The sequence below is a fragment of the Pleurodeles waltl genome, chromosome 8, assembly GCF_031143425.1.
Source record: "Pleurodeles waltl isolate 20211129_DDA chromosome 8, aPleWal1.hap1.20221129, whole genome shotgun sequence".
Taxonomy (NCBI): Eukaryota; Metazoa; Chordata; class Amphibia; order Caudata; family Salamandridae; genus Pleurodeles; species Pleurodeles waltl.
The window spans coordinates 1,353,708,711-1,353,780,799 of NC_090447.1; the positions used below are offsets into that span (position 1 = coordinate 1,353,708,711).

Below are 72,089 nucleotides of genomic sequence, written 5' to 3' on the forward strand. Positions count from 1 at the left end.
AGCAGCGGGGAGACGTCTAGTTCTGGTTCCATGGCATCTCTGGACAAGTATGGCTTCCTGAAGGTTATTGTCTCCTTTTATGCAGTTCATTTTCTCCTGGGTTTCCGTGGTGGTGCGTCTGCAGTGGAAACCTTGGTGGTGTGCAACCTCAGAATCTGTACGGCAGAAACATGGTCTCCGTCGCCCTGCAGGTGCCTTCCTTTGTCTGTGGCGGTATGACCACAGTGGCAATGGCAGTGGTGCTTTGGCTGTATTCTGTTGGGAATGCCATCATAGTCATAATTTCCATCTCCTCCAGCCCGTTGGCCGCCAAACTTGTAATGAGGCCCTCGGTCTTCTATCCTGACTTTAATGACGGATACGTTAAATGCTACCAATTATAAGATTGCCTTCTTCAGATGTATCACAGACAATCTTCTATTTCAATTCTGAATTCCCAGTGGTTACCTGGGCCACCTGCAGCTTTTAAATCTCAGTGTTTGTTTCATGACAGCTCTATCAGATAATCAGAAGCTCTTATTGTATTTGAATTGAGTGTGTCTTCCCTAGGCATTCTTTAAATTATAGTGGAATGTATGATCTGCAAAAGGCTGTATTTTTAACAAAATGTTACATGAAAATGATTGGAAAAAGCATTATCAGATGTCAGCCCAGAGAGCGAGGAGAAAGCCAAACTCCTGCTCCCCTTGGTGATTGGTAGGCAGCAATCTACCTCCTCTGCTAATAGAAATAAGTCGAGGTCACATTTGCATGAAACTACTTCTAATAGAGTGGCCCACTTTGAAACTGGTAGCATGGGGAGAACATTTCTGAAATTAAACCTCTAAATAGACAAAAAATTCATACAGAGATCAGATTGATTGATTCCAAAATTTATAAAGCGCATGGCTACCCATTGGGTTTCCCAGCGCTCACCAGGAATGGCAGGCATCCATAAACTAAGTCACCAGATTATAACATTGGGAACAGCCAAGTTTTTGGCAGCTTACAAAATTCCAGAACAGTTTTGCACTCTTTCAGATGTAGCGGAAGGTTGTTCCATAACTTAGGTTGAAGGACCCAAAGGGAGCAGCCCACTTGATGGGCCCTCTTCACTCTGGGAACAACAGCTAAGCTTTGTTGACTAGATTGAAGAGTATGTTGGGATACATAGTAAGTAATGCCCGAACATAAGTATGGGAGACAGTATTATGGAGGCATTTAAACATAAAATATAGGGGGTCTTTACGACCCTGGCGGCCGGCGGTAAGGTGGCGGTAACACCGCCAACAGGCTGGCGGTGTTCCGCCAGCAATTATGACTGTGGCGGAATTGCCACGGCCATACCGCCGGCCCCCCTCCAATATCCCGCCAGGATTCCACCTGGCGGTCATAATCCCCAGGGCAGCGGTGCAAGCACCGCTGCCTTGGGGATTATGAGTCCCCGACCGCCAGCCTGTCCGTGGCGGTAAACACCGCCATTGAAAGGCTGGCGGTAAGGGGACTTGGGATGCCCCTGGGGGCCCCTGCACTGCCCATGCAGTTAGCATGGGCAGTGCAGGGGCCCCAGGCATAGCCCCGTCGCGCATTTCACTGCCCGAATTTCAGGCAGTGAAATGCGCGACGGGTGCTACTGCACCCGCTGCACATCAGCATTGCCGCCGGCTCTATTACGAGCCGGCAGCAATGTAGATGTGACATTTCCGCTGGGCCAGTGGATGGTAACACTGTTACCGTCCGCTGGCCCAGCGTAAATGTCATAATAGGGAGCCAGGAATATCGCCGGCAATGGCGGTGTTCTGTCTCCCGCGGCCTCGGTGGTCTTTTTGCAAGACCGCCGAGGTCGTAATGACCCCCATAGTGCTTTAAAATACACCAGTTTTTCCATAGGCAGCCAGTGTAGGAATTTCAGTAAAGTGGCCAAGCTAGAAAACTGTGCAGGGCAAAACAGAAGACGCGCCGCAGCATTCTGAACTATTTGTATGTGATTTAACAAGGTATTTGTCACACCAAGGTAGAGGATATTTCCATAGTCTAGCCCTGATATAATTTAGGCCTTGACAACAGTGCGTTGGGCTGTAAAAGGAATAAAGTAAAGAATTTTACTTAACCATTTTAAGATGCCAATGCATGTGGCAGCTACTTTAGTTATCTGTGTCCTCATTGACAGCTCCTGATCCAACCATACTCCCAGACTCTTCACTGCCATGGCTGGGAGAGGAGGAGTACCCAATGATATTGACTGGACATGTGCACCCATAATGTAGGGGATTTGCCAGCCAATAATAGTTCAGTCTTATCCCCATTCAGTTTCAAGGAATTAGCTGACATTCAGTCTGTTACCTGCTGAAGACAGAGGGGAAGTGCCACCAGAGTTGACTGGCTGTTAGATGACATAGAGACCACTATTTGAGTATCATCCTTGTAGGAGAAGATATTAAGACCAAAACTCTCAACAATACTAGCCAAAGGTCTCACATAAAGGTTGAAGAGTAAAGGGCTCAAAATAAAGCACTGCAGCACTCCATACGTGCGAGCACAAGATTTTGATCTCCACTGATTTGAATGGACCTGAAAGGAGCAACCTTTTAAAAAGGATTCTATCCAGGCAAGCACTTTGCCCCATATTCCTAAGCCATCTCGTCTCCGTAATAGTATATCGTGGTTGACTGTATCAAAGGCTGCACTTAGGTCTACAAACAGGAGAGCAGCTGTCCCATCTTCATCTAGTTTATGTCTCAAAAACTAAGTGTCCCCAAGCAGAGCTGATTTAGGGCCTGATTACAACTTTGGAGGAGGTGTTAATCCGTCCCAAAAGTGACGGATATACCACCAGCTGTATTACGAGTTCCATTGGATATAATGGACTCGTAATACGGCTGGTGGTATATCCGTCACTTTACCGTCACTTTTGGGACGGATTGACACCTCCTCCAAAGTTGTAGTCAGGCCCTTAGTGCTGTATCCTGCTCTGAAACCAGAGGGGTGCAGTAGATCATGCTGCTCCATACGTTGTGCTAATTGAAGATTCACATGTTTTCTAACAATTTAGAGAATAAAGATAAAAGGGATATAGCCCTATAGTTGAACCATACCCGTGAATCGGCATTAGGCTTTTTCAGCAAGGGGGTGACCAAAGCTGTTTTCCAGCAACCAGGAACCTCCCCATTAAGTAGAGACTGATTTAATAAATTAACAATTGCTTGCCTAAGATATCAGGGGGGTAAGGATCTAATGGGGATCCAGATTTCAAGGTTGATAATGCAAGCAGTACACAAGATAGATACATAGACTCAAAATGAGTTATGAAGGATCTAGGGCTAAGGGTATCCATGGATTCATAGGTATTTCCAGTAGATAAAAAGGTGTTTCTGATGGTCTCAACTTTATTGATAAAGAAGTCAGCTACTTCCTCACATTCTGATTGGGAGAGGTAGATATTAGGGGTTTGCTTTGACAAATCTGCAAGTGACTTCACTACCTTATAAAGTGTCTTGGGACAACTTTTGGTTTCTGAGATTTTCTTGGTGAAATAAGCAGCCTTGGCAAGTCTACAATTTTTCTGATATATCGTTAAAGCGTTTTTATAAATTAGCTTATCACTTTGCAGATAGGATTCACGCCACTTTCTCTCTAGTTTTTTACAAACTTTCTTCTCATTAGATAGTCGATGAACCAAGGAGCTGGGGTAGGAATCTAGCCTGGTTCTTACGGTTCATGGGTGCCAGTCTATCTCCTGAGGTTCTAAGCCAATAATCTAATTTACGAGCTGCATCATCTACTGAATTATCTAAAGTAGGCATTGATTCTTCTAACAGCATATTCCATTTTTGAACATCTAGCTTAGACCAACTTCTCGCATGAGACTTGGGCAATTTGAACTTATCACATGAATGAAAATTATATGAGAAGGAACACAGGATAGCAAAATGAACAGACCATGCAAGGGTAAAGGCATATTTGATTGAATAGTGCCTACATTTAAGAAAATGGGGTCCAATAAGTGCCCCGCTATGTGGGTGGAAAGATACTTAATCAAATCTAGTCGTAAAGCTGATAAGCCCTCAATGAGGGACATGCCCGATTTGTCTGTTTCATCCTCCAAATGGAGGCTTAAATCTCCCAGCACCGTAAAATTGCCACATTTGAGTAAGGTAGATGACAATTCCTCTAACAGCTCTGAGACCCAATTGCTAATTGCCTCAGGGGTGTGATAAGTGAGATCACCTGACATAGTAAAACTTTTGGTTAAAGATATAGAAAATCTCAAGGCTTCACAATCTAAGATATCAAGCTTCTCTGCTGAACAACAAAATGTGTCTTTTATTATGACTGCAATCCCACCCCCTTTGTTTTTGACCTTACAATCAAGATGTGATATGCAATATCCAGGTGGTAGGGCCGCTGCGATATCTGGGCCAGAGGATTCTTTCAGCCATGTCTCTGTGAGGAACATAGCGTCTGGGTCATAGTCTTGGAGGTGTTTACCCAGGGACCGACAGTTTAGGCTAAAGAACTCAAAAACTCTTCCAGGAAACTTTCTTTCCTAATGAAAATATCAGAAGAGTTCCCCTGTGAGCTCCTAGTGATCCTGGCTGACAAGGATGGGGCCAATTGCTAGTAGTAAGGTGAAACGAACGGAGCCTACAGCACCTCTCCTCTCCCTGAATGTCTACTGAATGCCTGCAATCGTTCTGGATATAAAGGCCAAGCCCAAGTAAGGTGGAGGAGGAATAGCTAAGGAGACCTAAGCTCAGAGATGCAGCCTCTCTGGCCCCATTCGGGCACGAATTGTCACAGATGAGCTTGCCTTAGGCGTGCCAGCGGAGTTCCCGGTGTTCAGCCGCTCCCCAGCCACCATTAAATAGGCAGACAGAGGCAGGAATAGACAGGCGACAGGTGGGAAGTTACAACGCTAACCACTGTGTCAAAAGATAAAGGTTCTTCTTTTTCCCTTTTTGTTTGCCCCGTGTCAATTTCCAATTTAAATTCTCCACAACACCAAATTTAGAAAGTTTAAGATGCTGCTAACAGATTCCAAGTAGTGAACCTAAAATCAGGACTAAAAGCGCTATTCACTCCTTGTCCAAAACCTGTCAAATTTGAAAGTTAAAAAGGCTGCAGTACGATATACATACAGTTTGCAATTTTTACGAATTAAAAATAATTAAAAAGAAGCGTCTAGGGTGATTTTGGATTACCGTCACAGTTTTGTCATATTCATACCTTGAAAGCTATTTCATCTTCGGATAATTAATTTGATGACTTTTTGCAAACTAAATAAAGTATGGACGTTACCCAAGATGAGTTTTATATCCAACCAGTGCCATCCAAAACAAAGAGCAGGCAGAAAAATGTTGGGATAATATCGTTAATGGTTGTGAATGTTATTAAACATCTGGTTAGCCCTAGACTAAAACCTTTGGGTCTGGCACCTTTGCAAAGGTTCTGAATCAAAAGCCCTTTTTTCCTGATGGATAACGGGAACTAGCATAGAGAGTGTTTAATATTTGTATCTCAATCCACCCAAGCAGAAAATGGTGATAGAAAATTTGGAGGATTTCATGTTTCAAAATGAATTTTCCATCTGCTTATTTGGTGTTGGGTGGGGATTTTAACAGACATTACGGTTATAAGAATTAGATGATTTACAGCAAGCTTTGCAGGGTTTTCTATGGGTCTTTAAAATCTTTAAAATGCAATCTAACTTCTGTAGGAGCTGTTGTAGTTAGTCAGCAATGCTCATTGACTCAATTAAAAATGATTTATTTGGATGCCTCTAAAGCTGCTATTTGTGTCTTGAAATTGGGTTCTCTTACTGACCCTTGTTCCACTGATCTGTTGGGTAAAGTGGTGGATGTGATTAACTCGATTGTGAGCAAGCAACTTAATGATTCTCTTTCCACTGCCATTATTCCTTTAGTTTGGAAGCAGGCTAAACCACTCCCCCATTTGAAAAAACCTTCTGCCAAATGTCCTGGCTAATTACAGACCCATTTCCCTGTTACCAGCGCTCACTAAGATCCTGGAGAAATTTGATAATCAGCATCTTTCTAATTATATTCCAGACCAAAGACCTTTTCCACTCCAGCCATTCTGTTTTTTGCCCCACGTTTAGCACCAAATCCATTCTGCTGGATGTGTCTGAGCATATTGTATGCTCTTTAGTTAAGGGTGGTAAGGTGGTACTGATATTAAAGATCTCTCGGTGACGTATGATACAGGGCCGCAACCCCGGCTCTTTCACCGTCTGCAGCCCATCGGCCTGGAGGTTTTAACGCTGAATTGGATGAAATCCTTTTTGAGGTCTAGTTCCCCTTTTTCCTTCAGGTTCTAAGTCTCTGTTGGTTGGGGTGCCACATGGTTCAGCTTTGAGCCCTACACTTTTCAATGTCTATATGGCACCTCTGGTACTACTTGTGAAATTATTTGGAGCAAATAAAATCTTGTATGTGGACAATGCACAGCTGTTATTCTCCTTTAATAAGGGGAAAGATATTGATCCGGGTCTTATCAAGTCTTCACAGGTGGAGGTTTTCGAATGGATGCATTGGATACAGCTTACGTGTAATGCAGACAAGACTGAAGTCCTTCTTTCCGGGCTGTTTTCTCCACTTGAGTAGTGTAATTGTTGGCCCAAGAGTAGTAACCCTATGACCTCTCAGTGAGAAGTGGTTTAAGTTTGATAAACACCTTTATTTTCGGCCACAGATGGAGTGGTGGGAACCTGTTTTGGGCACTTTGGGCCAGATGTATCAAAAAACCAAATTGCATTTCTTAAATAGCGAATTTTAAGAAATCGCTATTTAAGAAATGCAAAATGGTATGTATGATTTTTGCGATTCAATAATAGCGATTTCTTAAAATTCGCAAATGCTATTACCGAATCGCAAATAGAGAATCCAACTCCATTTGCACCTATGGGCCTCCTGCGAATGGTTTTGCATTTCCTAAATTGCGAATTCCAGTTAGGAATTTGGAATTCAGGAAATGCAAATCCCAGGGTGCTGGGGGCCTAAGGCCCCCTCTGCTGCACCCCAAAAATATTTTTATGGACATGTGAAGCACACACATGCCTTAGGGGCATGTGTGCGCTACATGTCAATTTTAAAAATGCATTTAAAATGCATTTTTTTAATTTGCACATGGTTACCACCAAACTTTTGTTGTTGGTAATTGCATATCCTAAATGCCCAATTCGCATTTAGGAAATGCTTGATACATGTGCTTGAGAAATTGCAAATAAGGATTCCTTATTTGCGATTTCCTATTTAGAGAATCGCAGTTTGCGATTCTCTAAATGGGGTCGCAATTTTAAAGAATCTCTATTTTAGCGATTCCTTAAAATTGCACTGCGAATGCCTTTCATACATTCTGAAAGGCATTTTTGCATTCGCAAGCGGCCGAATTTTGCGATTTGCACCGTTTGCGAATGCAAAATCTCTTGATACATCTGGCCCTTTATACTCTAAAACAAGTTTGCATTTTCTTTCTTTACCCATAGGAAAATTGTTTAGGCATAATTGCTTCCAGATTGGAAAAATTGCATTGTTCTCCATTGGGCCTTTCGGACTACCAAAATAAAAGACTCCAGGTAGCTCAGAATGCGGCAACATGGTTCATTCTCAAACTTCCCTTTAGAACTTCTGTTTCCCACTATTTGAGGTCTCATCACTTGATCCCAGTTAAGATGTAGAGTCTTCACAAATCATTGGTCTTGACTCATAGAGTTTTCAATGATTCAGGACTTTAGTAACCAAAGCCAGAATTCATTTTTACTCCACCACAAGGGAGCTACAATCTTCTCAGATGGCCTTGGCTGAGGTTCCAAGGGTAAGGTTACTAGAAGAGGAGGTCACTGTTTTTCTTTTTGTTGGCGGCTGCCTGAAATAGGCTCAGAATCCCTATTTAAGGAAAGGCTTAATACCTTGCTCTTTGTTCAGGCACAATCCTTCCTCCTTCTCAGTCTTAGGAGCTTGATACTCTTCAGAGCAGCTGTTGTACTTTCTCAATCTTTTTTCATTCATTCATTCTATAGGCATGGCTAATATAATTCACATAGAAATATTAAATTAATGATGGTAGGACTATTTCATCCTACTAGAGAGTTTTCAAGACATTGTCCGGTCTTTTGTACATATATAAATGGGAATTGTAAAAATCCAATTGATAATATTTTTGTTATTCCTAATTGTTTCATGTATGTGATCATTTTTGTACATAACCTTTGTGAGGGATTTCCTAGTACACTATGGACGATGTGCAAACTATGCAAGAAGGAAAAAATCAAATGGACAACATGCAAAACAAAATATTTATTAAACTATAACATCTTTTTATACAATAAATCATCTTGATATAAATTACAAGGTGTAAACAAACATGACGATTCTGTATGAATACATATCATCACATAAATATCTGACTCTTTCTTGTCACAGATTTTGTGGCGATAAATACATATATTATTTTTTTATTTCAAAAGGCGAACATGAAACAAGAAATGACCTTTTATATTCATCAATTAATTTTGGTGGCTTGTGATGCTTTGAAGCCATCTTCTTCAGGACATAGAAAGTTTATGTGGATCTTCAGATTTAAAACTATGTAGTTCCAATTAATTCAAATAGGAAATGGACATTATATTTGCCTTTGCAACTTAAAGCAGAAAAACATCAAAAGGTCAAAAGGATGCTTCTCAAGGCATCAGGGAAACAACTTTCAATGCATAAAACCCCTGAATTCATTGGTGCTGCATGGACATGAATTTATCCATTCTTGTTTAAACCTCTGCCAACAAGACGCCACCAAGCTAAGGCTTCAACATCTTTTCAATTCAGCATGCTGTTAGTTGCATTCATGCAACACACAAACAGTAATAAAGAGAAAACACAACAAATGAAAAATTCCACACCACTTCAGAAAAATAGAGTACATTTGAATAGATGATGTGTCATCAAAATGACAAAAATCCAGACAGTAGAACTCGAGTTATGAATTTGTAAAGTTTTTAGTAAAACTGGCACCTAAAAGATCAAAAAGCCAACCACAGGCTTGTAGTTGTGCAAGACCAGGTCAAAGTAAAAAAATATGGCTGACCACGATGGAGTGAGGTTTAGTCACAAGATGTGGTTTGGGCCCATGCTTACCTTCGGACTTCAAAAACAATTCTGAGAAATGTCCTGAGAAGATCAAGTTCAGCGAGGCAAGGCTGCAGGAGGTGTCATAGGCGGGAGCGTCATCGTTGAATAGCCTTGGGTAGAAGCCCTATTAAAGATTTCTATGTTTGTACTTAGGGCCTGATTAGGATCTTGGTGGATGGGATACACTGTCACAAATGTGAATGATATCCTGTCCGCTGTATTACAAGTTCCATGACATCCTATGGAACTTGTAATTTGGCGGATGGGATATCTGTCACGTTTGTGACGGAGTATCCCATCTGCCAAGATCGTAATCAGGCCCTAAAACTCTGAAATGGAAGTCAATAATCTCCAGCTGGAGGACATAGAGGGATGTAGCCTAAGGCAGTTCCATGAGGCTGGATACCCCTTTAGCGAAGGATCGCTGAAACAGATTTGCTGCTACAGAGGAGGAATAGTGGGAGAAACCACAAAGTCAATCCGACCAACGATGCCCCTTGGCCGTTTAAGCGAGCAGGTTGGTCCCGGTCTCCTGCTGGTTCTCAGAGCAGTCTTTAGCCAAAACTTTTTTAAGTCACAGTTTTTAGGTTTTGGCTGTCTGATCACCGTCAGCACCATTCCCAAGGGTCCAGGGCGGGTCAGGTAACACATAGAGGGTCAGGATTTACTCAGGCTGCGGACAGGTGCACGTCCAACTTGAAGGGAGCCTTATGTGTCCTTGAAGCTTAGATCGGAGGACAGCAAACTAGGAGGCACCCTGGAGACCCTGGATTCAAGTTGCAAGCCCAGTCCTTCTTCCCCAGGCAAGAGGGCAGCAGGGCAGAAAAGCAGCATTTCAGCAAGGCAGCAGCAGGTCAGCAGTCCAGCACAGTGGCAGTCCTTTCAGAAGCACAACAGTCCTTCTTCCTGGCAAAGTATCCACAGGTCCAGAAGTGTATTGAATGGCTGGTGTCTGAGGTCCCCTTTTTATACTCATGTGTCCTCCTTCTCGAACATGGAAGAGGCTTCTGGGCTGTGGCTTTGAAGTGCATGGAATTTCCAGACTCCCCTACCCAGGCTGGCTGCAGTGACAGTAGTGAGGTCATGCCAGCAGATGGCCCAAAGGCAATTATACCCAGTCATATGAACCAAGACAGACTGCAGGCACCAAATGGATGTGGTAAGAAAATTCCAACTTTCTAAAAGTACTAAGCTACAAGAGCTACTCTTAAACAACCCTTGAGGCCTGGAGATAAATGCAAAACTAAACAATGGAACTCATAGGTATCATTGAAAACAGCAATGAAGGATATACGTAGTTGAGTAACACACAGCATTTAATGCTATCACTCATTCTCAAATCTCCTCCTACCATTTTGGCAGTAATAATATTAATAAAGTTCATTCAAAAGGAGGAAATGACAAGAAATATTTGAATCATGTAATTATGAATAAAAACATGTGTGCAGTGTCCCCAGTGAACTTAAGAAACACAGAAATATACATTCAACAAATGTGCATGTGTTTCTTTTAACAAACAACACAGAGTTTAAAAAAAAGATATATCTACTTTAGTCGTCTCAAGGCTATTTGTTGTTTATCTTTGTTGATTAATTACGTTCACAGCATTTTGACCCAGAGAGGTGGATGGCCTCATCAGGACAAGAACAATGGGGGAACATTTTGCACCTGAGCAATCATATGCTGTCTTCAGTGGAATAAGAAATATAAAGAACATTTGACACCAGCTCTGACTTTAGGGAACAGTGCAAAAGGTAATGTTGTAATTTAAAATAATGCTAACTTATTCAGGGGCAGGAATGTGAACCCCTGGTAAAACAATCCAAAAGATGAAGACTGCATAAAGCTGAGCCACTTCAAATTGATACCGCCAGCGGCAGCCTGAATCTCATACAGAGCATTCCAGGACAGTCCTCCACCATCAAGTCCATTCCCAGGAGGGAGATTGTTCCACCTCAGAAGTCTAGTATTCTTACCCCGCATTAGCCATCTGAGGGTTCTGTCTGAACCCAAATGTGAGCATCAAACTGGTATTGACTCAGCTTCTTTAGTGCCCAGATCACTGCAGCAAAGCCTTCCCTCCCTATTGCACTCTGTTCCCAGGGAAGTAAACTTCTACTGATGAAGGCTACCGGTTGGTCGAGGGCCTCTTCATTTAGCTGTGAGAACACAGCCCCTATGCAATACTACGAGGAGTTCATAGAACTATGGGCATGATTTTGATCTTGGTGAAGTGGAATTCTCTGTCACAAACAAAGTTGGTGTATCTACATTGCGGGGGCCATTCAGGTGTGGTGTACAGTGGCAAAGAAGCATTTGAGTACTAGTACCACTTTTATGGGGAGACTGTTCGAAAGATACAAGCCTTTATGCAAGCATCAATGAGGTGGTAAACTAATGACTCTCATGGTTTGACAGAAATGTGTTGTGTGTCCATGTTTTAACAACGTCAGGACTGGGTTTTGATTGTGCAGGTTTGTGGAACTGCTAAGGGACAGATAGATGGGCGGGTATTCTATACCAACTTGTGAAGAACAAGTTTATGGCCAAGCTTTCATTGATGATTTGTTTGTTTAGGGGTATACCTGGAAGCAATATTTTTGGGGATGATACAGTCGTAAGGAGAGGTTGGTTTTGTGGGTTGGATTTTCTGGGGAAGATGGTTTTGTGGCAATTTTTAAGTATCGGAATAGAGTGGTGTTAATACAAATCCCTTTGTATTGTCTGTGTAGCTACTATTAGGAAATGTGACACAATAGCAGCCAGTGCTCTTCAGTGCTGGTATACTTTACCACGTGCCTTAGGTTCATTTATTGTGATTTGGAGTACAAAAGCGTGAAACAGTCACTATTGTTTAATAGCATTAAACCAGTTGCTGCACCCCATACATTACGTCTAAGCTTTTTTCCTTACTATCAGGGGTCATGTAGTATCAGCAAGAGGAAGTTGAGCTCAGCCTTGTGGTCACTAATGTAAAAATGGATGCAACTGTTCTTATACAATTTTCTGGGTTGAGAAATACTCATCACTTTTTGTTGCTGCTTGTCTGGCACATGATTTTTCAAGTTATGTTTATGAAAAGGGGTGACTACCAAAGTATACTGCATCACACTATAAAGTTGGTCTTGTATAAAATAATTTTGTATGGCACCTGCGGTGGCTTTTTAGGTCGAGCATAGCAGCATGCATGCGCTGCTGGAGTTAAATGGAAGTGATTTAATGATATGCAGGGCCACTGGAATTATGTGGCAGGAAAAGACCAAATTATGAGGCAGGGTTGACCAATTAATGTGGCAAGAAAAGTCCAGTAATCAATTTTCCATGCCAATAGCTATAACTCAAGCAAACGTGAGACCTATTGCATTGCAAATGCTTGTTAAGCGTGTGGTGCGGGATGGTATTAGTGGCCCCTCCTACCAGGTGTGTTAGTGCAAGAAGTTCTGGGACAGCGAGTCCCCAGTCAGGAGTCTCCAGGAAGCATCCTGTGCCGTGGGAGGTGGAGATGTTTTTGAAGTGTGCGGGGTGGTATCAGTGTCCCCTCCTGCCAGGTGCATTGGTGCAGGGAGTTTTGGGACAGTGAACACCCAATTAAGAGTCTCCAGGAAGCATTGTGTACCGCAGGAAATTGAGGTGCTTTTAAAGCAAGCTGCTAAATTCACTTTATAGGAATAAAATCACTGACATACATACCAGTTTTCACAGTTTCAATAAATGTGTGCAGCAGTGGATGATGTCCACGGGAAACAAAATATTTAATGTGAAAAAAATGTAAAGTGAAAATCTGTGAATTGGTGAATTTACCCCACAAAAACATGATGACTGCTTTGCATTTGTTAGACAAATATATGTTTCAGAGAATGGATGATAATGAAAATGTTGGTGAATACCATGAGCCTGGACACAGAACATTTTTAATGTATGCATTGGCCGTAGTTCCTGCTGGAACTAATGTGAATTAGGAAGAAGGCATAATTCAACACAAATACATGAACGTAGTTTATAATTTGGAACGTCCCACTGTTCTCACTGACTTTCTTGGATCGGCTCTTAAAAGTACATCATTCCCACAGAGCATAACTATCTACAGTTGAGTATTGGCAAGGGGCCTGCCGTTTGCTGTGAAGGTTTCTTTGCTAAAACATCAGTAGAAAAATGTTGGTAAAATGAAAAGTACACCTCATATTCGATTCCTTAAGGGAGAAGCACAATTCCGCCAAAGAGACTGAAAAATATTTGTACTAACTAAATGATCTCAAAATGAGTCTACATAAAAGATCACTCAAGCACTCTTGCTTTAATGAGTAGCAGCAAACCAGCCTAATTTGTGTGTGCATGGTCATGAAAAACCTAAATGTACTCGGTTCAACAACGTGTTCCTCTCAGATGATGCCAGTAGAAATATGCTGAGAGCATGTTTGCATAACCCTCGGATTTTTAGTTCATTTCTGGAGCCACAGATGGTTTGCTGTATGCACCTTTATTCTCGTTACCACAAACCACAAGTCCCCTGTGGGAGTAAAAAAGGCAGTAAGCATGTTTACCGGGCAGTGACTACACTTGGAAGTTGGTGCATGTCTACTCCGAGGTGACTCACTGCTCGGCTGTATAAAAGCAGCTGTTTGTAGTCTGGCACCTCAGTGTCCAGGGGTTTAAGACGTGAACATGATGCCCTCTGTGCTGTCCGCCGCCATCTTCCTGCTGAGCCTGGCATTCGGCCGGCCAGTCCCTGTGCCCCTTGAGCAGGACTTAGACGTGACTGACAAAGAGCTGCGCCTAGCAGAGGTATTTCATTGTTTTTAATTCTTTATTCCTTCGCATGCAATTGTGTGACCCTGAGCAAACCCATTTATCGCCACATGCCGCTTACCAGGCAAAGCCCGGGTGCCTGAAAAGCCATTATGTTGTCGTTGTGTGCTATGCAGGGAAATGTTTTACTTAATTCAACCACTTGTGAAAATAGAATTACGTATTTTGATGAATTGTAAAAATAAACATGCCTTTTTATGTTCTAGAAATATCTGAAAACGTTCTACGTTGCCTCTAACCATGCGGGGATAATGACCAAGAAAGGGGGAAACGCCTTTGCCTCAAAGCTCCGGGAAATGCAATCTTTCTTCGATCTGGAGGTGACGGGCAAACTCGACGAAGAGACGCTGGAGGTGATGAAGCAGCCACGATGTGGTGTCCCCGACGTGGGCGAATACAACGTCTTTCCTAGGAATCTGAAATGGCCCAGATTTAACCTGACCTACAGGTAGGCACACAGTGCGCGATATACACAGAACAGCGACGGCCTGGGCATCTCTCTGTGACAGAGTCTGACAGATACAGCCCCAAGGCGGGATTAGGCTGCCGGCTGGCGGGGGCCAATGCCTAGTACTGGGTGGAGGCTGTTGGTCTGTTCTCTTTAGTTTTTAAGAGGGGAGGTCTGTCTGCCCGCGTTCTGAGCCCTGGTCCAAAGCAGTGCTGAAGAGGAAGAGAGCCCCACCAAAATGTATTATTGGTAGGCAAGGGAGTAGCCAGAACTTTAAAGTACCCCCCCACTTTAAACCAAAGCGCTTATGGCACCAAGCAAGTGTAGGATGTCATGAAGACAATACCCAAAAGAGCTTGCTTGCAGCCGAGCTTGCTTCTATCTAAGCATCTATCCAGTCATCCTTTCTTCCTTCCAACAACCTGTAGATATCCACCATTTCACCTTTACATTCTGTCATCCATTAATTCTTTCATCCAACATTCAGTCTGTCACCATTCCGTCAATCGATCCGCCATCTATATCTACACCTCTCCATCCATCTTAAAACCTATCCATCCATCCATTCATCCACGCTTTCACTCAGTTTGCTTATCCACCACACTTTCGTCCATACATCTATCCATCCTTTCAATCATCCATCTATTCTTTCACTCATCCTTCAATCCTCTCTTTCACCCATCAATCCATGCTCCCTTTCACTATCCATCCATCCTTCCACTCTGCCATTCATGTTTTCACTCATCCACCCACCCTTCAAACCGTCCATCCACTCATCCATTCACCAATTCACCATTTCCCTCATCCACCCATCCACTCACTCATCCATCTATTCACCCTTTCATCCAGCTGTCCACCTACCCCCTCCCTTTCGCCCATCAATTGATTATTTCACTCACTTATCCATCCATCCTTTCACTCATCCATCATCCTTTCATTCCACCCATCCATTTACTATTTCACTCACCCATCCCTTCTCTCATAATCCATCCATTCACCCTTTCACTCATCCATCTTTTCACTCATCCACCCATGCATCTATCCATGCACCCTCACTCATTCCCCATTTCACTCACAAATCCATCCATCCATCCTTTTACTGACTCACCCTCCTACCCTTTTATGATAAATAATGAGCCTTTGCAGACAGAAGAGGCCCACTTAGAGCCCCACCCCTGCTGTAGCTATGAAGACACCCCTGTTGATAGGAATACAAGAAGGCACCTCTCACGTTAAGATAACAGGGTTAACAAAATCCGGATAGATCTGATACGGGATTCCAAGTGAGCAACCTATCATTAATATGTGGGCACATCATCTGACTTTGCCTCCCCATTCTCCTGTTGAAATACAGTTTTGGATGATTTACCAATATATTCTGATCTCGGTTCAGGTAATATTAAAATGCCAGAGAATGGATTGCTCCTGTGTGCAAAACTAACTGTGCTTTTTTGACTGGATACAAGAATGGACGTACACTTTTTCAGGTGTGAATATTGTGTTTGAATGCGAGGTGAGTAGCAGCAGCCTTGCCCATTAATATCTCTCGTCGTGATTATGTAATGGACACCTGTCACCGGAAGACGTCAGTTTCTGTTGAAAGCCCGCCTCCCTTGGAATATACAGATACGAATGGTCCTGTTAGGCGTCTGCACCTTTGCAGGCCACCAAGGGGCAAGCAGCTCACAGGATGTCCTACGCCCTACTCGAATGGCCTGTCTGAACTGCACCTCTGGTAAATACGAGGCGTGCGCATTTTCAGAAAACGTAAACAGCTAAGTGATCAGCAGGGTTGTATATAATAAATTTGCTCTTTGAAATGAATGTTAACGTTAGCACCAAAATTCCATTTATGACACTGTTCAACTTTCTTAAATCTTTTGTACCACATCCCACGTGCAAACATTATATTTGCATTGACTTATCAGTGAGCTGCAAATGTTTGCAGCAACCAGTCAGACTGCACCAGAAGTTTCACAGTTTTGCACTGACATTTTCCGTTCACATATCTACTGCATTGGTGTTGGTCGAGTACCACACCAACATTTGTGCTGCCTGATGAAGTGCACAGATTACATTTGCGTAGATAAACCAGTGCAAAAGTAATATTTTACACTAATCGACTGCTACAAATACTGGTCCAAATGTCGAGGAAAATTGCATAAGGACTGGTACAATGCTTGCAATCTGTTGTCTGTCTCAGAATATCTTCACCAATATTAAAATAGATGCTTCTGTGGTAACTTGCTACTTGTCAGCGGTGTTGTAAGAGTGCCAGGGGCCCTAATGCCAGTATGACCTATACCAAGCTGGGTAGTAAAAGAATGCTAATGGGATGCAGTGAGCCCTCAGATCCCAGTGCCGTGGTGCCACAGAACCTGCTATACACTTGACAGCTACGCCCCTACTGTTAGTTAGGGGCTTATGTAAAATTATAGATACACGTTCACAAAAGTTTAAGGAGGTCATGCTCCATATGAGATTGTCACGTGACCTCCATGATGCAGACGAACATCTCTTGTTTTCTGAAAATCACATGTAGTAGCCCTTCTCAGACTATTAGTGAAATGTCCTCTAAGATTTGTCTTACGTGATCGTTTTGCCACGCCATAGGTAGTCTTGTCTTCCTCCTGACTTAACTGTGTCTTAAAAAAGTAAGACAAAGTAACTGACGGAAAAACCTTTGTGAATCACACACAGGTTGTGTAATGGGTATACTGCCTTACACATTATACACATTTGCACGTGCACACGTGACAATTGCAGAAAATAACGCCGTTTTAAATTATATCACTGTAAAATCCAAATTTTTAATGCTGATAGTAAGTGCCCAAGGGTGCAGGCACAGTTTGTACAAATCTCGTAAAATCTCTTCACATTTAAATGTGTAAACTAGCATATGCACATGAGAAGATCATTAAAACCTGTTTTATGCATGTAATACAGACCCTTGCAGCTTGTGCGAAGCAGGGGCACCTAACCTTTCAAGGGCCCCCAAATCATTGAGAGGCCACAAATGAGCCCAAGGCCCCTGAATATGTACAAGAGATAGGAGACTCAGGGGTTCCACTTCACAATCTGCAGGGTCGGGGATGGGGGGGCATCATCTTGTATTACACCATTATGGTCAGTGTGCATGTGCATATCATGTGCTGCTCCTCCATAAGGGCGGAGGAGCGTCGCCCCCTGCCAGCAGCAGAAGCTGCAAACCTTTCAGAATGAAAGGATAATAAACTATGTTTGTTATCCCTTCATTCTGAAAGGGGCGGGGCCACGGGGTGACGTGCACTGAGGGGGATTGCTCAGCCCTCCCCTCAGAGCACATGTGTATTTGGCTGACCGTTTTGGGCCTGCCTATCACACGTGCAGTAGGCTGTGTCCAGCAGTTGCCGGGCTGGACAGACTCTGCGCAGGCTCCCAGTCTGCCTGGGAGCGCCGTGGCTAGGCGCTCCAAGACAATCCTGACGCTGCTTTGAATAGCAACCGGATTGGTGCAGAGCAGGCTGGGAGCCTGGGCCTGCAGCGATGCTTGAAAGGAGTGCAGTGCGGCGGATCAGGTACGTTTTTAATTTAAAACAAAATAAATGATTTAATGTACCTCCCCGCTCCCCTGTCCTCCCTTTCCCTCCCCGTCGCGCTGCACCCACCCCACCCCTTTTAAGCGCTACGAGCCGCAACTGTTGCACATGCCTGTGAGAGTGTCCATATACGCATAAACAAAAATTTGCCCCAACACCCCCCCTTCATAATGTAGAAATGCCACCATTTCCTGAAACCTCTAACTGATTTGCACGTTGTGTTCCAATATGTGTTTGTTAAAAAATGTGCATATTATAAGATACCCAAGTTTGCATTTTAGTATCAAATTGCTTTTTTGTATTTCCCAATTTGCGCATGTGCAACACCATGTTTACTTTGCAAATGCTTGATAAATCTTCCCATGTGAATGTTCATGAGACACCCTGGAGCAGATTTATCATGACTTTGTGATGCCTTAAAGTGGTGCAAAAATGATGTAAAGTGGTGTAAAGTTATAAAAGTATTTACTTTCGAGAGCAAACCATTTTTTGTGCTGGAAAGTTGGCCTTAAAGTTGCACAAGTAGCTCTTTGTGTTGCTTTGCATTATTTTGCATCAAGGGGACATTCCATGGGTAGCACTTGGGAGTTCAACTGCTACCACCCATGACTTTGATGGAAAGCCACATCTATAAAGATTGTCAGACCTGACAATATGTAAAAAAACGTCCTCCTTGAGCTACTCGAGAAAGTCGTTAAAGAGAAATTTATATATTGTTTATTTCTCCTAACATTTCACACATTGCACGTGTGCTGCACTTTACAGCACACACCCGATTTGTGAAATGTTTTAAAGGCTCGACTTGGCAAATGTCTGTGCATGGCACTAGGCATCCTGTCTGTGCAGTAGCACAGGAGAAACGAGGAGAAGCAGCACAAATTTGATAGATAAGACTCTGCTCTCTCCATCTAATGCAACTTTGGTTAGTGGCTGTGCTATGCAGCAGTATTTAAAAAAAAAAAAAAAATCACCGCCATATACCCTGAAATAGCCCATGCGCACAGTCTGTGATAGGGTGATTCTATTGTCACTTGGATAGAGCACCCACAAATCTGGCTTTTTTAAAATGAAAGTGCTTCTTGTTTGATTAGTGAGCATGTGTGTGTGGTGTATGTATGGGTGAGTCAGTGAACCCAAGAATGATTCAATGGATGGATGGATGAGTCAATGCATCGATGGGTTGATGGTTGACGGGCTGGATGAATGGACAAGGGAGAGCTTGGGAAAGTGCATATATATTCATAGCTGAATGAATGTTTGAGTACATAAATGAATGGGCAAGTGAGCACACAGATAGAGTCCTGAGTGAATGAGTAAGTGAATGAATGTATGGCTTTATGGGCACCTGAATGCATGGACAGATGAAAGTAGAATGAGTGAGTGTTTGGAAAGGTAATTGGGTGAGTGAGTGAATGAATTGATGAATTGGAAAAGGCATAGATCTAGGCCTGAACCAATAGCTAAGTGCATGAATAGGTGAATGAGTGGAGAATCGGCGAGTGCATGGATGCATTAATGTCTGAATAAGTGCATGGATAGATAAATGAGGGAAGAATAAGTGAGTGCCTGGATGGATGAATAGGCAAATGCATTGGTGAATGAGTACATGGGTGGATGAATGAGAGGGTGAATGAATTGGAAAAATTAATTTAATGTGAATGCTTAAATGAGTGGATGGGTAGATGGGAGAGAGAGCTTTTATGCTTCCCTACAGAGTATATATTTATCATTTGATTATAAAATATTTATTAACCAAATATTTTATAATTAAATAACACATATGTACTATTTTTAAATATGTTTAAATATGTGTAGGCGTTGTTAACGCAAGCGTGGTTCCGAATGCATTAACAACATAATTGTTGTTCCAGAGTCGTTGTTCTGGACGTTTCCCGATTCCCATATGTAGTGCTGGATTTACTACAAAAGTGTAAATTACTACAAAAGTGCAGTTTGTGAATACTGAAAAGTAGTAAAGTCACTCAGAAGTGTACATTTATCAAAAGTGCGGTTTATGAATCAGGCCCCCTGTTTTGTATTCACAATTTAGTCCCTGGGCCTGTATCATGATGGGCTGAGCTGCCTCAGGGCAGAGCCATGCACCTGTTTTATGTGCATGTGCATTAAATTAATTTTTGCCAATATTTCACTGATTCAGGGCAGCAGTACTGTTCGGTAACAGTGAGCAAGGTTTGCCTCTTTCTGTTTCTAAGCTGTGCTGTCTATAAAATAATGCATCAGAAATATCTGGTTAAATAAATTCACCTTACACATTGCAGGCACAAAAAAACACAAGCGCTCAGCTCTGCACTGAGTCACCTCAGTTCACCATGATACTCCCCCTGTAGTCCTATTAGTGTAATGTAAAAAGCAACAACTACAGATTCTGGACAGGAAAGATGAAATCAGAAATGGACGAGTTACTACCACATTACAAGACAAGTTGAAGAGTCTGCATTCCTGCTGCCTCTCACTTGCATTCTCCTTTCCGCTCATTTCTCACTCAACTTCCACATGTCTCTCTTGTGCTTTTGTTCTCAGCTGACATGTGCCCAATTTTTCCAGAGTCAGTCCAACTGTTCCTAATATGGCACCAAATATTTTTAATCCTAAACCCATGTGGTGAAATTGCACTGCTAATATTTTCAATGCCTTTGTCAGATATATTGCGTCTCGTGATTTTATTATTGTTTTTGATTTTTGTTTCTGTAAGTTCGTGTGTAGCTACCATTCTGTGCCCCTCCAATTAACTGAAAGTTACACTCAGTAAAATTCTTAGGACCATGTGAGCGCTTGCCGCAGAATGATTGTCTGTTGCTGATCATTACTGTAGTTATTGAACATTAGTCATTCCTCAATAAAGTTTGACATTTCAGGGTAGCTCGTTGTCTTGATCTTTTTGACGAATTACAGCAATTGGCAACATTTAATGCATTTTTCAGGCATCATATGCGGAAAGTAGGGTCTTTCCATGAGGATTTTAGGGTGGGCACACACGCACACACACATATATATGAGTGCATATATAAATATGTGTGGCAAGGTGCAGTGTCATTTTTGTTTTGTGTCACCTCCTGGCACATTCAGGAGCTGTGTTGGTGGGGCGCAAGGGGGGGGGGGCAGGACAAATAAAGCTGAGGCATGAGCTCCGTCGGCCCACCAACCCCCGGAGATTGCATTTTATTTGGAAGCAATTAGATTCATTTTTCAATGCTTTTATTGTGTCTCTTTCTCTTTTGGAATTTTGCAAAACTACAACAGCTTGTTTTTAAAATTTAATATTTTTGGATTTTTCCGATAATGGTCTTATGTCTTTTTACGAGTACTGTAATCACGGGAACAGGCCTCAAATTGGAGGCCCTGACATGCAAATAAATATATGTCGGAAATATGCCTAATGTGCTAAACCATTATTGCCAACTTTATATTTTCAACAGAATTGAGAATTATACCCCGGACATGACTCATGCCGAGGTGGATCGAGCCATCAAGAAGGCCTTCCGAGTTTGGAGCGAGGTGACACCGCTGAACTTTACTAGACTGCGCAGCGGCACTGCCGACATCATGATTTCATTTGGAACCAGAGGTACTGCTAGGAAGAAGCCTCCTCCTGTTAACAAGAACCCCATTGCCCCATACTGGAAACGCTACTTTTCATGCCACCCTGACCATGTATAGAAACAAGTGGAAGAAGTCATTGTAAATTCCCTTCTTTTTCCTGGTGATTTTTGAAAACAAATTCTCCCTCTCTTAACTATTTTATGCAAGCAGCAACAGGGTTAATTTTGAGACCCTAAGAAACCAGCTCTGCCTCCCCTTAGCAATATTTTGTTGCCCTTTCAATTATAATTGAGTAGCATTCGGATAGAGTGAATTGACTATTGATATCACCGGTTGTATGTGTGAATGTAGAGTGCAAAAATATCGACCTGACAAAATGTCTAGTACCGCAGTATCCTGAGGGTAAACATGTATAGGCAAGTCTACATTTACTATTCTCAACTCCACATTTATGTACGTTGAGGCTACTGAGTGCCACAATATCAACCAGCCTAAGTAGGTAAGTATTAATTCACAACCATCAACTCCACATATATGTACCTTGAGGGTATACACAGGCAAAGTACATTTATATACTTACCTTCACAATGTTGTGAGGATTTAGCCACAGTACGTGTATGTGGAGTCAAGAAAAGTAAATCAATACTTGCCTACATTTACTTCACGATATAGTGGTGCTCAATATTTTGGCCAAATTATTTTGGCAAGTCTGTTTTAAAAATGTAATATCCTTGCAGAATGCTGACAACTCCTGCAGCATGTTGTGGGATTCAATCAGCTAAGGTTTTTTTTCACATGGAGAGGCACTCCTTGTGGGTTGGTGCACGGAGTATACTTGTCTTTTTAATGACTGAGAGAGGAATGCTTTCTACCTTTCCTCCAATTTTTTTTCGCTCCTGAAAAGGAAGAGAAACATTCAAGGAGAGATGTTGGAGTCCTCCTGATTGCCTCATATTGTCCGAACCATCTGTGATTCAACTTAATCCAAAGTTGGCCATGGCTCCCGCTCGACATTTGTCTCTGATTTCTTCCCCTCTGATGTCACCAGACCTACCTCAATCATGTCCATCCCAACTCGGCTTATAAGCATGGCTTATTGAACAGATAGAACCTCAAATAATGAGCTGTTTCAGAGCAGATGGATGGTACATTCCATAATCAATGCAGTTTGGCAGTGAACTGCCTGCCTTCACTTTATGGATTCAAACTATGGCGTTAACTGAGGACGTTTAGTTATCACACACTCTACAGAGCGTTTAGAATCACTGGCCAGATTCACTCTCTTTCAGCCTTACTGGATCTTCCCTTGTTGTTGATGGGGTTTGCATCAAACCTACTACTAAAACCATTTGGACTGGTATTGTGCTGAGCTTCTCCTTTTTGTCACCATTGCCCCTTTTGGGAACATTTAGAAATATGAAGGATTTGTCTGCTCTCTACTCCGCATTAAGGTGATCCCAGGTAGCGTGACGTTTTACCCAGGACCAGAATTTAGACCCAAGGGATGTTCCCATTTTCTCCGGGATAAGGATATTGTTGGGAAGAGGTTCTTCACACTCTGTATGTGTGCAATTCCCTTGCGTCTATTACATATATATAGTGTACCCGGTCCTTCCAGAAGTCAAACTCATTCATGGCCACTTATTATTAATTTGAAAAGCACTATAACTGTTGCTCCTCACTTCATGTTCACTCAGTTATTTCCAAGATGTTCCAGGTAGTGAGAAGGATTTCCGGTAACCAGTAATTCTGGGTTAGAGCAATTTCCTGTGTTGGAGCACAATGAGTACATCTGAAAGATTTGCAGACTGCCTTTATGGCTTGTCTCCATATATTTGTTTTGCTTTGGAGCCATGCCATGAATGAAACTGTATTTGAGATAGTCTTATTGAAAGAAACAGCTGTAGTGGTTAATACTGCAGATGTTGGAGCAGTGGCAGGCTTGGCATATCTTTAATAGTCAGACTTATGCTAAGAAAGACAGGTTGCCTGATTATTTTCCAGTATTTTGTCATCACTGTAAGTTCAGGCCTGCCTCGTCACAGTCCTACCAGTTTTTTTTTTTAGGGTTGCCTCCATGCCATGTGCACAATTAACTTGAAATGTTCAGGAGGGAGGAAGATAAAATCCTCTTTTGTAGTCAAAGTATATGGAGCCCATTCTATATGGAAATAGGTTAAGGAATAATTTTCCTGAAATAGATTCTTGGATCTTGGTATTTTTTGCTGAAGGAAAAACCAGCATTTTCTCTATGGGAAAATGCACCTGTCTTGGGGTTCAGGACCCACCCTGATTTAGTAAAGACTATGATGAAGAAGAACTGCGCTTAAAGTAATGAGGATCACAGACAAGTCACCCATGCACATTCTTTGTGATAGTGGGAAAGGTACATTTTGTTAGTCCTCTTCCAAAGTTGATGCAGCGTCTGTGGCATAATTCAGAGGAATTGCCTCAGCTGATATGAAGTGTTGAGCAGAATTAAACTAGATTGATGGAGAATAACACTGAACATTGGGATTTTGAGAGCTCCACTGAAGACAATTGAGTGGGTTAGGTCCTATAGTGGCTCGTATAGGTCCTCATTCAAATGTCTATCTTTCTGATTTTCAATTTTTGATTTCTAATATTCTACCCTCAGTGATTGCAATCTTCCAATAACCTTATTCCCTTTGTGTCTCAGGCTATACCAGTTGTTAAATTCTCTCTCCCAAATAATAAGTTCTTGTCTACTGCTTCGGTCTCTAGCTTGGGTTTAGAGCCTTTAACATCTGTACAGCCTCAGCACTAGCCTGTAATAAAACACCAACTTATTAAGTGTGACCGGTTGCTCTAAAATTAGAATGCACACCTCCTTATTTAATGTCACCATATGGTATTCTTATTTGTCTTTGCAGAACATGGAGACTACTACCCATTTGATGGTCCTGATGGCCTTCTGGCCCACGCCTTTCCACCTGGGCAAAGAATTGGAGGAGACACACATTTTGATGATGATGAAACATTCACAAGTGGTTCGAATGGTACAGTGCTTATCAGGCAGTTACCTGGTTTATACTATATAGAAGTGTACAAAGTATTACAAATTAAGCAAATGTGCCAGCCATTTTATGAAGCAGAATGTCTTGTTACATATGATCCATCCAAACAATCTGTAATGCTCTTTCATGTACTTTTCCTTTCTTCCAGGCTACAATTTGTTCATTGTGGCTGCCCATGAGTTTGGTCATGCTCTGGGGCTGGATCATTCCAGGGATCCTGGCTCATTAATGTACCCTGTTTACTCTTACACCGAACCAAGCAGGTTCTTGCTTCCTGATGATGATGTTCAGGGGATCCAGGCTCTATATGGTAGGTAGAGCATTGTGTTTTCTTCATTAATCGCTCACCTCTAGTTATTTGGACCTTTAAAAAAGCACTGTTGCTTTGCGAGATCATATTTCTGAATATAAATTCCAATTCATAAATATAAGCCGTGGTTCACACTTGTCAAGTATTTCAACACATTGTGAATGTGTCAGCTGTTTAATATTAAAATGCTGAATTTTGATTGGCTTATAGCCAGTAAATAACCACCAGGTAGATGCATATCCAGATGCTGGGATGCGCTTACTCACAGACACACCGCTCATATTTATAGACTTATTTCTATAAAACCTGCCTGTGAAGATCATTGCGTTCTGATAAAAAAAAGCTAAACTGGAATACTGATTATTTTATAAACTGGGCAAGTGGTAGTGAACAACTTGAATCTATAGTAACCTGTGCTCCATATACTTGCAATGTTATCAGGCTGAACTGTCCATTGTATGTAACTGTCAAAGCAAGAACAAATCCTATAATTTATTAACTAAATGTATGTGACTGTACAAGCAGCGGCGGCTTCTCCGCAATGGCAGAGACAGCTGCAGAAAAATAAAACAATATTTAACTATTTGTTTTTCTGCTGCTGGCTGAGCTAGACTGCGCAGGGCAGGGCTGGGCCATGGGAAGTGGGAGGAGTGAGAGGGGAGTAAGTGTACTTAACTGCGTATGTCTGTTTGGCCAGCCGTTCTAAGTCAGCCAAACAGACATGCGCAGTTAGGTTTCTCCAACCCAGCTGTATTAAACAGCTGGGTTGGAGAAACAGCACAGACTCCCTGTGCCTGAGTGAGCAGCAAACCATCCTGCTCAGGCCAATTCCTGTTTGGTCATGGCATGAGAGCAATGCGAGGATTGCACAGGGGTCTTTGGGGCCTGGAAGCAGAGGAGCTGAGGAGCGTTGAGGTGTTTTTTATTATTTATTATTATTATTATTATCTAACCGCCCCCTCATGTACTCCCCCACCCCGTGTGCTCAACAGCGCTGTCCCTTGCCCTCTCCACCTGCCCCACCACTTTTATTTTGTGTCAGCCACTGCTGGGTACAAGTGCTCAATACTATAAGGTAAAATTTAAAGCAATACAAAAGCATGAAGTAAAACACACCACCAGACCTGGGGGAGAAATTTTAATGTCTTAGATTAGATACATTATTTTTAATGAGCACTGGAGACTAATTTTAACTCATGAATATTTAATCTATTTTTATACTACCGTCTTAGGCAGTAAAATGTTATTGTATATGATCAAATTAGCCTGATTTACCAAGAATATTACCAATTTTAAAACTTTGAAAATATCATTCATAAGTCAAACTTATATGCCCATTTCATATTAAACAAATATAAACGAAAGGGCCATTTATAAATTCTATTTTGTAGTATCTTTTGTAGCACTTCGAAAAGTACAGCAAAAGGCTATGCACAAACCTACAAATGGAGTTTACACCTCTGCCTCTGTTATCTCTTTATGTGAGGAGAGTCTCCACACACATAAATATATGTTTGAAAAGTAAATGTTGAGGGGGAGTAGCTGTAAAATGGGAAATACTTACTATTAAAGGGGAGGGGAACATGGAGAAGAACGGAGGGATTAGGGAAAGGTCAGGGAGGAGATCAGGGAGGGACATCAATACAACAGAGTAATCCATTCTTATTCACAAACTGTTTTTTCTAAATTTACTTAAGCCAAAAAGTGGACACTAGTAAAATGCTTCAGCTCAGAGCTGGAGTAATTTCAGCACCACACGTGGTCAACCTCTGGTACTGCAACATTGTACCATAACGTTAGGGACTTAAAATCAAACCCCTATAAGAACTAATGTTAAATTAAATGAAATTATTTTAAATACTTAAAACTATACATAAACATGATTTAATTGTATAAAAATATATAAAGATAGTACACATTGCTAATTTAATTATAAACTAGTTTAACATTTTGCATTTGTGAAGAAATGTGACAATCCATTTTAATAAATATAATCAAATTACCTTTGACAAATTCTGCACACCCCTTTTAATAATTATTAAGGCATAATATTTTTTTTTATGTTAAGTTGAAATTTAGTTTTTAATTTAACCTTGAGAACAATAGTTCCATTCTAATTTAATATATTTTGAATCATTTACTTTTTAAGGCAATTGTAGTTACTAGTGTTGTAGCATTTCTCTTTTGTTCTAAAAAATTTAAATAAATCTATACTTTTAATTTATTTTATTTAATACTCTGAATAAAAATATTTTAACACTTCTTTCCAAGTTGATTAAACTTTTTCATTTTTCCCCATACTTTAACATAGTGAGACTCCACAGTGAAGCAGAGATCCATGTATGTTAATGTACAGTGAAAAAGGTTTTAAAGTTCCCTCAGCATATTCTAGGACTGTGATCTGAGCCATTTTTTAGTGATTTCATATAGGGTGTTTGCCACTGAGAGGTTTGGATATTGCTAGGGCAAAAGGATTGACTTTTGTGGTTTAATGCTTCAGAGGGATGGGCTGTAACATTGGCCACAGTGAGACTGTTCGAAAGCGAGTCCATATTGTCTGTTTGTTGGGAATCAGAAGACAAGTTATTCATATATTGCAAGAGTGTATTGATGGGAAAATCTTTGAACGCATGGTGATCTGTTCAAACTAGTTGCACTATGGTGCCATGGAGGTGCTGGGAAGGTCTAGGGTTTTCCTAATGTAGGTGTTGCAAAGTGACCCCTTTTTAGATGGTGGCCGCCCTCTCCCACCTTCCAGTGTTTCGTTCTTTTTGGGACTCAGCTGCTGGTAATTGCGAACTCTACCAGAAGGACACTACAATCCAATGACTAGGATATGTGCTCTTATCCCTGTCAAAGTGGCCTAAAACCTGATTGGCACATGTAACTTCCATATAAGGCCTTAGTATATGGTACAGAAATATGACCATGGCATGGAAAGGTACATTACACTTGTGGGTTGCAGCACCGATTGTACCAACCATTAAAGTGGCACTGAAACATGGCTCCAGGCCTACCTTGTGTAATCTTACTGCTGCAGTGTAAAACCTGCAATGCGACTTGTACCCAGGATAAAAAAGTGGACTCCAAGGGCCAGCTGGCTGACTTCCTGTATGGCTACAGGGACACAACAAACTGCAAGAGGCCTTTTCCTGGAAATACCCAGTTTACCAGTAGCAACGAAACATGTACTAGACTTTTCCTCTGGCCTCTGTCTGACGCCCTGGGAGTCTTCTAGTGCCCTTCACCTGAGATCCTAGGGACCTTAGAAGTGTACTCCTGTGGTTGTTTGGACACCAGAAAAAAAGTTTGGAAAGTTTTGAAACCTTTTCCTCCAGAGTCTCAGCAGGATACACCAGAAAAAGTTACTGACCAGCAGCTCCACAGTTTCTGATTAAATTTCAACTTCATCCTGCTCAAGAATCTCTGCTCCTCTGAAAAACGACTAATCCTCTTTGTGTGTTGGGACTTAAACATTTTTAGTGAGAAATCTGCAAAGTTCCAGAGCTCCAGTGGGACCAATCTGCTTCAGGCATCTGGACTTTGGTTCCATGTCAGCGACTACAGTTTCAGTGACGACCAACTCATAGAGGACTTTTCTTTTCAAAAAGTGACAATGCCTCTTTCTGTGTTATGGCGCAGATGAAATTTCAATGCTTATCTTCAAAAATGTATCAAAGTCCCTTTCTGAAGTGGGACTTAGAAACTTTTTCTACATTTTGACTTCCAGACTTTCACCAGGACCAATCCACTTGGTGTTTCTGATCCAGACTCCATCACAGCTGGCCTGAAATTGCACCTTGGTGCAGGTTTACCATGCCAATTGATTACATTTTGTTGTTTTTATCTTATTTTACTCCTACAATTTTGTTCTTTATTTTAAATTGTTTGTGTACTTTTCTACTGTGTATGCACTGCTTAAACACTTTACACATCTCCTATGATTTAACCTTTACCGCTTTGTGTCACATTACCAGGGATTGAGTACAGGTTTATTTAATTTAATTTGTATGACATCCAACAAATAGTGGCTTTATCCTTTGAAGTAGATACCTATCCACCCCAAAAAAGAATCCACTTTCGTAGGGTAGGTTGTTAGATGTGTTAGGTAATTTTAAGCTTGTATAGTAGATTGAGGAGTGAAGTTTTGATTTTTGTAGTGGTGAGGTCTTGTGGTAGGTTGAAGTCCCTGAGGCAGGCAGACAATAACTCACTTTCCTACAGTAGGTTCTTAGATGTGTTAGGTGATCTTAAGGTTGTATAGTAGATTGAGGAGTGAAGTTATGAATTTTTGTAGTGGCGAGGTCTTGTGGTAGGTTGAAGTCTCTGAGGCAGGCAACAGTGGTGTGACTGATGAACGTGCTGATGATGAGGACAATGAAATCCTCAAAGTTGCCTATATGTGACAGTGAATTTGATTTTGAAAGTGATGTAGAGATGGGTAATTAACTGATGAGTAGTTTTATTTGGTAGATGTTAGAATGTTCTTGGCTCAAAAAATCCCTTAAGGCACTTTTGGATGCCAAAAAGATGTCCACCCATCTTGCGTGCACGATCATTTTGCTGTATCCTGTAACCGGTAGAGATGAAGCTGTCTAGAATGTGAGCAGAACTGCTACTGAGTCATGTCTTTGAGACAGATTGTGTGTGCAGATTGTATCAGATGGTCTGCCTAAGCATGGATAAAAGCATCATAGGGGTACTTGTATTTATTTCTGTGCAGAATAACACGTTTCTAGGCCCTGTTTGGCTGTAAATCTAGTCTAAAATGGAAATTATAATTTGCAGGACTTCTGGATGGTAGAAATATAAAGTTTTAGGATTCGGAATTATATTTTGAGGATTAATTTGGCCCTTAATTGTTGCTGCCAGGCCTGGCAAGGCAAGGCTCTGTTTGTAAGTTGAATGTTTTGATCTTCGCTGCTATGTGAATCACATTTTAGAAGTCCACCACCACAAAGTAGGTCAGGCTGAGTCCTGGGTCTTGTGACGAGAGCAAGCAGATCTTTTACCTGGTTGCCTCAGTGTTTTTTTGTTTGTTTCACTCTTTACCCCGAAGACATGCTAGATATTTTTGCAGTGTTAGGGTGAGGCTTACTGAGCAGTTTTGATAAACTCCAAAATCATCTCTTCTGCAAATATTGAGAAACTGTTACTGGTTTAGTTTGACACCTGGTCAATTTGTGTAGTACTGTTTACCATCTTTGACCCCACAATGATTTAGGATATTGTGTTTTACCTTTGGCGTATCTGTTGGAGTTCAAAGTGTTTTTATACTGTCTTTTCATTTTGCTTCCCTTACTGTTCATTACTGTGCCAGCCCATTTGTTGACTGCCTTGACCAATGTTTAGGCAGACTAGGGCATCAACACTCTTGTTATGCTGGGGTGCAAAGTCTCACAAATCTCTACTTCGGCAACTATACGGAGAATTCCCTGCAGTAATTGGCATGACTGAACTTTAACGTGCTCTACCTGATTGATAGGAAGAAAGAGTGAAACATTTAATGGAAACATGTGATTCACTTTTCAGGCCCAGGCGATCGTGATCCAAATCCCAAGCACCCCAAAACACCTGAGAAATGTGACCCTGAATTATCTCTTGATGCTGTAACTGAAATGAGGGGCGAAAAGCTAATTTTTAAGGACAGGTAAGGAAAATTGAATTTATTTCTAAAAGTTTTTAACAAATATCCTCTAACATATATTTTTCATCCATTTTTTAAAAAATTTTCATATAACAAATAACAAACCATGTGTTGTTGTGACATTATAATATTTGGATTCGGTAGGGAAAGCTACTAGCCATATCAATTTCTAATAAAATATAACCAATTTAGTATCCCCACTGACAGATTGAGCGCTCATGGTGTAAACAAAGATATAATGAAAAATAAATAAGAGAGAAAGTAAGAAGGAAACAAACCGCACTCCTCTTTTGCAACATACAGTATATAAGTGTCAATGATAGTCTTGTGGCTGACCGTCTGTGACATTATTGACATCGCAACAAGGGGCCCCTTTTGACGTGTCTACCTATGTATGCAATTTAGTAGGCCATGTCCATTTTCATTCAATGCTGTCTATTGTACATCAGCACATCAAGTGTCTCAAGGCACTCCTATATTTCATCATACATGTATGACATATTAAGCTGCATCTCTTCTGGAGCTCATTTCAGGGCGGACACTCGTCGTTTTTGGTTTCTATTCTCAGCACAAAAACGTCCCACTCTTCCCCTCCCTTAGCGGGTAGTCCACCCAACTTCCTGGTGGAGTAACAAGCAGCTTCAGCATGCGCCCATGTCAGAATGCTCTCAGCCACCTCCTTACATCCGGAGCAACCCATGCTTTCCAGTGCATAGGCGCCTGGCGTTTAAATAAAATCAAAGCCAACTCAGTAAATTTGTGTATGTTTGTTTTTTTGCATTTTATGTTCAGATTCCCAGTATACAGTATCGCGGGGTGAGTAGCGGGGTGTGTTCAGTAATCTCATTGATGATTTTTACGACTGTGTCCCATGTGAGTTGAAGGATTGGACAATCCCAAAGCATGTGGTAAAAGCTTGCCCCTAAAGTTGTGCAGCGGGGACATGTTGCAGTCGCCCCTGGGAACATGCAGGTTATTCTCTGAGGTGAAAGATATGTCTGATGCAGATAATTAAACTGCGTATAACGGATATTTGCATTACGAGACACTTATTTTATCTGCCTTAGCGCTAGTGTTCAGTAGCTATCGGTTAACGAGTAAGGCAGTACTGCGTCCCACCTACCCCGTGCTTGTATGAGTTCCGTGGGGGTTGTGTGGTGCAGGGCCTGGTAGGTGTTGGTTATAGCATGTCCAGTGCCCCCCTGTGTGAGTTAAGTATGCAATATCTGGGAGCAAGGAGGTTCTGTACCCCCGTCCACCCACATGGACAGTAACCTATGCTGCAGTGCATAATGTGTCAGGAAATGACCCACAGGGATATTAAAGTCCTCTCTGAGGTCTTGGAATGACATTAGTATGCCTTCCTTATATAAGTCACCCACTGTCTGTAGGCCTCCTGTACTCCACGCAGCCACCATCGCTCGACTGAGCACGTTCGCAAAGCCGGTGTTTGCCACAGTAAGGTCTGGGGAGAATATGGCAGTGCAGTAGTCCGCCCCTCGACATGTCTCATCCATTACTGGTGGTCACCTGCATCTGTCTCCATCCTCTAACCAATTTAAGCAGATAATGCATCTCACTTTTAGACCACCTGCAAGGGTGACACTGTAGCTCGTCACAAATGGGGTGGCACCTCGGTGTATCAGACACCTGGTATTTTGCTAACCTGGAAAATCTGCATGGTGGCTGGTGTTAGCACATCAATGCACTTGTGCTAGCCATCAGATAAATGTACTGCCTCAGGCTACTGAACGTTTGCTTGTGCCAAAATGTGTTTATTACACCCAGAGTGACTATTAATCACTATTGGTGTTATAAAAAAAGGGGCAAGAAACAAGAAGGGTGGAGCCTCACTACCCATGAGGTTGACCCACCCCTTCTTATTGTTAGCTGGTAACTTTTAGAAATTTCTTTCAAGTAAGGGCATCCCTTTTCTAACCTATCAGCAGTTTTCCAATATTGGTTTACAAATCAAGCAGTCACACAATCACGTCACAGTAACAGTTGCTAAAGCTGAATCAATTTTTCCATCTCTGATTGTCATGGTAAGAATGCGAGTTGTCCTCCATGATGGGAGCTTAAAAGAATGGCTCAGAGCGGAATCCTCAGGCACATTTTCACAGTCTAGGTGGCCTCCATGGATGTTCAGCAGTCCAGTAAGAATGGCGAACTTCCATATCAACCCTTTCAAGCCTGTGAAGCAATATATGAGTCTAGGTGGGGCTGGCAATCAGGTTACATGGTGTGCAGTCCAATTATATTCCGAAGATCCTGGCAAGAAAATGTGGGGCACAAACATTTTTTTCTGATCTGCAGTATGGCAGAGCAGCAAAAATGTGTCTTTGAGAATATGCAAATGTAATACTTTTTTGGTGTGCACAAAATCCATTGCACATTCCCCAGCAATATTTCGCAAGCATATCTGCTCAGGCATAGAATGTGTGCATGAGGCATACTAAGTTATGTGGCAGGTTCTGATGCCACCGGACCCCTCATTCACAGAGTTGTGCATTGAAATCTGAGCCAAGCACACCTGCCTTTCCCCTGAGGGAGTCCCACCCAGGTGCATGAATGCATGGGACAGAAATGGCCTATGTCTTTATTGCAGCCCACATTGTTTACCAGCCAGGAAATGAAAGAGTGGCTGACTACAAAATTACAAGAGTACGTGTCTCATGAGTTCACAATTGGAGCCACGATACCAGTGCACTCTTGAGCTAGGAGTTTTGACCCTAATTTAATTACAGATTAAAGTAAGAATATTGTGTCTTTTGTTCTTTTATCTTTTCTTTGTGATTCGTGGATGCAGGGAGGACGAGGTCTACTGATGTCAGCAGGATCGTGCCCTTGTACGAACATCAACCAAGGGAGCAGAGTAGCATGAACCGGCCTTGCATGGCAATAATAAAATTACATTTCTTGTAAATGAAAAACCGCCCTTAAGAAAAAATACTCAGAAACAACTTCTCTGTCTAAGCGCCCAGAATATGGAGCCACAGGCTCCTCACATCAGGCTTATCCAATCACTCCTGCTGTTCAGATCAGACCTGAAGACCTGTGTTCCTAGGACTCTGGACCTGTGATGAAGAAGTGCTTCCAGCAGACACGCAGTGGGAGCTGCAGAGGAAGGCTGCTGTGGGTTAAATAATCAGCCATTTTGGAAGGGGCATGATAGTATGGACATGGCCGCACTAAAAACAGTAGCCAAATATTGTTGAACTAATTGAGAAATAGTGAGCCATTGGCAACCTCCATTTACCGTCCTTAATCCCAACGTGCAAAATTACTGTCATTTCGAATGTACTGTTTTCTGGTGTCCAATTGCAAATCTTTTGTATGTAAAACGTATTTCTCAAATGTGACGTTTTGTTCCTTATTCCTTAGGTTCTTCTGGCGCCAGCATCCTCAAATGACGGACGTTGAATTAGTACTAATTAGGAATTTTTGGCCACAGCTTCCGAACAAGATTGATGCGGCCTATGAGTCCCCTGAGAAGGATCTGATATACATTTTCAGAGGTCAGTTTGTTTCTTTTATACATTGTGAAATAAACACCTTTCTCCAGTTTCTGTGAAATACATCTTTCGAGCACTCATTTTCCGATATATCCACATCCTTTTAAATCCTTGGGTTTGTTCAAAGAATCTTCCCATAAAAAAAAAGTTTTATTTTTATGGCGTAACCATACAACTATCACACCACTGGGTACCTGTGTCCTAACACACTATTTCACAAAATGTGTATTTTTTATTTTATGTATTCAAATTCGAGTTACGTTACAGATAATCATGTGAAGACATAGCAAAACTCCCTTTAAACACATATCCATAATAATAGTATCAGCGTAAAACAATAATTTAAATGTGTTCATTGAGCAAATGATAATGAGTAAATTAAACATTGGTCTTAAAAAGTGTCCCCAGGCAACGACAGATGTGGATAAGCAGAAGGGATCTGATTATAGAAAACTTTGCATTATCACAAAGCCTACACTGGTGAATTAACTCAATATTGGACTTCTCCCAAAGCAAACCACTAATTTTAAAGAAAGACCCACCCCTCACTTCAGGTTCAGGATTTGTGCCCACCTAAAATTGCATTATACTTGTTAATGCATACATGTGTGGTACTCATCTCATTTAAGCCACAGCTTTAATGAAGCTACAGATAAAAAGGTAAACAATATCCTGGAATAAAAAGTCCATGTTCTGAAAATGACACCGTTAACATTTGATTCAAGGCATACACTGGAGTATTATCAGCTAATTCACTAGCTGGAGAATGATAAACTCTATGCCAATAGCGAAGGTTTTTTCAACACCCCATAACTGACCAAGATCTACATAAATATCTGTATAAATAACCTCGATACGAAGGCTTGGTCCATCAGACAAACGTTCTAGAAACCTGAAGTAAGCACAAGAAAATTGAATAGTCCAACTATTAAAATAATTGTATGTGTGACTATATTTATTAGTTGTGTAGGACAAACCTAACCAAAATGACAGTAGAGCTCTGAACAGAATAAAAGGCAAGCAGACAGTCTGACAAATTTGATTTTAGTTTTGCAGGATTATGAGAGACACTGAGTTTCATTCTAACGCATTAACTTGAACTATAGTGGCTTCTCACTTTATGTCATCTTGCATTTTATAAACTGGTGTGGGACGAGGCCCCTTTTTTGCAGCCCTTGCTTTTTTTTCACAGCGATCAAGGACACTGTCAGTGTTAAGAGAGCTTTGCAGGGACAACATTGCCCCACTCAGAATCTTTCTAGATCTGAAGTATAATTTGAACAGTAGGTAGCCAAAACAGATCACATTCTCACTTTTTCTTAGCATTTGACTATCACGTGGAGCTACTCTCCTCCTTTTGTGTGTCAAAATAGCTAGCTTTAATAACTAGCTTTAATTATTTAATACACTTGCCATGTTAAGTAGGTCATGGAATGCCACATACGTTAAGCATATGAAGCAATCATGCACCCATCCTAAAGTCCTTCACTGGCATCCACTAAAAGCGAGAATCAATTCAACCTTGCATGCATCATACACGTGTCTCAACCTTGACCTGCCCGACTTGTTTAAGGACATGCTATACCTCAGTGGAGGACTGGGAGACACAAGAGGTAAACCTAACCCTATTGTTTAAATTCTGTAAATGTACAAATCCAAGACTGTAAATCAGTCATTCACCTGCCAGCACCAAGACTCTGGGACTATTTACCAGAAGAACTGAGACTTATGCCTCCTCAGTTGTCCTTCCTGAAAAACGAAAAGCTGCATCTGTTTGCAGTATTTATCAAGTCTAGCACTGCTTCTGCCTCCTCCTAATTACCTCCACCAAGCTTCTTCTGGTTTTATCTCTTGAACTGTATGAAGTTCTAAAATGTATTACTGTATATACGTTACCACCCAAGTTGCTTCTCCTTGTCTTTCGCAGCCTCTAGCCTACTTTTTGATGTATTGCCCTAGCTTTATGCATAGTGTTCCGTTGCCCTTGCAGGTGAACTGTGTAAAATGTAGTCACGATATTCAAAAAAGCACATGCTGCAAAGTGCCTGTCTGGTCAGTTTTTACCTGACCTTGGTGGTCAGTGCCGCCACATTGTAGAGATTCAATGTTCCTGACCTGAAGCCTGCATGTGTTTTTGGGAGGAGTCTGATGTCAACAGGCTTCTCCGTGAAGAATACACTTCGCGAAAATTACCCTCGCGCCTTAACATTGCAAGCAATCTAACACGTCACGAGTCAGATTTAGAACCTTAGCCCCCTGCATGTCATACATTTGCCAGGTAGATGGAGACACTCTTGGTCATCTGACTAGCCAAGGAGGGGCAAAGAGTGTGTCTGGTGTACACAGGGGTGAGACATAAGTTGCAAACGACATAGAAGAGGGGTATTTTATAGTGTTTGCAAAATAGTCATAAATCAGTTTCAAATGTGTGAGTGTGTTCCAGAGGCAGGATCCCTGACCATGGAATGGTCCGCTTCCAAATCATATATGCGCAGATGGAGAAGGAGTTAGCAGAGTGGTATCATCCGGCTGTGAGCTGGTATATGGGTCATGAAGATTTTGAAGTGAGTGAAGGGTGTGATGTACTCATGGAGCAGCTATCTTTCAATGAACCAACCTACATAGTTCTGAACCTTGTAGGTACGAGAATCTTTTACCTGGAAGCCACATGTACATGTCATCACACTAACCTAGGATGGATATTTCGATGACTGTGATTTTGTGAGTAACCTGTAGTAGGAAGTGGAACTCCAACAGCAGGTGAAGTGGTGGGCCATATTTCGAGCTAGACACTGCATTCCCTTGAGGTGCAAAGAAAAGCTACATTCAAACAGAACCAATAAGACGCAAACCATATATTCTGCAATGAATCTAGGCAAAATGAAGACGTATAAGGTGCCCAAATCACCTGGGCATAAGGGGGAAATAATTATTCAAGACACTAAGGTAGAGCTAGTTTTGATTCCTCCATTACTGGAGACGTTTCTGCTAGATCACCACTTGTGATTGCCTACAAACATGTAATAATCACTATTGCACCATGTTCCCCCAGCGTAGTCAGTAGGCATTGCTAAGTTTCACTCTGACAAAGTACACCAAGAGGTTAATTTTAAATCCATACAATTACATAATGCTCTATTTAGCAATTCTACTTGTTTTATATAGTACATCATTTTCTTAATGTTATATCCTGTCATTCTAGAGGAATTCACCACACATTAATGCATATATGTCTTTTGTAATTTGTGGATCAGGAAGAAAATTTTGGGCTCTCAACGGATATGACATTCTGGCAGATTACCCAAAGAAAATTCAGGAACTGGGATTTCCAAAATCATTGAGGAGTATTGATGCTGCAGTTTACAATCGTGCCATGGGCAAGACACTCTTCTTTACTGGAGAAAAGTACTGGAGGTATGTTATCTCTCCAAAGAAAAGAGGGTGAAGTCAGGTTAATCTCTGAAGCAGGCCGCAAGTTTTGAAGAAAACAAAAAAACAACCGCATACGCCCATAGAGCCATGTTGCGTCTAGAAAGCATGGGGGAAGGAGTCAATGTTCACCCTGGTACTGTCGATGGTCCCTCTGATACCTGCTACTTAGAGTGGTCAGTACGAGATTCTACTGGGCTCATTCCATAGATTTAGATTTACGGAAAAATAACAATATGAGCCCGAAGCAATTCACTGTGGGCCAGATTTAAGAAAGATGGACTGCATCAAGTGCAGCGCCACTTTTCTTGAGCCCCCTAGCGCCCCCCAATGCCACCACGTGTGCGCCGTATCTAAGGTACGGCACACTGTGACGATAATTAGGGAACTAGCATCAAAATTGTTAATGCTAGTTCGGAACTTTGTGGGATTAACGTAAAAAATGTTGACGCTTATCTTACAAAGCCCATTGAGACCCATTGTAAACAATGGTGTGCCTCCTTTTAACACCTGCTCTAAGCAGGTGTTAAAAGTGCTGAAAAAAATGACGCAAAGAAATCTCTTAAATTTCTTTGCGCCCGTTTTTCAGCCTTCCTAACGGGGGAACACCCCCTTTGCATACATTATGACTGGCATAGGCATAATGTAGCGCAAAGTGTTACAAAGTGGCAAAATGCATGCATTTCGCCACTTTGTAAATTTGGTGCTGCGATTTTGGCCTAGTTCGGCCACATAAGCGTAAAGAAGAATGATGCAAATGTGGCGCAAGGAGGCGATTGGGGCTCTTAAATCTGCTCCTGTGTGTGGCCCATTTACCCTGCACTAGATTTAACCCAGGGCGAATGCTCAAAAAGTTACATATACTTACGTGGGCGGGTGGTCTTTGAATCCATCCTCTAACCTCTATCAAAGAGGTTGCACAGTAATTATTTTCAAAGGACTGCGTAACAAAGACCCTGACTACCCATTGAATGTTAATGCTACTAGTTGCACACGTAAAGCTCTGCAGCTCAAAGCAAACATTTTGACAGAGTAATGCATGTGCTCTTGCGTGGTTTATGGAAGGGGGAAAATCCACTCAGATTTCCGCCACCTATGTGATTTCTGCCAAGCGCTCATGCAGAGCAGCGATCCTAACCTTGCACGTCACAAGATGAGTGTATGACTTCAGGGGCTTGATTTTCCATTCCACTTATACTAATTACAAGCAGTTGTAATCTTGAAATGTAATCACTGTCTAACTGCTTCAATTGACCTGCGCCAGGACTACACCCACAAAATGCAGTGGATGGTTACTGAATGCTCAGGACTGGAACAGCGTGTCCTTATGACATAAATTAACGTTACCCACAATTTGCAGAAAAGAACCGGGCTTTGTTACCACGAGTAACTTCTCATGTAATAACACTTTAATGTAATGATTCTCTTTGTACTCAAGCTTTGATGAAGAGAAACAAACTGTGGAGAAAGGCTATCCCAGACTCATAGCTGATGACTTTCCAGGAATTGGCGAGAAGGTTGACGCAGTCTATCAAAGAAATGGTAAATTACTTTAAGAGTTTTAAAACTGATGATAATATTTTTGGTTTAAATTCCAGTTCCAGATCATTTACCACTCTAAAGCTTTTGGTACCCATACCTGTGTATGGTGTGATGTGATGTGTTGTTTCAGCTGCTAGAAGTGGCCATTATTTCCGTATTGACATTGGCTGTGCTCTAGTGGCAGAATGGTCTTCTCTTTTCATGACCTTTCGTCACTTTCTGCTGACAGTGGGGTGCTCGGTAACTCTTCAGAGACTCTGGGGCTTTCGCTGCTTCGTGTTGGCAGGAGTGTGCTCTAAAACAAGAAGGACATTTCTAGAGAGTCAAGGTTATGGTGCTTGCTTTCTGTACCAACACTCTATACAGTGAACAAGAACGCTTGTACGTCTGGGAGTATGTCTGTTTCTGGCCCTCGTTATGAGTGGATCGATGTTTGGGCTGAAATTTATCACAGCCGATGAAATCTGACGCCACAAAGACAGAGAATTCATCAGGTGCAAATAAATGGCATCCAATTATGAATGTGCCCTCGATAACTGGAAATGGTATATATTAGGGTTTACCACACCAAAATCCATTGGCCTGGTAATTACTCGGCATTTTCATCACTGTAAATGTTGGCAAGTTTAAACTGCTGAAATGTTCCGGCGAAAATTGTGAGAGTGCAGTGTTATTCGCCAAACTCATCATTCCAGTGTGTCCAGTAACAGTATTTACTGCACATACGGGAATTATCCGAGTCACTCGTAATAATCGCCACTTTTCACTTGTCTGTGCTATTCTGTAACATATCTCATTTCAATATTCCACATCAGTTACTTAAAGGTTCAATGACATTACAAGTGACTCTGGCTGTGATATCACAACACCCGCAAGCTTGATAACATCATTAGGAGTAAATGCACTAATGTTTGGATCCTTCATATATACAGAACTTTTTTCCACACAGTGGTAGTGCTGTAAATATTACCCAGCTCAATACTACTTGATGTATAGCTTGTAAGGATGAAAGCTCAGTTACGCCTCTGTGCAGGTCATACGCAGAACTCAGCAGCAAGTGCTTAATTAATTGATCTAGTATTTTGCTAGACTGCACCCTGATAGTGTAGTGTTATAGGTAAGACATTCTATGGGTAACAAAACAATGAGAGCATATAAATAAGTTTGCTCTATGTGAGTAAATTGTTACTGTAGACTGGTAGCTTGTTTTACTTCAAGACATAGTAATCTACTACAGTGGTTCTTGACCTGTGGTCTGGGAATCCCTGCAGGTTCGCGAAGAATAATAAGGAGGACAGGGACCCCGCTCAAAAGTAGATAATATTAACAGATTCATCAAGTATATATACACAAATAAAAGACATGTAAAATTAAACATTTTAAAACATTTTGAAAATGTGAAAGAATTTCAAATTGAGGGCTAAAAATTAAATTAGTACCGTCAAATTGATTTGTGGTAACAATGTAAGTGCATGAAACAGAATAGTAGGAACCTGAGTGGCCTCAATTGAATTTAGAAACACTTCAACCTTCCCATTAAAATTAAGCATTTGGTGCCTGATTTATGAAAAGTTAGCGCCGCCTTTGCGTCATTTTGTGACGCAAAAGCGGCGCAAACTTACGAAATATAATTATTTTTTGTAAGTTTGCATCGCTTTTGCATCAAAGAATGACGCAAAGGCGGCGCTAACTTTTTTATAAATCAGGCCCTTTTTTAAAATATATTTGTTTGTGAATGAACTAGAATATTTAATCATTTGTGTATTTGTTTGATGAATGCTTGTTTCTGTATATTGTGGGAATTGTGTTACAGTTTCAGTCATCGAAAATGCTTAGGACAGGGCCCCCATCTTCCAGTAATGACTCAGCGGGTGTTCCCGGATTCCAGTGATGATTCAGGGGGGTCCAGGGTTTCATTAATGACTAAGTGGGGTCCACAGGTGTCAAAAGGTTAAGAACCACTGATCCACTATGTATCCACCAATGGATTTTTCTTTATAACCCTTTCAAAGACAAATTGTTATTAATTCTGAATTCACCTTACATATGTGCTTACAGCCGGGCTCCTGTGATTTGTGTCTTCTCTAGGTTACATCTACTTCTTCAGCGGATCACTGCAGTTTGAATACAGCACCTGGAGTAACAAAGTCATTCGTGTTTTGAAGACGAACTCAATATTATGGTGCTGAGCGCCACATTATTTTCTGTGCTGTGTTTTTCACGGTGTGGAGCAGGATGTTGGATGCAGTGAGTACTGCTGCAGGCACAGAGCTCCATCAGAGACAGGCTGGGGTCGGTGCAAAAAAGGAAGGCTCAGGTTAGCCATCGTGACATCAGTGTGTAAATATTTTTCAACTTATTTTCATCTCTATCAGTCTGGAACTGATTTAATTTAATAGAAAATCGGAGACAACGTGAACAACGAATTCAACACGGTTCACAAACTATAAAACTAAGGAGCAAACATTTATTAATTTATACATGTGTGATTAGGCTTTCTGTGGGTAGATGCCATGGAAATGTATTTTTGTTATGCATTTAGGAGTAATCCAGTCTAAATTTTAAGTTGCTGGCTTCAGCTTTTATTTGGAAACAGTGCTTTATTTCGCTTGCTCCACGCTGTGAAGGGAAACACTTCTTTGGGTAATAAACAGCCGCCAGTCCACAAATCCATCAGAACTGTTCCACACAAAACCTTTGACCCTTAACTGTTTCACACACACCCTTTGACCCTTCGCGATAGGGATAGAGTTAGACGACTCAATAGTAGCCATTTAGTAACCTTTACTTAACAATGTAACCCCATAAGAGTCAAGAATATTTTATTACTTCAGTGGTTTTAAATGAATATGACTAAAAAAGCTAATGAATACCGCCCTGATGACATTATTTTTTTATTGGATTTCTCTTTATAATTACATTTTTAAAGCAAATAAATTGTAACTGCTGAATGCCTTATTCTCTAAATTGTTTTCTTTTTTTTCTTTTACTAAAGGGAGAACCCGTAACATCCACATCTCTTTGCCTTGTCATCCGTCCTCTTTGATTAATACCCCCTTTTCCTCTCCTCTTCCTAATGGTCTGTTCCTCCTCTTCATCTGGTAACCCACCTAATTCGCTCATCACATTGCCACCCACTCATTGAAGTACGCTCAACCTCACCTCCGACTCTGTGGCATTATTTTATTCTTTTAAGAAAAAGAACAATTTGTTCCCATGCTATCCCCATAATCCCTCCCTCCCCACCTTTACAGTTCTATATTCCTACGCCTCTTCTTCTCTCTTTTTTTAACTAAAACGTTTGTTTCATGTTATGCTTTTTGTTTAGCTTTATTTTTGTGTCTGGAACCAGGATTAATGTATCCGTCCTGTAGGCATGTCTTTCACCAACAAGTTGAGTTCCATCAAGTTAACACATGCCAGCTCTACTTTTAGTCAGACTGGAGTTTCATGAGTCTGGTTTTGTTTGCCTAATATTCTCTGACATGGTTATTTTTCAGACTCACACAATCCTCTGTTAGTACCAGACATTACATGCCATTACATGCTACCATTACTTACTTCGCTTTAGATTGTCTCCATTTGCAAAAGTCCTATATGTCCGCATCACTGTAATGTATCTATAGGGCAGCAATACGGATGTTTCATCTATTTTCATTAGCAGAAATGGAACCTCTAGATTAGGCCTGGACCGTGCTCTAGGGTGAGCACCTCGCTTCCATAAGGAATGTGATGCCATAACTGTAACCACTAGCTGATGCCATGCATTATTTGTAAAGCTTGCAACGGACCTGTGTTTTGACATACACAAATGTTGTTATTAGTGTTCGAAATCTGTATTTTTCAGGCCTTCGCTATGTTTAATTAGATACATAGGATTTTAACTAGCTAGATATTTATAGGAAGGTTAAGAATCTTGGGCCCAAGTGAGACATGCATTGGAAAAAGCCAAGTCAGTTATATTGCTGTTGAGACTTGAGCACCAATGCTTACTGATTCCACGGGGAGCAGAACTTTCACAGTGGACATATGTATTCTCTCAATACTGTACTGCACTAAATGTTGGCGGCCACTCTCAAATGAAAGCTGGCATCGAGTGCGAGTTAACAGCGTTTTCCTGAGAAGATTTGAGGCCACCTGCAAGTTGCCAGCAGAGTGATTTTCTATACGTACATGGGACACTACTACCTCAAGGGGGTAGTTCGGAACATGATTTGAGATATACATTGTCTATACTCGTTGCCGTACTGTGGTATAGTAAATGCATGTTCTTTGACAATAAAGTTTTTTAAAATTAAAAATGTGATGTTTTTATTCCATGTATGTATGTATGAATGTCAATATATTTATGAATGTATATGTGTTTTTGTGCATATAGGTAATTCTAGAATGCAAAACCAAAGGCTTAGAGGTGGCACTTGCACACGAAGTGAAGGAATACTGCCAGTACTTTCTATTCCCACCTCCAGCCTATAGCCAGTGGATTTCTTCAGGGGTCGGAGGGAAGCTGGAAAGGAGGGTGGAAGGGGCACTTTTCCCTCCTCTCCCCCTATCGCCTTAGCCAGAAATCAGAATGAGAGGAGAGAGTGACAGAAGCTGGGAGCACTGAGCACTTCTACAAGCTTCCCCCACAGTGACCACTTCCTCCAGTCCTCACTGGTGGACCTAAGACTAGGACATGAACGAGTCCCAAATTACGCAGATGTTGTAAACTTGTAACTAGGCGAGTCAGTCATATGTGGGGAAGACGTCTTTGCCACGTCTGCCTACCAAGCACTGCAATAAGCTTGCCAGTGCTTTCTGGGCTATAGAATTGATGAGTGTGCTTAATGAAAACTTGGAATTCTACTTTCTGGGAAATGGGCGTAATGTTCTATTACATTTCTCCATAGATACTCAATGGGTAAAATGTTTTGGCACACACACACACACACACATAATTTGGTGTCAAAAATGTTGGTTAGAGGGGTGGATCATAATCCGATCTGTCTTTAGAGAATTGTGCAAGGTTACATAAATGTTCTAAGTGATACTCTAAGTCACTTGCAAATAGAGAGAGACTTATCTTGTAGGCAACTACTACAGTGGCAGAGGCAAGAAATTAGTATCTGATGCATCATGGAGAAATCAGTTGAAAGTAAAAAAAAATGCTAATAGGCTTGAATAGTAATTTATCTTGCTTAAGAAATTCTTAGTATGTTATAGATAAATAATTTTTGAAGGAAACTCACCATTTGATTGTTTACATTGTCACATCGATGTAATTTGGTATATAAATTGGTATGTAATACTTCATGAGTAGAAGAAACATTTTCAAAAGGAAGGTGAATTTTCTGAAAGGTAATGGAAACGTGTTATGAAAGAAAGCGTGGTTTTACTCATATCATATTATTAAGCAAATATGCATACATATTTCTATTGATTAAAGGGGAGTTATTGGCAAAGAAACATAGAGAAAGGCACATAGGGCCTCATTACAACCTCGGCGGTCTTCTCAGAAGACCGCCGACGCTGCAGGGCGCCAGTATACTGCCAGTGCCGGCGGTATTCCTGGCTCCATATTTGGACTTTTCCGCTGGGCCAGCGGACTGGAACAGTGTTACCGTCCACTGGCCCAGCGGAACAGTCACATCCACATTGCTGCCGGCTCGTAATAGAGCCGGTGGCAATGCTGATGTGCAGCGGGTGCAGTAGCACCAGTCGCGCATTTCACTGCCCTACATTTGGGCAGTGAAATATGTGATGGGGCTGTGCCTGGGTGCCCCTGCACTGCCCATGCCAAGTGCATGGGCAGTGCAGGGGCCCCCAGAGGTCCCGAGTCCCCTTACCGCCAGCCTTTCCATGGTGGTATCTACCGCCATGGACAGGCTGGTGGTAAGGGGATTCGAAATCCCTTGCGGATTACGACCGCCTGGACCGCCATGGCGGTATACCTCCGGTCCCAGCCGGTGCCAGCCTCATGATAAGGCTGGCAGTACCGCCAGCCTGTTGGCGGTACTACCGCCACAATAGCCCTGGTGGTCACCTACCACCAGGGTTATAATGAGGGCCATAGTATTTACTATCCAGCACAGGTTCTCAACTTCGGAGCTGATGTGCAATAATTTGAATCATTTTGCATTAAATTGCAATTATTGGGGACAGTTAGTGCAAACACCTATACACTTTGATGCAAGACCGCAAAAATACTTTAGGTTGCTCCTCTACCTTGTGTGAAAAAAAAAATAAGGTAGGGAATGTTTGTTTAGTATATTTAGAAAAGGTTTGTGTTTGTGAAAAGTGTACTGTATGCAAAAGCGGTTTTAAGAATAACATGGTTGTAATCAGTGGAACATACACACGAGCTAAACATTTTTGGTGCCTTTTTAAGAAACCCTATGTGTACTCAAGCCTTTACTTTATCAGATGGCAGTACCAGTGGAAGATACAGAAGAGACCAGTGTTTTGTTGCTTTTTTATGAAAGCAAATTCAAACAAATGACTAAGCAAGGGTGTTGGACCTGACAGCCTTAGGGTGGTGACCCCTAACTTTTTGCCTGCCACCCTCCACTTTTGAGATACTGTTTTTGCTGGTTTTTAGACTCTGCACACTTTATCACTGCTAACCAGTGTTAAAGTGCATATGCTCTCTCCCTTTAAACATGGTAACATTGGATCATACCCAATTGGGCTATTTAATTTACTTATAAGTCCCTAATAGGGTGCACTATATGTGCCCAGGGCCTGTAGAATAAATGCTACTGTTGGGCCTGCAGCACTGATTGTGCCACCCACTTCAGTAGCCCCTTAACCTTGTCTCAGGCCTGCCATTGCAAGGCCTGTGTGTGCAGTTTCACTGCCAATTCGACTTGGCATTTAAAAGTACTTGCTAAGCCTAAAGCTCCCCTTTTTCTACACATAAGTCACCCCTAAGGTGTGCCCTGGGTAACCCCTAGGGCAGGGTGCTGTGAAGGCAGGACATGTACCGATGTAGTTTACATGTCATGGTAGTGTAAAACTCCTAAATTCGTTTTTACACTGCTGTGCGGCCTGCTCCCTTCATAGTCTAACATAGGGCTGCCCTCCTGCATTGTTTGAGTGGTAGCTGCTGATCTGAAAGGAGTAGGAAGGTCATATTTAGTATGGCCAGAATGGTAACACAAAATCCTGCTGACTGGTGAAGTTGGATTTAATATTACTATTTTAGAAATGCCACTTTTAGAAAGTGAGCATTTCTCTGCACTTAAATCTTTCTGTGCCTTACAATCCACGTCTGGCTGGGCTTAGTTGACAGCTCCCTTGTGCATTCACTCAGACACACCCCAAACACAGGATATTCAGCCTCACTTGCATACCTCTGCATTTTGAATGGTTCTTCCTGGGCTGGGAGGGTGGAGGGCCTGACACTTGCATGTCCAAGGACAGTAGCCTGCCCACACATAAAGACAGCCACAGCCCCTACGTGGACCCTGGCAGACAGGATTTAACTGAAAGGGGACCTTGTGTACTTCTAAGCCACTTTTTGAAGTCTCCCCCACTTCAAAGGCACATTTGGGTATTTACATAGGGCCTCTGCCCCTACCAACTCAGACACTTCCTGGAGAAGAGAACCTGAACCAGAACCTGCATCCTGCCAAGAAGACCTGCCTGGCTGCTCACAGGACTCACCTGTCTTCTTTCTGTGAAGGACTGCTGCCTTGCTGTTGCCCTGCTGCCTTGCTGCTCTTTGGCTGTGGTGAAGAAGTGCTCTCCAAGGGCTTGGATAGAGCTTGCCTCCTGTTCCCTGAAGTCTCAGGACCAAAAAGACTTCATCTCTGCAAGAAGGACTCCTTGTGTGGCGAAATTAAACGCACAGCCTGCCAGAAACGACGCGCAGCCTGCACTGCGGTGGAAATTTCACCACACGCCGAACCGGAACGATGCAGCCCGAGTTTGCAATGAGAAGATCGACGCAGCGCCAGTGTAGCGACTGGAAATTCGACGCACGGCCTCACCGGAATGACGCACAGCCGAGCTGGAACGACGCAGCCCGACTTCCTGGGAGGAATCAACACAGCGCCTGCTGTGCGGTAGAAAATGTGACGCAACGCCTACTGGATTGACGCAGCTCATGTGACTTCGTCTTAGCAGCGCTGGAAATCCAGGCATCGTCCCAGGGGCATCTGAAACCCCCACAACCCAAAGAGGATCCATGACCGAGTGCCGGAAATCGACGCACAGACGTCCCTGCGTGAAAACTAAACGACGCATCGCCGTGTGCTGCCCGAGAAATCGGCGCACACCCCTTTGTTTCCACGCATCTCCTCCTCTGCGGTTCTTTGCAGAGATTTTTCACGTGAACCAGGTACTTTGTGCTTGAAAGAGACTTTGTTTGCTTTTAAAAGACTTAAGACACTTTGGCCCTCATTCTGACCCTGGCGGTCTTTGACCGCCAGGGCGGAGGACCGCGGGAGCACCGCCGACAAGCCGGCGGTGCTTCAATGGGGATTCCGACCGCGGCGGTAAAGCCGCGGTCGGACCGGCACCACTGGCGGGGTCCCGCCAGTGTACCGCGGCCCCATTGAATCCTCCGCGGCGGCGCAGCTTGCTGCACCGCCGCGGGGATTCTGACCCCCCCTACCGCCATCCAGATCCCGGCGGTCGGACCGCCGAGATCCGGATGGCGGTAGGGGGGGTCGCGGGGCCCCTGGGGGCCCCTGCAGTGCCCATGCCACTGGCATGGGCATTGCAGGGGCCCCCGTAAGAGGGCCCCTAAATGTATTTCACTGTCTGCTGCGCAGACAGTGAAATACGCGACGGGTGCAACTGCACCCGTCGCACAGCTTCCACTCCGCCGGCTCGATTCCGAGCCGGCTTCATCGTGGAAGCCTCTTTCCCGCTGGGCTGGCTGGCGGTCTGAAGGCGACCGCCAGCCAGCCCAGCGGGAAAGTCAGAATTACCGCCGCGGTCTTTCGACCGCGGAACGGTAACTTGACGGCGGGACTTTGGCGGGCGGCCTCCGCCGCCCGCCAAGGTCAGAATGAGGGCCTTTATATCACTTTTCAGTGAAAGCTCAACATATACCTATTGCATTTTAATTGCTTTGACCTGCATTTATCCAGATAAATATTATATATTTTTCTAAACACTGTGTGGTGTATTTTTGTGGTGCTACATGGTGTTATTGTATGATTTATTACACAAATACTTTACACATTGCCTTCTAAGTTAAGCCTGACTGCTCAGTGCCAAGCTACCATAGGGTGGGCACAGGATAATTTGGATTGTATGTGACTTACCCTGATTAGAGTGAGTGTCCTTGTTTGGACAGAGTGTAACCTAACTGCCATTTCTAACAAAGGGCAATTATAATAATACTGTGCCTGTCTTTTTCGCTAAGGCATCCAAACAGCATCCACTTTCTAAACAAGACGGTCATAAATCACAAATGACAAATTGCCAGCAAAGTAAATATATCCAAAAGCACCAACTGGCTCTCAACTACAAGCTACACATCACATTTCATTTGCATTCTAACAAAAGGACTCTTTAAAACCTCTTCACCAAAACCTAATGGGTAAACAAATGAGACAATGTACCCATCCATGAAATGCCATGGCTTTGATAAACCGTGCATGCAAGCATTATCAAACCATGAAAAACCCATGAAAGTTAATAGGTAGGAGGGGGTGACTCAAAGCCTACTGTCTCTCTATGCTTCTTCTTCCTACACTTTTTTGAAAAATTGAACATGTGATCTCTTCAAGTTAGCTAAAGCTTACAATAGCCAGAAAAACACAGTTAAAAGAAAAACTGAAATTTCAAATACTAGAAAAATGGCTGTCATGTGCGGCTGAAGACAGCGGGCATTAACGGTCATGAGAGAAAGGACAGCCTATTAAGGGTTCATACTAAAATATTGACAGAAGATAAACAAGGAAAGCCAAATCATTTGTCAATAGTTTTGAGGGACAGTTTTGAGACCACTTCCTTGCTGGAACTAACAATGGTCAATGCCTGAGACTGGATTGCTTACAGGATTTTTGTGCAAAAATATGCCTCCTCATGTCACAAAACTTCACTTTTTGAAGCTTATTCTATCTTCGATACAACCATTTATTCATCACAACAGGCTCCTTGTTTTTCTCCTCATTGCGTATAGCTGTCTTGGACAAGTTTAAAGTCTGCATTCTAGATTGTTGTTTGATGTGAGAGGTGCTTCCTTTCTTTTTGTCTTCATCATACCCTAGATAGCATGGGCACAGTTGTTTATGCATTCCAGACTGATAGAGAGCATGGGACACTCATTAGTTAGCTAGCTACTTGGGTATACTGGGAAATGGGAAAGAGACTTCAACGCACTGCCAAAAACTTTCTGTGGAATGTACAATGCTTTACACAAATGTAGTGTAGTCTGTGATACTTTCTGTGTACGCCTCTGGCACATGAGTCCTGTATATAGAGTAGGTGTCTGATGGTTTTATGCTCCTTGTGTCTATCTTCGAGTGCAGCAGTACAACGATTCTAGTCTTTAGAGGCCTTTGGGTTCCCATCTTAGTCTCTGGGCATTTGTGATACTGATCAAATGTTTCTCCATGGTGAGATCCTTCAATATACAATTTCAATGATTTGGGATACTGCAAGGCTCTTTGAGCTTCTTAAAATATCGCGTCCAAATTCTCAAGGCTTTTGTGCACCACTTCTTCATTATTTTCATGATTGTCACCTTCCCGCTGAGCCTCTTATCCCACAAATGATTAGTTGGTTTAGTGTTGTGTCTCATTTTGGATTATCCCCTTGATGCAGGGAATTTTTCTCTTTTTGCCTTCCCTGTTTGACCTTTACTGTAGTTAGGATTGTCTGGGTCTGTCATCTAACTACAAAGATACTAGGGTGGACTAATTTTGTGTTTTGTGGGCATCGTTAAAACCCCCATCAGGGAACAGAAACAAAATATGTTTAATTTGTTGAAGTTTTCCACACTACATTCCTACACCTTATCATGTTTAGATGGAAAAAATAACCCTCTTGACTGCTTTCGTGGGTGAATAGTGTGATGGATATTGACAAAAACCTTGCATCACAGATTATGCTTAGCTTATAGATCTCTATATCCTTCTCTAGTCCTAATCTTTGCCTCCTTCTTGCACATCTATCTAGTATGGCTCAAATACTGTCTTATTTTGAGCAACTTGTTTTGTCTCTTTTGCAAACAATTCTGCCTTTCACATCAGCTTGTAAACTGACTGTCTGACTTTTACAGGACGTCACTATGTTGAGGTTTTCATGGAGAGGCTATCCCACAAGGGAGGTATTTTAGACTGGCTTCCCTGGAGACCAAGGAAGTCACCCTTGTGGGGTGGGGGAGGGTCATGAGTCTCTGATGGACCTCACTTAGAGAACATTTGTAAAATGTCTTTGCCCTATTGTGATTGTGCCCTTTATTTCAGGAAAAGCTGCATGCTTAATGGGACTCTTTGCCCCAAGTTTAAGGTTGGGTATGTGAGAAATTGGATTGTTGGTTGAGTGGGGGCGACCCCTGTTCAAGCAACAGCCACAATCCCTGTCAGGGTGAACCACAAAAGTCACTACATTAACCTGTGCTTCACCCTCTGGAAGCTTTACACAAAAGCAATCAGGCTTAATGTAAAGGCACTGTTTAAAGTGTTTATGCCACACACAAACAGTAATAAAGTAAAAACGCAACACAAGAAAACTCCCACGTCAATTTAGAAAGATAGAGTAGTGATTTTAATAAATTATTTGACACCACAACAATCAGTATGACTGGAGTTATGGATTTTTAAAGTCTATGGTAAAAAATAGAACATAAAAGATCAAAGTGCCAACCGAAAACATCTAGTCGCATGAGAACAGATCAAAGTAATAAAATATGGCCTACCGAGTTAGAGAGCGAGGCAGATATAAAAAGGAGGTTGGGTCTGGTCGGCTTACCTGCAGGCTTAGAAGAAATTTCATTGAAAATATTCAGCAGGGCAAGGCTGCAGATGAAGTCCAAAAAGGAGGCGTCATCATCAGGGAGCCGCTGGACGAAGTGAGAGTGAAGATTTCTACATTTGGACTCAGGACCTGCTTGAGATGTTGGCAGTAATGGTCCAGCTGTCGATTTTTTGACTGAAACCCCATCTGACACCGCAACGGTTCACCCGCCGTAGTTAAATGTTGGTGGTCCTATAGGTGAAAGCCTGCATTTGAACCGCCAACTCTGCCAAGAAACATCACCCACGCTGAGGGCAGGAGAGGGATGCATGGATGCCGACAGGACCCCAGCCACCCTTCCCGCCATGCAGATTTGGATGTACCTTACTGCCAAGCAAAAAGTGGCAGTCTGACATCCACTTCTAAGTTAGCGGATTGGGGCACAGGGGGTGAACTCAGCTTTTCCCCCCACTACTTCTTCCTCTACAACTGGAAATGACTGGACAACACCTGCCGTCACTGCTGCCACTGTCTCCTGGAGAAAACGTGACCCCCCCAAGTCGCCGGATCTGCAGGTGGGGAGGTTGCATTACCAAGGTATGTTAGGTAGGCAGTGCACGGGAGGTCAGGACCACTGCAGGCATGTACATGTCACAATTATTTTTTTAAACCACTCTGACCTTCATACGCCGTGGACACGAGTGGGTCACACATGGCAGGGAACACAATTGCACAACATGCATATCTCACACATACACAACTGTCATCATGGTTAATACTGGTACCACAATGACAGTACACTCACACTTGACAACAGTGTCCAGGTGGGCAAATTTCAAGGGGACCTGTACTGGTAGGTTTGTGATATTTGTTATGTATGTGAGTCAATATGTATGTTTGTGCTATTTGTTATGTATGTGAGAGTGTGTGTGTGTGTGTGTGTGTGTATGTGGATTGGCTGATTGAGCTGGAGGGAGCTGGAGTAGGTGGTGTGGTTGTGCCTGTACCTGTGTCACTTGCATGTGAAAACAATGTTGTTGTGTATTTTGTTTTGCCGAATGACACATTCAGGTGACTCTCGTTGTTTTGTGGCGGACGTTATCATGATGTGTGTAGTTGTGCTTGTGTCTGAGTGTGTTTGTGTAGCTAGCTGAGTGCATATTTGTATTGGTTGTTAAGGTTGTGTCACGTGTGGGTTCAGTGTCATTGGTGTGTGTGTTGTGTCATGGATGTATGTCAAAGTGTGTTTTCGTTATGTACGGGTTGTGCTGTGTTATAGTTGTAATGGATGATGGTGTGTATGTAGTATGTTGTATAGTATGTAGTACACCACTTGTTCTTGAGCCACTCAGGGGCAGAATCCTTGCCCCAATGGCAGTCAGGGGGTTCTTCTTTCCAGTTGTCCATGACACCCGTCTGTTCCAGTCCCAGTGTTTACACAGAGGAGCACAGCCAAGAGAGAGAACCCTCCCCGGTGCAAGACCTTTTAAGTGGGGGTGGAAGTGTCCAGCAGGGCTGGGCCTCTGGCCTATCATGATGTGCCACATCACTTCTCCACCCCGTCTCAACCTTCCTGCACAGTCTTCTGGGACAGCTCAAAATGGGGTCGTCCAAGTGTCAGTTGCCACCTGTGCTCTGGGAGTCTCAGCCCCTCCTCCCGGACATTCATGCCAGGGCCTCTCCCAGCAATTCCTCCAAGGCGCCCCTCCTCGCTGAGGGACCTGGGGCAGGCCCAGTTCCTGGCACAGAATGATAGCTGGCTGATTGATGCAAGGCCCTGCACCTGCAGCTGGACAGAGCAGTAATTGGCCCGCATCCTGAGCTGAGTCAGAAAAATATGACATTCCCAGATGACCCATAAGCTGTTCAAATGTGATTTTGTAACCTACTGCATTATTCTTTTCATACTGCCCTCCTACATGTGAATTACACCTTGTGCTTCAGTGATTACGACCCGGGGATGGGGACTTTCATTTAAGCCTAAATTTGAAAAATACTTTATCAATATTTCCACTTTTCAATTCACCCAGAAAATTGCAGGACAAAAATAACCATCAGTTGAAGATATGGACTTCTTAAACTCCTATAAATTTTTTTAAAAAATATATTTCTATTAACATTTTGTTGTTACACAGTTTCATACTTGTTCATTTTACATACATTTTTTGTTTATTATGCTATATTCTACCTTTTGCTCATCGTTTGCACTTTTTATTGTCATTTGTCTTAATGTTCTTTATTCAACAAATTGTGCTCATTTACTTGTTAAAGCATTTTTCCTTTCTTCAATTCGCTGTTCTGTATAATCAACAATCAAACATCAAACTTGAACCCCTTCTTCCTTGTAACTTGGGAGGGTGGCGTAAGGGGTTAAGTGCAGGAAGATAGGGGTGGTAGGGGGGGAAGAGGAAAGTGGGGGAGAGGGAGAACACGAGGTATGTGATATACAATTTCTGGTGACAGTCATATTGGACCGGTTGGAGGTAAGGAAAAGGAAGAAGGGGAGAAAAAAGAAAACTAAGGACCCCAAAAGGTCAACTTTATGGCTTTGTGCGAATGGCTTTTGTGGTTGTTAGCTTGAAGGTACTATATTGTATCCGTTTTTTGGGTGAGGGAAGATGTCAACCCAGGGCGCACCGGCGCACAGTGGGGGTGGTGGGTGATTCCCGTTGCTTGCTATTACTGTCAGTGGAGTGGGGGTAGAGTTCCAACTGTCCTCACACCCTTACTCTTGGTGTGATCTATGTGTGGTTTGGGTCTGTTTTTGGGTGCCTATCTATGTACTTCCACCATTTGGTTCCAACCTCGGTGGGGATTGGATTTCACTGGTTTCTCCTACTGTGCCTGCCAGCCTCTTATTTATACTCTCCCAACTCGTCATTAAATTCTCCCACCCCAGAGCTATAGGAACCTGGCGAATATTCCTGGCTTCTTCTGCTTTTAGGACCTGTAGTTCAGCTCTAGACCATGTTGATGAATCCCTTTTCCAGTCGGACCGCAGAGGACGGTCTGTGGTCTTCCAGCCCCTCAAGATTAGTCTCTTATAAAGGGCCAGGGAAAGGTCCAGGAAGCGCCCCTTCACTTTTCCGCAAAGCGCAGCTGGTCTGAGGCCCAGCAGGCACAGCTCAGGGGTGGGTCTCAACTCAAACTCAAGCAATTCAGTCAGGGTGGGCAATATTTCCCTCCAGCCTATCTGGATCGCTGGGCAAGTCCAGACCATGTGGTCAAAATCCGCCCCTTCTCCTCCGCATCTCGGGCAAGTCCCCAAAGTCCAACCATATATACGGAACAGTCTGTGAGGTGTGAGGTACGTTCTGTGCAAATAATTGTACTGAATGTATCTTAACCGCGTATTACGTGATATCTTCCGGGGGTAGGCCAGTATTCTCTTCCACTCTGAGTCAGTTAGTTCCCGCCAAATTGTGCCCTCCCACCGTCCTCTCAGCGACCGTAATGGGTCTAAGGCTGCCTCAACTTGGGCCCGATATATTTTGGTGATCAGATGTGATTCCTCCCCTAATGTCAACAGTGAGTTCAGGACCTCATGTGTGGCAGTTTCCGCATTCACCGTGTCCCAGTGAGTTTTAAGAGTGTGTACTAGCCTCCCGTAAAGCAGGAACTGCCCCCCGGGAACACCCTCTTCCGTTAATTCAGCAAATCCCCTCATCACTCCCTCCTTGAAGAGTCCTCCCACTACTTCTATTCCAGCTGACAACCAGGGGCCAAGTCCCGTGCTTCCCGGCCCCCTCCCACTAGGTTCTATGGCGAGCACCGCCAGTGGCAGAGCTGGGGAATATGGAGGGCCCACTCCCACCCTTTTCGTGCATCTTTTCCAGCATGCCATTGCCACTTTTATCATTATATTGTTCCCAGGGGGGTTTATCTTTCTGTTTGTCATGCATGCCGCAATCCACGCCGCGTCAATTGCTCCTTGGGCTGTATACAAATCCAGTTGGCCCTGGCCCGCAAGCCAGCCGGGAATCCACTGTAATTGGGATGCCAGGTAGTATGCCTCAAAGTCGGGGGCTCCCAGGCCACCCGAGTTGGGTGGCCTGCAGATAGTTGTAAGTGTTGTTCGCCTGCACCCATTGTCCCATATTAGTTCTCTGAGTAATGTGTTCAGATCGCGGAACCATGCTCGGGGTATTAACAGTGGCAAGTTGGTGAAGTAATAGAGAAGTCGGGGGAGCATGATCATCTTGGAGAGCGCCACTCTGGCCATCACCGACAGTTTCAGAGAGCGCCAAAATTCTACAGAAGATCTCAGGGATCGGAGCGCACTACCAAGGTTGCCCTCTCTTAGGTCTCCCACGTCATGATAGATCTGGATCCCCAGGTATCTAAATGTCCGTGAGGCCCATTTCAGGTCTGTTGGGCACGTTGCAGGACATCTATATCCGGGCATCAGGGGGAACACATATGCTTTATTACGGTTAAGTCTTAATCCCGACACCTCTCCAAACTCCTCCAGGGCGTTCAGGGCCCAGGGGAGACCGCTCGCCCCATCTCTAAGATAGATCAGGATGTCATCTGCATATAGCGAGATAATGTGGTCAGTTGGTCCCCACTGAATCCCTTTACCCGCTCCGTCCCCTCGTACCCAGGCCGCCAGGGGCTCCATCGCCAGGGCGAACAACAATGGAGATAGGGGGCATCCCTGTCTAGTTCCTCTGTGCACAGGGTAAGCACCAGAGATTGTCCTACCTGTCTTGACCCTTGCCAGTGGGGATGAGTATAACAGATCCACCCATTCGACCCAGCCCTCACCCAGACCCATCTTTAACATTGTCGCCCTCAGGTAGTCCCATCTAATTGAGTCGAAGGCGTTTTCAAAGTCCACTGCTAGCATGATCCCGGTTGGTGGCTTCGATTCACTGGGCATATGTATGATAGAGAAAATACGCCTGAGGTTTAGAGAGGTGCTTCGACCAGGTATGAAACCGTTCTGGTCAGGATGTATCAGGGTGGGCATAAGAGGTAATAGCCGGTTGGCCAGGATCTTACTGAGGATCTTAAAGTCGCTATTTAGCATTGATAGGGGGCGAAAGTCTGTTACTGATGCCTCCCTTCTGTTTGTTTTAGGAAGTGGCACTACCAATGCCTCACGCAGTGTGCGTGGGAGTTCTCCGTTCTTTGCCGATTCCGTATACATTTCTATCAGTCTGGGGACTAGTAAGGATTTATACTTTTTATAGAAGTCCATAGGGAGACCATCTGTACCTGGGGTCTTCCCAGAGACCAACTGTGCAATTGCTTCAGTTGTCTCATCCGCGGTCACTGGGCCCCCCAAGCCGACCCTGCCCTCTGGGCTCAATACGGGTAGGGGTATCCGAGTTAGGAAATTGTCAAGGGTCCCCGTCCTCAAGTCTGTGGGCTTCCTGTATAGGTGTGTATAGTAATCTCTAAATGCGTCGTTAATGGATTCTGGGCTGAGTCTGCGTGTTCCCCCCCTGTCTAGTACACTTGCAATAGGGTCACTATCTCTGTGCGGGCGCACCAGCCATGCCAAAAGTCTACCGGATCTCCCCTCCTCTGACTGTATGGATGCCAAATATCTTTGCCTACTATGGCATCTAAGCCGCTCTTCAGCTTGGGAGTGCTCTCTAAGTGCACGTTCATACTCTTCATCCACTTGCCCTGCGGAGCCCTGTCTCAGCTCCCCCTCATGTATGACCCTCTCCAGTGCGTTTAATTCTCTCTCAAGCGTACGTGTTATCCCCACCGACTGTCCAAGACAGTGACCCCGCGTCCCCACTTTGAGTGTCTCCCACTCTATGCCTCTGGCGGAAGTGGATCCCTGGTTAGTTTCTATATGTTCTGTTAGGTAGCATCGTAAGTCCTCCCTGTATGCCTGGTCTTCTAGCGCTGTCGGGAGCATTCTCCATCATGGTATGGGGGGTCTGTCCTGTGATACTTTCAATGTCAGTAATAGAGGGTTGTGATCTGATATTGTGCGGGCAAGGTACTCAGCATGGGTCATATTTCGAGCCAGTCCCGCAGTGCAAACTATCCTATCGATTCTAGTGTGTACCTGATGGAGACCCGAATAAAACAAATAATCCCTGGTCGCTGGGTGTTGAAACCGCCAAGCATCTACCAGCCCCCAGTCGTCTAGCCACCCAACTAGTTTTTTTGCTGTTTTGGTTGATGTTGCTCCCTGTAGTGGGGGGGTAGATCTATCTAAGTCAATGTCGAGCACTGCGTTAAAGTCTCCTCCTATTAGTACTTCCCCCATGTGTTGACGAGTGAGGTGCCTAGACAGGTCCGTCATGAATGATGCTTGGTCCTGGTTGGGGGCGTATATACAACTCAGGGTCAACTGGAGCCCCTGTAATTTCCCTTCCAATATGACAAACCTTCCCTCTCTGTCTATGTTGGAGGAATCAATCGTGAAGGGGACCCCCGCCCTAATCCAAATCAGGACTCCTCTTGCGTAAGCTGAATATTCTGTGGCAAACACCTGTCCCCTCCATCTCCGCCTTAGTTTCTCTCCCTCTCCAGGTGCGAGATGGGTTTCCTGTAACATAGCTATCTGCAACCCTCTCCTTTTTAGAAAGGAGAGAATTCTATGTCTCTTAGCAGGAGTACCCATCCCCCTAACATTCCAAGTTATGATATTGTAGTCCGCCATCCTATTCTCAAGGCCTGTTGTATGTAGGGCCGGCAAGCCCATGGCCCCGATCGATTCCCCCACAAGCTTGTACCTTCCTCATGCTCATACCATTTCGCACATGTAGCCGATATAACTAGTAACTGCAAACCCCAACTCCCCATCCCCAGGGCACCTCCGGAACTGTAGGCTGCCCAATAAGTTCTGCAACACTGCAAATTATTCAAACACATCAATGCAATACTCGCCAGTCAGGACTGACAGGCAAGAGTCTGGTCCGGGGGAGCGGCCAGGTCCGGAGGGGCCATTTCACTACTTATCTTGTCTCGCCTTTCAGCGCCGGTGCGGGTTCGATCTATGCAAGTTCGTCAGCGGTCTGCGGGGTCACTCTTGGCGTGTAAGTCGAATCCCCAGAGCCATCGGGCGAGGACACCGCCGTATCGTCCGATTCCTCTTCAGAGACTTCCCGGGGCAATGACTCTCCACCCACCTTGGCCGCCGCCTCCAGGGCCTCTCTCTTGCCAGTTTCTCTTTGTGTCCGCGTTGGCGCCAGCCGCTGGCGGTCTCTGGGTCTTTTCCCCCTCGGGGTCCGCTGGGTCCCGCCCGCCCCGCGGTTCTCCGGTGCAGGTTGCGTCGTCGTGTCCCAGATCTTTCGAGCCATTCCCATGCCTCCTCTGGAGTTTGGAAGAACGTAGTTTTCCCCTCCGCAATCACTCGTAGTCTTGCTGGGTAGAGCAGCGAGTACTGTATCCCCTCTTCTCGCAAGGTTCTTTTAACGGCTAAGAAGGAGGCACGCTTATTTTGGACCTCCAAGTTGAAGTCAGGGAATAATGTCGCTTCGCCATTGGCTACTTTAAACGGGTCCGTTTCCCTGGCTTTCTGTAAGAGGATGTCTCTGTCTCTGTAGTGCAGGAGTTTAGCTATTACTGCTCGTCGTGGCCTGCCAGGAGCGAGTGGTCTAGCTGGCACACGGTGTGCTCGCTCCAGTGAGTAAAAGGGGGTCAGACATCCTGGTGCGACAACTGTGCTTAGCCATTTCTCTAGAAACTCCACTATATTCGTCCCCTCGGCCCCCTCAGGGAGGCCCACCACGCGAATATTGTTCCTCCTATTTCTACCTTCTGCGTCTTCAGCTCGCTGTTCGAGCTTCGCCACTCTGCCAGCCAAGGAGGTCACCTCCGCTGATACGTCTTCTTGTTTTGGGACGGCTTCCGCTAGCGTTGCTTCCACTTCTTTTACTCTATCGGCCAATTTGTGGTGATCGGCTCTCAGGAGGCCCACCTCTATCGCCACTTGATTGATGTCGCGCTGTAATGTGGATTTGGTGTCCTCAATGGCTCCCAGTATCTTGTCTAGAGTGTCTTGTATTTTGATTTGCGACTGGTTCTGCATGGTCGGTTCATTGTCCCCCAGTGGTGTATGTGTCAGGGGGTCCATGGCTTTGCTCTTATGTCTGCCCTTGGGGGGCATTGGCCAGGCAGGGAGGGGTGACTCAGTGAGTCTAGCGCACCGTTCAGGCGCTTATGCTGTTTGCTGTTGACTTGTCTACTAGCCCAGGGTACTGTTGTCGCAGTCTCTGGACCCGATCGCTCCAGGGAGAGCCCCAGGCACTCCGCCAGCCACTCCCGGCGCTGTAAGCGGCGGCAAGCGGCCGGGTCAAGGGATTCCACCTACGTTGCGTAGCCCGGTTCCACCGAGGGTCCGCACCGGCGCCGCAAACAGGTCCCAGCGGCCCCTCACGTTCACGCGGATTACCGCGTCCGTCCCGCGATAGAGGATCGCCCGATCCAGTGCGCTCAGGCCTGGGTGCGCCGGTGGCCCCCCGCGGACCAAACGATCATGCGTGCGCCGCGCTCCACAGATGAGGAACCAGTCCTGGGCTAAACCGGGGCTGGTGTGCTTTCGTGGATTTGCGTTGTTGTGTGTAGGACGGGTGGGTGCAGCAGGCCTTCAGATCGGCACTGGTTCGGTCAACCAAGGGGGGCCCCACACCCGGGAACAAAGGCACCTGGCCCCCAACTCTGGCAGACGATGGCGGATGGCGCAGGGCGATTCCCCACTGCCCCACCCCACAAAGGACAATCAGCGCTCGTCGCGGGCCGCCCCTGGCGTAGAGAGTCCCGTCGTCGGCATCCGTGGGCCCCTGTGCATCCAACACCAGCGCACCGATTGTGCGTCCCCCAGGGGGGCGTACCCAAAGCGGGCTCCTCACCGGGCAGCCCCAGGCGGCCCCCAGTCTCCTCGTTGTATGCAGTCCCGCAGTCAGGAGGCACCAGGTTCCGCCCCCCGAGCAGGGGGCCAAATCGCCACGGCAGGGGCCCCACCAGACGCTCCGATCCGCTCCCCCCCCCCTTCAGGGTGGGCCCGCGTCCGAATCCGATGCCGGGCGCAGCACACCGCCCAATCCGGGATCTCGGCCGCAATCCGGCGGCGACCTCGTGGGTACAGGCCCTCGCCGGGGCGCACGAGTCCGCTGGAGGCCGCCCCCGGGGCCGCGGCCGCACTCAAGCAGCCCTGGGCGTACCAGCCGCTCACCTTCAGTGCTCCGACACGGGGAGCCTCCCAGCCCAGCGCGTCCCGGCCCCGCCCGTCGACAGGGCCGCGGCCTCTCTCCTCAGTCCCGGGCAGCCCCAGTCACTCGGGAGCCCGCTCCAGGGGGCGAGTCCGCACCTCCGCGGTCCCCCCCGTCCGCAGCAGTCGTCCCTCTCCTCTCTGGGCACGAGATCGCCCGATTCAGCGCGTTCAGGCACCCATTTAAGGTCGGCCCCTCCGGAGCCGAACAGTTAAGCGTGCGCCATGCTCAGCTCCGTGGCCACGCCCCCTCCTATACATTATGGTTGAAGCAAATGAAGATACATAATGACTTGTAGAGGCAACACTTTTAACATAAAAATCAATCGGATGAGATAGCATAGCTCAGATATATGAGAAATTAATTACAGCACCCAAAATGTCAAGCCACATAAAAGAACAAGCGTCTCTTGCACTGTAGGTGGCAGTGCTGCTCTGTTTCTCTCTGTGGTTTACAGCTGTGTAAAAACGAAAACCATATGAGGCGCACATGTTTCAGGTCTATGCGTCAACAGTATAATAAATAAATCATTGTTTTTCATTAACCATCCAAAAAGAAAGATAAAGAAGAGGCTCGGCAAGGTCATCCATTTCCAAAACATTACCCAATGAGTTGAATATCACCAGTAAAGAAGAGCTCCACACAGGAAATAAAAATCTAATAGTGTATATCCTCCAGAAAAGTTGCAAAACGGGTCCATAATTCTATTGCCTGTTTTTTTTCGTATTCATGGTGGCGTTAGGGGGGTGCTAAGGGGCGTAAGAAAAGTGGCGCTGCACTGTGTGTAGTGCCACTTTTCTTAAATACGCCCTATAATACCATAGCACGAGAGGGGCTTAAGGGGTAGCGACAAGAATGTGGACAGTGTGGATTTTAGGAGTACTAAATGAGAGAAATAACATCATTTTGTGAAGTAACCAACATTTTTAAAAACTTTCCAAACGGAGAGAGGGAGTGTGTGTGTGTTTTTGTCTGTGTATGTAAACATTCCTGGTGAACTGAGACAGACACTGCACAATATCCGACTGAAAGTCCCTCCACCCAACTTATCACAAAATTAATTTAGTAGGGGTGGGTGTGGAGTACCTCAAACGCCCCCCTATACCTTTGAAGATACAGATGTATATGAGAAATTAATCATAGCACTCAAAATGCCAAACCACATAAAAGAACCCATCTCTTGCGCTCTAGATGGCAGTGCTGCTTTGTTTTTCTCTGTGGTTTACAGCTGTGTAAAATCAAAAACCATATGAGGCACATGTGTTTTAAGTCCGAGCAGCAACAGTATTAAAAACAAGCATTTGTAATGCAATAGGTCTCGCATTTGCTCGAGTTAGAGCTATTAACGTTGAAAACTCCTAACCAGACTTTTCTTGCCATGTAAATTGAAAATGAAAAGTAAATCAGTTTCAGATAAGCAAGCCGATTCAAAATGCCACAGCTTGATCACGAGGGAGAGACACAAAAGGAAAAAGAAGTTCGCTGGCAGTCAGGTGTATCTGTAAAAGTGCAATTATCCATGTAACAGGGTTGATGGCCAAGGCGATAACCAAACCACCCCAAGGAGGGGCAAATGTAAAGCATTTACCAATGATAACAAAGGATTTTTGAAGGGCAAGTCCATGAAGGAGCAATAGTAATGGGCTTGAGGTGGGCATGGTTAAAAGCCCAAATAGATAACAACAAATCACGCGCTGCTATATTCAACCTAAAAAACATAAAGAGTGAAATAAAGAGGGATCACTAACCCTTTAGCTGAATTAGGACCTTCTAAATAGGGAAAAAACAGTTTCAATTATCAATCATAAAACAATTTCTTCTTTGCTTTCCATAAGAGAGGGAATAGTTCAACCTATGTTTAACTATGCATAACATCTGACGGCATTAAAGACAACATACCATGAGGCACAATGTAATGTCTTACTGGTAACAAACATGGTCATTTGGGGATACTGGTTTAACGTTCCCAATGCCAAAGATTGACACGCCTTCCCATGGACCCAGATCGGTTGTCCTGCACACACAATCTCTTGCACCACACAACCAACACATTTACAATATTGCATCCCACGCTTCTTCACTATGAACTGGTATTACAAACCACAGCTGAAAGATTAGGAGGCTAAGGAGCATATTTATACCTGGTTTGCGCTGAATTAGCGTAAAAATAAATGACACTAATTCAGCTCAAACCTAACTCCATATTTATATTTTGGTGCTAGACCCGCCTAGCACCAAAGTAATGGAGTTAACGTAATTTTCTGGACGTGGAAACCTACCTTGCATCAATGAGATGCAAGGTAGGCGTTCCAGTGCAGAAAATGACGATATGTCCTTAATGTCATATGTATTCCTCATGCTAAATTCAAGCACGGGAGATGGGGTCCTTAAATAATGGCGCTAAGCTTGCTTAACGCCATGATTTAATGTCTGGGTATGGCCAGGCGTTAGGGGACCTGTGGGCATGTTTCCATGGTCAGAGACCATGGAAAGAGTCCACATGTGCCCCTACCTGGCCCCAGGGACATCCCCACCCACATCAAAGGGACACCACTGGATGGGGGACCCATCCCAGGTAGGTCCCGGTACGTATTTTTCTTTTTTTTTTCCCTCTTGGGGGCCCTAACTTGGGGCCCACTGCATGGCACTGGCCCTAATGGCCATGCGCAGGGGACATTACCGCTGGCTAGCGCCATGCCATAAATATGCCACCCGGCTGGCATCCACGAATGGTGCTAGCCTGCGCTATACTTTTACACGCAAAACTGTGCTAATGCAGTTTTACGTGTAAAAGTATAAATATGGGCCTAAATGTGCAGCTTACCCTACCTATCCCGTGAACTGCAGGGTGAAATTCCCGCACCCTGCAGCTGCTGTTTGACTCGCAGTCCACGCCGCCAATGACAACCATTGTATTACAATCCTTTATTTGATATACCTTTGCCTACCAATCAACGGCTCAGAGTTAGAGAGGTAATTTATTTTTAGTACCCACAATTATTTTGTCTTGTCACACAGGCAGCAACACTTAAGTTGTAGGCAACAACCGAAAGTCATATCTGTGGATCAAGGAGGCGTTACCACACGCAAGCAGCTAGAATGATGGCTGCCACAAAGAAGTGTGTGTAAAGACCCTGAATTTAGCACAGGCGTCTGCCAAAAGGTCTGCCTCAGAGTTCGTCCATTCAAACAGGACGTAAAATCTCCTACTTCATCATCGTTAGTGAGCTATATTTCGAATTTGTATTGCTCTTGGTCTTACAACAGTGAGTGAGTACCGGTAGTGGTTATATGGTGCAATGGCACTTCCTTGGACCCCATCCTCACAGACGAAAACAAAGAAATAGCAAAATGCGGTCTAAGAGCACCACACAGCATATCCATTGTAAGCGATGTATTTTTCTGTCTCATTTGCTTACAGGAAAAGACATTTAAAAAAGCCACAGATGATGATTTACATAATGGAAACAATAAAATCATAATGTCTAAAAAGCTTGCACATTCAACCACGAAAGCAAAGCAATGTACAGCAAAATAAACAAAAACATGTCATACAGGTTGAAAGCCTCCGTCTACAGGAGAAATGCAAGGAAACCAAGGATTATAGCACAGGTGCATTTCATAAATAAATGTACAGCAGGTTTGAACGCAGGCATTTACATATGTGAATTAACAATCAATGAATGCATTACAGTTTGACTTGAAGGTGCGCACCTAACTTGTAACAAACTTTTAAAATGGGCTGTAATGAAGTGTTAATATCAATTTCAGATTCTACATGTTAAATGCCAGGGTGGGTGAATGCTGCCAGTGGGTACTGTACCAAACTGGATTCAGTCAAGTGTTTAGCCCCGTGGCACGTTGGGGCATATTTATACTTTTTGACGCAAACCTACACTAGCGCAGGTTTGCGTAAAAAAGTATACCGTCGGCTAGCGCCATTCCTGATGCCTGCTGGGTGCCATATTTATGGAATGGCACTAGCCGGTGGTGAGGCCCGGCTAGCGTCTTCAAAAAGAATGCTAGCCGGGTGGGGGAGGCGTAAGTGGAACAGGGTGTTTCCCATCAAAGAATGACGCTAGTACGGGCAGAGGCATAAATATGCCTCTGACCATACTAGCATCATATTGTGAAGTTAAAACCACATGGACATGACTCCTGCCCTAGTGAAAACAGGAGTCATGCCCCCAACCCAATGGCCATGCCCAGGGTCCACTGGGGCCAGTGCCATGCAAGGGGGGCCAAAGTTACACCCCCCATGGTACTTCATAATTTAAAGAAAATTACCTATCTGAATTTACCTCACTTACCTGGGATGGGTGTCCCCCATCTTCTGCTGTCCTTCTGGTGTGGGTGGGGGTGTCCCTGGGGCCAGAGAAGGGCACCTGTGGGCTCTTTCCATGGTCTCTGACCTTGGAAAAGGGCCCACAGGCCCCCTACTGTCTGCCCATACTCAGGTGTTAAATAATGCTGCTATTATTTAAGGCCCCCTTTTCCCCATGCTTGTTTTTAGCACGGGCGATAAATATGGTGCAAAAGCCATGTTGTCATTTTCAGCACGGGAATGCCTACCTTGCATCTCATTGACACAAGGTAGGTTTCCACATCCAGAAAATTACGTTAACTCCATAACTTTGGAGCTAGATGTGTTTAGTGCCAAAGTATAAATATGGAGTTACGTTTGTGCTGGATTAGCGTAAAAAAAATGATGCTAATCCAACACAAAGAAAGTATAAATATGCCCCTTTATGTACAGATGCTTCCCAAATGTTACAGTTGAGAAAAAAAAAATCCATGGATTATTTTTGGTAAGTTTTCAAAAACGTTATCACTAACACTATAGGAATGCAGCCTCCAGTATTGCTGTAACACGGACTGGATAGCTCCTGTAAGAGCAACCAAAAGAAATTTGCTAAAAAAAAAAGCTGGTTCCAGGTTGCTAGAAATTTAGACGAACGGCAAGGTTCTCTTTTTAAATGATGAAATCATGTTAATATCTGTGGAAGTCGCCCTTCAGCCCCCTGCGAAAACCCTCACTCTGCAATGGACATTTTAAAAGCAGCCAATACTGAAACAAGCATTTGCAATACAATCGGTGTTGCATTTGCACGAGTTAGAGCTATTAGCCTTGTAAACTAGAGGACGCTTGGCAATGCATATGGCTGCCGCAAATCTCAAGGGGAGGGCCGGTGGGGGCTTGGATGGGGAAATTTACAAAACAAATGTTTTAAAAAAATGAGCGTGATTGCGCTGTGTAAAACCCAGTGCGATTGCGCTGAGTAGGAAATAAAAAGTAGCCCCGAAACCATGCTGAAAACATGGAGTCTTGTAAGTTTTCAGTAGTTGCCCGGTGCGCTCGAGGAGGGATAAACACTGGAAAAGGCATGACGTATGCATGCCTTTCATCAATGAAATCAAGCGAATTTTAAAAGGCAAGCCCCCGAACCAATGAAAGTGATGTCATGAAATGGGCGTGGTTAAAAGCTCACCAAGAGATTACAACAGAGGCCAGAGCGCTTGCGCGCTCGACCGTGAAAAAGGGAAAAACTGAATTTTCAAATACTTGAAAATAGCTATCATATACAGTTAAAGACTTAACAGACAATAATGGTCAAGAAGGAAGAACAGCCTATTAGGGCTTATTCTAAAAATTTGGCACAAGATGAACAAGGAAAACAAAATAATTTGTCTACAGTTTGGGAAGCAGTTTTGAGATCGTTTACTTGCTGATACTGCTGAGGGCCAAAGTCTGAAACTGGATCGCTTAAGAGAGAGATGTGCCAAAAGATGCCTTGTCATGTCACAAAACTTCACTTGCTGGAGCTTATTTAATCTTTGCTACAACCATTTATTCAACATAAGAAGGGCCTGTAGCTGACTTGGGCAAATTTAAACTCTGCATTCTAGATTGTTGTTTGATGTGAGCTGTGCTTTCTTGCTCTTTCCCTTCATCATACTCCCGTTGCATGGACTATGTTGTTTATGCATTACAGGTTGTTTGAGACCATGGGGCCCTCATCAGTTAGCCAGCTACTTGGCTAGACTGGGGAATAAGAAATAGACTTCAACTCTTTTAAACCCAATGAATATAACAGTGTTTGGTCTTATCCTGCTAAACAAGCTTCAACAACACTTGGCATTTGAGTTTGTAGGTCTTTCAGCACTGCCAAACTCCTTCTGCACAAAGTACAATGGTTTCCACACTATGTACAATAGCGCAGTCTGTGCTGCTTTCTGTGCACCACTTTGGCACATGGAGCCTAAATACAGAGTGGACGTCTGAATGTTTTGGCCTCCCAGTTCCTATCTTAGAGTGCAGCCTTGCAAAGATTCTAGTCTTTAGGGCCCTTTGGGTTACCACCTTGGCTAGTTAGAGCTGATGAAACTGATCAAATGTTTATCCAGGATGAAATCCTTCAATATGTGATTTCTGCCATTTGAGGTACTTCAGGGATCCTTAAGCTTCTTAAAATATTGGGTGCAAATTCTCCAGGATTTTCTGCATCATTAATGATTAGCACCTTTCCACCGAGCCCCTCAATTATTTGGTTGGTCGTGTGCTGTGTCTCATATTGGATTGTCTAATTTTATGTTGATGCTTGGAAATGTTTTCTCTCATGCCTTGATTTATACCTTCCGTTTATCCTTTTACTGCAGTCAGATTGTCGGGTCTGGTTCTCAAACCACAACAAACTAGGGTGCAATCATTCTGTGTTTTGGTGGTATCTTTAACATGCCCAGCAGACAAGAGACCAAAATTATGTCACATTGGTTGAACTATTCCACATCTTGTCTTGATGGCGTCAGAAATAAGCCCTAAGAGAAGAAAACGTGAAAAGAAATGACAGATGAAGACTAGAAGAGAAAAATAGAATAAATTAATGAGGAGATATCTCTCGAGCCCTAACAATATATTCTGTCAGTACACCTGAACAGGGGTTTCCATAGTGACATCATCAATACTTTCACCACTAGAGACAGCAAACTGCATACCATCATATACCATCTAGCTTACTTCTGCTACCCTTGTCCCTACAGACCTATAACAGTACTGGTTTGCCACTCTAACTTTTTTCCCCAGCTTACCTGGATCTTAAAATGTATTGTATTCCTCGGCTAGCTTGTTTTTACACTGAGTGTGGCCTGGTCTTCTGCCTTGGTGCTATCTAGGTCCCATTTCTCTTCCTTGAGCCTCGCAAACAAAGCATCAGCCCTGTTACACTATGATAGTCTTTTTGAAGTCCTCCCTTGGATAAATATCCAAGCCTTTCTATCCAGTTCCTCATCTGAAGGACCTTTCTTATTTGGTGTGCCCATCTGGTCAAGCACCCTGTTTGAGCTCGGGAAGTTAATTGGCAAAAATCCTTTATGGGTTGTGTTAGAAATTGGGTTTTTGATTGCAGCCAGGTTACCTGGCAGAGGCCGCCCGCCAGAGTTCCCCCTCCAGAACACCGCTCCGTGGTCCGAAGACCGCCGCAGTGATTCTGTGTTTCCCGCTGGGCTGGCGGGCGACCGCCAGGAGGCCGCCCGCCAGCCCAGCGGGAAACCCCTTCCCACGAGGAAGCCGGCTCCGAATGGAGCCGGCGGAGTGGGAAGGGTGCGACGGGTGCAGTTGCACCCGTCGCGAATTTCAGTGTCTGAAAGCAGACAGCTAAGCAGACACTGAAATTCTTTGTGGCCCCACGACACCCCATACCGCCATCCTGTTCCTAGCGGCCGAACCGCCAGGAACAGGATGGCGGTATGGGGCGGCGATCAGCGTTGGTGTGCTGCGTTTTTCTTGTCGTGGAACAAGCTGTGCGTCGAAAACTTCGGTGCACAAAGCGTCCAAGTGAAAAAGAGAAGTCTTTTTGGTCCTGAGACTTCAGGGAACAGGAGGCAAGCTCTATCCAAGCCCTTGGAGAGCATTTTCACAGCCAGACAAGAGTTCAGCAAGGCAGCAGGCCAACAGCAAGGCAGCAGTCCTTTGTAGAAAGCAGACAGGTGAGTCCTTTGAGCAGCCAGGCAGTTCTTCTTGGCAGGATGTAGTTTCTGGTTCAGGTTTCTTCTCCAGCAAGTGTCTGATGAGGTAGGGCAGAGGCCCTGTTTTATACCCAAATGTGCCTTTGAAGTGGGGGAGACTTCAAAGAGTGGCTAAGAAGTGCACCAGGTCCCCTTTCAGTCCAATCCTATCTGCCAGGGTCCCAGTAGGGGGTGTGGCAGTCCTTTGTGTGAGAGCAGGTCCTCCACCCTCCCAGCCCAGGAAGACCCATTCAAAATGCAGATGTATGCAAGTGAGCCTGAGTACCCTGTGTTTGGGGTGTGTCGGAGTGAATGCACAAGGAGCTGTCAACCAAGCCCAGCCAGACGTGAATTGTAAGGCACAGAAAGATTTAAGTACAAAGAAATGCTCACTTTCTAAAAGTAGCATTTCTAGAATAGTAATATTAAATCCAACTTCACCAGTCAGCAGCATTTGGTATTACCATTCTGGCCATACTAAATATGACCTTCCTACTCCTTTCAGCTCAGCAGTTACCACTTCAATACTGTATGAGGGCAGCCCCAATGTTAGCCTATGAAGGTAGCAGGCCTCACAGTAGTGCAAAATGAATTTAGGAGTTTTACACTACCAGGACATGTAAACTACACAGGTACATGTCATACCTTTCCCCCACACAGCACCCTGCTCTAGGGGTTACCTAGGGCACACATTAGAGGTGACTTATATGTGGAGAAAGGGGAGGTTTAGGCTTGGCAAGTACTTTTAATTGCCAAGTCGAGGTGGCAGTGAAACTGCACACACAGGCCATGCAATGGCAGGCCTGAGACAAGGAAAAGGGGCTACTTAAGTGGGTGGCACAACCAGTGCTGCAGGCCCACTAGTAGCATTTAATCTACCAGCCCTAGGCACATATAGTGCACATTACTACGGACTTATAAGTAAATTAAATAGTCCAATCAGGTATGATCCAAGATAGCCATGTTTAAAGGGAGAGAGCAAATGCACTTTAGCACTGGTTAGCAGTGGTAAAGTGCGCAGAGACTAAAAGCCAGCAAAAACAGTGTACACAAAGTGGAGGGAGGCAGGCAGAAAGTTAGGGGTGACCACCCTAAGGCTGTCAGGTCTAACAGGTTGCTTAGATGCACTGTGTGATGGAAATATTGGCCTTGTATCACAATTGTTTTTGATGCTCTTACCTGGTTTCCTGGGTAGATTGAGTGATGAATACTGATGAAAACCTTGCATCACAGAAAACCCTCTGCTTCTCGATCTCACCATCCTTTTCAATATCCTTCTCCATCTTCAGTCTTTGCGTCCATGTTGCACTTCTACCCAATATGGCTTTAATGTTGTGTTATTGGGTAAAGTGTTTTGCCTAATGTTTTGTCCAGGATTCTGCCTTGCACATCAGACCGTAAGCTGACTCTCTGATCATGTCAGGAAACGATGCTGAGTTTGACATGGAGAGGCTATCCAACTAGACAGGTCTTCTAGACTGGGTGCCCTCGAGGCCAAGGAGGTCTCCCAGGTCAGCAGTGGGGAGGAGTGTGGTTGTTATAGACCTCTGATGCTCTACACTTTAGAGGATAATTGTAAAATGTTTTGGGCTTTTTTGACTGGGCCCTTTATTTCAGGAAAAGCTATATGCTTGAGGGCAAGGTTTCCATCAAGTTTAGGATTGGGTAACCTAGAACCTTTTGGTCTGTGAAATCATATTGGTACCACTTTCAACTCGCCACCCCAGTTGTCTAGCATATTAAGAGCATGCACATAAAACACAGACACACAGCTAAGCCTCAAGAGGGATTTAGGGAGGTAGGGGAATGCTAAAACTCCCTTAAAGCTGCCTCCCTCCTCCGCTGCTCCTATACCATTCTAATGCACTCTGCTTTTGAAGGGATTCAATCTCTCAAAGACTTTCCAGCTGCATAGCATGGCAGAGCGACTGAGCAGAGCCTTTATGGTAAGTTTTGTGGATCACCAGTGCTTCAGGATTGAGCGTGCCCAGCTTTGCCCTCCTCTCCTCCCCTCCTCCTTACTGTTTGAGGCATAAGCAGCATAGAACAACTAACACAGAAGAGTGGCATGAGCGGTGAGACTTATGATGCTATGGAACGGCTCAACAGCTCTCATCTCCCTTCTCCTCCCAGGGCACCCCTTCTGCATCTCTCCACCTGTGATAGCTCAACTCCTGCTGCAACTCTGAAGAGGGGGTGGACTGCAGTATACTCACAGGAGCAGGGTTCCTGGGACGCTCAGTGAAAAAACAACCACCAGCTCTTCAGGTGACGACTTCTGGGACAGTTTTGTCCCGTTCTTTACATACAATCACCCAAAAGCGGACCTCAGAATTACTGCCATCCTTGCTATATACCTGTATGTTTTGTTAGTGAAGCTTTCCAAAATCCTTTCACTGTGTAAAAGGTAAAACGATTGGCATTGTGAATCCTTGTTCCATTTGCTGGCAGGGGCAATTGACTGTTTCAGCCCAATCCTTCATCTGGCCTTCTTGAGCAAAACAAAAATGTTTGCGCTTTCGTTGTTGCAAATGGATATTCAACATATAGGCATGTTTGTGAATTAGCCATTTTTTAATTTTTTGTCCATTGGTTAAATGACCTGAGTGGGCTTCGCTATCCCCCCTACCTACCTAAAATAAGCCACAACATGGCTGTGTTAGAGCGCCAGACCTTATTAACTAAACTTACAAGGGAGACGTGAATAGGCTGATGGACTTTTTGACTGCGCTTCAAGTTGTTCCCAACATATAACCCCGTAACAATACAAATCAACAGCGAATAACAATCAATGACATCAATAATCAATAGGAGTCAATAATTTCCACACACCATGACCTTGCAGTCATGAATAACCACACTTTTATGCTATAGTTAGAATGTTTATTTCCCTATATTAACAATGCTAAGGACACGTAACTTAGTCTCAAAATCAAATGCTAAACATATAGAAATAATACTGGCTTACCAAAGTGGCGAAAGAATCACAATCTAAACAAAGCTTGAGCTACCCCGCATTCTAAAGTTACAGTACAAATTAATAGCAAGAATAACAGCAAAAACTATATAACAAACATTTAGATTCAACAAGGGAAAGACATCAACTGTTATTATATGTAGCAAACAGTGGCAGCGCTAATTTTAGGAGTGCTGGGGGGGCAGCGCACTCACATTCACACACGCATGCACATCCATTCACAACACTCATCAACATTCAAACATACATGCACGCACCAAACACTCATTTAAAAAACACACACACTTACCTTCAGCCTCGGAGGTCCCAGGAGGGTTGGGTTCGGACTGCTGCCTTCCCTCACTGGCTGACCTTCGGTCAGCCAGTGAGGGAAGGCAACAGTCCCAGCTTCGTCACAGAGTGGGATGGGGTCAATAATACTGCTGACCACTTCCCACTCTGTGACGAGGTGTCATTGATTGACACTCGCCCTGGGCGCTTCAGGGCTTAAACCTGAAGCACCCAGGTCGAAGCCAATGGGTGACCCTTCCCTTCGTCATGGAGGGGGAGGGCCTCAAGGCACCTTTGCTGAGCTGAGGAGGTCACGCCCATAGGAGCTGTGACCTCTTCAGCCCAGCAAAGTTCAGCTCAGGCAGCCAGAAGTCTCAATCCTGGCTGCCTGATCTGAACATGAAGAGTGTCTGTCAGGCTGACCTTTGCTCAGCCTGACAGGCACTCTTCATGAGGGGCAAATGGTGGAGGGCGTGGCCCCTCCGCCCTAAAGGAAGGGCCGCGGCTGGTAGCGAACTTCATTATTGAGAACCCTAACTAACATCAGATTAGAATAGCATGTTTGGGCTTCATGCAAAACAATTTAGTCAACACAAATTTGGAAAAACATCTAACTATGGCTCTATCAAAATAGCAGTTGGTACCTAGAAACAAAACAAATAGACATAACAATCAGTAACGTCATTTTATACCTGTCCTCAATTGGTTCAGCAAGCTGTGACAGTCTTCGTCAACAGGACCTCAGTTCGGTCAGCAAGATATCAG

The 72,089-nt window shown here is 43.9% G+C and overlaps 1 protein-coding gene across 1 annotated transcript; it reads left to right on the forward strand.

The window, feature by feature from the left end:
- The first annotated feature begins 13,747 nt into the window (after positions 1-13,747).
- Positions 13,748-43,297, forward strand: LOC138248630 (collagenase 3-like). Its single transcript, XM_069202361.1, has 10 exons — positions 13,748-13,904; positions 14,135-14,376; positions 21,392-21,540; positions 24,410-24,535; positions 24,702-24,863; positions 30,396-30,513; positions 33,895-34,028; positions 37,280-37,439; positions 38,893-38,996; positions 41,085-43,297. The coding sequence occupies exons 1-10, from the start codon at positions 13,785-13,787 to the stop codon at positions 41,183-41,185; spliced, it is 1,416 nt and encodes a 471-aa protein (XP_069058462.1). The 5' UTR covers positions 13,748-13,784; the 3' UTR covers positions 41,186-43,297.
- The last annotated feature ends 28,792 nt before the right edge of the window (positions 43,298-72,089 follow it).

What these genes read in the sequence shown, in the direction of transcription:
- LOC138248630 (XM_069202361.1), top strand. Translation starts at nt 13,785, where the DNA reads ATGATGCCCTCTGTGCTGTCCGCCGCCATCTTCCTGCTGAGCCTGGCA. An exon ending in AAGCTAATTTTTAAGGACAG is followed by an intron (nt 30,514 to 33,894) that starts GTAAGGAAAATT and finishes CTTATTCCTTAG; the next exon opens with GTTCTTCTGGCGCCAGCATC. An exon ending in ACTGGAGAAAAGTACTGGAG is followed by an intron (nt 37,440 to 38,892) that starts GTATGTTATCTC and finishes TTTGTACTCAAG; the next exon opens with CTTTGATGAAGAGAAACAAA.